This window comes from Pleurodeles waltl, chromosome 5 (assembly GCF_031143425.1).
Source record: "Pleurodeles waltl isolate 20211129_DDA chromosome 5, aPleWal1.hap1.20221129, whole genome shotgun sequence".
NCBI lineage: Eukaryota > Metazoa > Chordata > Amphibia > Caudata > Salamandridae > Pleurodeles > Pleurodeles waltl.
The window spans coordinates 1,144,400,854-1,144,472,942 of record NC_090444.1 but is presented as its reverse complement, the minus strand read 5'-3'; the positions used below and the strand labels follow the sequence as shown (position 1 = coordinate 1,144,472,942).

General features: G+C 47.7%; 1 pseudogene; it reads left to right on the top strand.

Moving 5' to 3' along the window:
• Window positions 1–12,273: 12,273 nt before the first annotated feature.
• LOC138297099 (WD40 repeat-containing protein SMU1-like) lies at window positions 12,274–69,732 on the top strand (annotated as a pseudogene).
• The last annotated feature ends 2,357 nt before the right edge of the window (window positions 69,733–72,089 follow it).

The following is a 72,089-nucleotide window of genomic DNA, read 5'->3' as shown; positions in this document are numbered from 1 at the left end:
TGTCCACTAGTGTCCGCCACCACCCGAGGACCCCCATCGGAGGAGGTTTCAGAGTCACTACCACCGGTGGTAGTAGCCTCCCCTGTGGAAGTCCCCTCACCCTCCCACCCACTGGTCCAATGCCTCTGAGGATCCGTGGGCAGCTGTTTCCCCACTAGCCAGTGCCTCAGCTCCCTCACCTGATGTTGATGCTGTACCAGACACACAAAAGAGAACAGGGATGGGGAGACAAAACAGGAGAGACACTTGTAAGTAGCTGAATGCTGATACACAATGGCCAGACATACACCTACCCAGCAGACAAACCCAACAGGCAGCACTGTGAACTAGGCCCATGACCATGGCCCTGACTACTGAGCAGTATACTGACCTACACCCATATCCTGTCATTGCATTGAAGCTGAGGTAGGCGAAACCTGACAGGGACACCCCTACACCCTTTGGGGAGCAGACAGTAGCTGGACACCAGTCAAAACCCTGCTCTAAGCCCCATGAGTCCTATTGCACACACACCTATCCTTCCAGGCTGAAGTATGGGCTGTGAGTACTCACCCCCTTGTGACTGCTGTGCAGCTTTCAAGCACCCATCCAGGTCTGGGTATGCCACCGCCAGGATCATTCGCATTAAGGGGGTCAGTGCCCGACGGGCACCCCTACCACGTTGGGAGGACTTCCCCAGCTGGGCCTCACTGATCTTTCGCACCCAGCGCCGCAGGTCCTCCCACCTCTTCTGACAGTGGGTGCTCCGCCAGTTGTAGACCCCCAGGGTCCGTACCTCCTTGGCGATGGCATGCCAATGTGCCCTATTCTGGTGGGCGCTGACCTAGTAGGGAGACACAGAGAAGAAACACAGAGGTCAGGCACCTGCACGATGGCAATAGCTGGCTGATTGTTAGACATAGGACAGACAGTACTCCCAGACATGCAGGACAGTGGCACGCAGCATTCCATGCACCAAGCCCCATCCTGGCTCACAGGAACGCACATCTGAGCAATCCACTCCATCCATTACACACACAGGGGCATATTTATACTCTGTTTGCGCCGGAATTGCGCCGTTTTTTTTGACGCAATTCCGACGCAAAACTAACTCCATATTTATACTTTGGCGTTAGACGCGTCTAGCGCCAAAGTCCATGGAGTTTGCGTCATTTTTTAGCGTGGACACCTACTTTGCGTTAATGGTATGCAAGGTAGGTGTTCCCGTCTAAAGAAATTGACTCCGAGGCATGTGCGCCGTATTTACACTGAGCCCAGAGGTGCCCTCCCATGCCCCCAGGGACCCCCCCTGTCACCCTTGCCCACCCCAGGAGGATGCCCAAGGCTGGAGGGACCCATCCCAGGGACATTAAGATAAGTTCAGGTAAGTATTTTTGTTTTTTATTTTTTTGTGGCATAGGGGGGCCTGATTTGTGCCCCCCTACATGCCACTATGCCCATTGACGACTCCTGTCTTTGCTAAGACAGGAGTCATTTCAATGGGGGTTGGGAGTCGAAAAAAATGGCGCAAATCGGGTTGAGGCGAAAAATTTGCCTCAGCCTGACTTGCCCCATTTTTTGGCGCCCAAGCTCCATATTCCCCTACGCCGGCGCAGCCTGGTGTACGTCATTTTTTTTCGCGCACACCAGGCAGCGCCGGCGGCTAACACCGGCTAACGTCATTGAATAAATACGGCGCCCGCATGGCGCTTCAGAATGGCGTTAGCCGGCGCTAATTTTTGTTACGCAAAACTGCGTTAGCGCAGTTTTGCGTCAAAAAGTATAAATATGGCCCACAGTGCCCCCCAAACCTGGACTCACCTGTACCTCTGGCCGGATGTAGAGTCTTCAGTACAGGGGTAGGACCCCTTCCACCAGTTTCTCCAGTTCTTCCTGGGTGAAGGCCGGGCCCTTTCCCCTGCACCACGTGGAACATCCATAGCCAGAGGCAGGCCACAGCAGTACACGGAGTGGAGTACTATTCCGCACAAGACCAGGGAGTCAAGTGACCACACGATGACAAACGCGCGTACGTTCCGCGGTGGAATGCACCGTGACCGCCGGCGGCGATCATGATACGCCAAGATTCCCATTGGCATCCATGTTATCCAATGAGGGTGCGAACAGCGATAAACACAGCTGAACGCTGTGACGTCAACAGCTAGCGGTCTTAGGTCACTTCCACAATGAAGGGGCAGAACTACAGTGGGCAGACATTTTGCCATCACCTACGCATCTAGAAATTCAATTTAGTCACAATGCTGGGCCTACTAGCCATATGAATCACATATGTCTCTATCCATAGAGTATATTATCACACATGAATTACTTCATTCCCTCTTAGTGATGACAATGTACATCTGTCAGGTTGCAGTTATTGTACAGACACTACTATGAAGAATGCAGTAAATGTGTTTAGCAAATATGCCTGTGTATGTGTGCACGTGACTCCTTGTTCTTACCCCTCACAGGTACAGACCCTTGTGGCAAGGAAGGGCACCTTCTGTGTACAGACCACTTGTGGATATGGGGACCATGGTGGAGCATCAGATCATTATCACTTACAGACTCACTCGTGCAACTATTCAGGACCTATGTGTATTACTGGATCCTGCACTGACTCCCGGAAACCGTAATCAGCATGCCATTCCAACTGAGGTGCAGGTGCTCTCTGCACTCCATTTCCTGTCCACAGTCTCATTTCAAGTGACAGTGGGCACGGGTGCTGGTTTCTCACAGCCAATGTTCAGCCAGGTACTTACAAGATTTCTAAATGCATTTGTACAACATCTGCAATCCTATGTGAGATTCCCCCAAAGTGCTGAGCTCCCTGCCATCAAGTCAGACTTCTATGCCTTTGCAAATATTCCCCATGTTATTGGTGCCATCGATGGAAGCCACATACCCATCATCCCCCCAAGAGTGAGTGAACAGGTGTACAGAAACAGGAAGAACTTTCACTCCATGAACATCCAATTGGTATGTACAGCAGACCAGTACATATCCCATGTGAATGCCATGTTTCCTGGTTCAGTCCATGATTCATTTGTTTTGAGGAACAGTAGTGTGCCACAAAAGATGGAACAACTCCAAGAGGACATAGGGTGGATCATAGGTAAGTGTGCCTGTCACGAACTGACACATTGCAGAAAACCAGCTTGTCTGACTAAGGACATTGCAATGACGACTCTGTATTGACCATTTCTCTAGGTGATTCTGGCAATCCAAACTTGCGTTGGCTCCTGACACGAGTGAGGAATCCCAGGACGGATGGAGAGAGGAAATACAATGAGGCCCATGGACGTACTAGGAGGGTGATAGAGCGTACTATAGGTCTCCTGAAGGCTAGATTCCGGTGCCTACATATCTCTGGGAGTTCGCTGGCCTATGGGCCTGATAAGGTGTGTAGGATAGTGGTGGTTGCTGCATGCTGCACAATGTGGCAGTGAGACATTCAATCCCCATTTAGGCGGTGGAGGGTGCTATAGGTCCTGATCAGTTACCTCAGAGAGGTGAGGAGAGAGATGGTGAGGATGAGGATGAGGAAGGGGAAGATGTAAATTCCAGAAACCAACTGATACAACTCTACTTCCAATAACTGTCTGGGACTTCAGCCTGTATAAGTGGTTAGTGACTGATACTTTAAGTGTGCCATGTCAACTAGGGGGATTTGGTCATGATATGCGAGTCATGGACCTCTTCAGCATAGTACAGACAGACAACATAAGCATTCCCTTCTTGACTTTTTAGAAACACACTGTACCAGCAGCATGTACAATTTGACAATAAAGTTTATTCCTTCCTGTTGCATCATTACTCCACTTTGTTCAACATTGAAGACAGGGGACAGTGTTATAGGTGAGATATGTTGTTTATTGGTGGGATACAGTGAAATGTGCTACGTACAGTGATGGAAGTCATTATGGTTGGTTGTCCTCACAACCGACTTGGTGGCAGGCCTGTTTGATTTCATAAGTGGGTCCTATTTGTAGTTCTGTACATCATTTAGCCCTCAGCTAAGTGCAGTTTGTGAATGGGTGGGTTGGGTGGTTGGCAGTAGCAGCAGTGTCAATTGTTGGTAGGGGGCTTGTTCTTTGCTGGGTTTCCAGTGGCTTATCTTGGCCTGAGACTACGTTTGGGTGCCTGCTGTGAAGCTACTTGGGGTGACATGGTCGGCCCTTGTGATTCCTGGGAGGGTTTTTCCTGTGCTGTTTCAGCTGCTTGGGACAACTGTGGCTGTTTGTCCAGGGCTGTTGTGGGGGCCTCTTGTCCGATGTGGGTGTCTGAGGGTTTGTTGACCAACTGCAGCAGTGCTCCAGCAATGGTGGTCATTGTGGGATTGTGTTCTTTCAACTGCTCCATGACCTGTTGGTGGTGTTCCAGCTGCATCCTCTGGCTTTGCTCCAGGGTGGTTACAATATGTGCCAACCTGTCTTGGGTATGTTGGTATGCCCCAATACCTCTGCAATAACGTCCTGGGCTGCTGCATCTATCCGGTGCCCTACCCCCTGACCCACTGGGGCACTTGACCTTGCCCTGGCCCCCTGTTCCTGTGTCCCCTGCGCAGGTCTGGACGTGCCACTACTACTGAGGCCCTCATCTTCCTGCATGTTTGGGGTGGGCGATTGTGACCTCTGTTGCTGTGGTCCACCTGGTTGTGCCCTGGGTCCACTGGGGTGGGCACGCCTCCCCTCGCCTGCTGGTCTTGACTGGGTGTTAGGGGTGACAGTGTTTTCCTGGGTGGGGCTGCTGCATGGTGAGCATCCAGGGCTGTGTGAGGGGCCTGCCTGCTCATCTGTGTCCAGGGATCCTTCACCAGTGTCCTGTGATGTGCCTCTGTCTCCCTGGAATGCTGTGGCACTCCTTGTCCCCTCCATTAGGGTTGCATGGGTGGTGGTGCCTTTTGGGGGACATAGAAGTGTTTGTTACATATGCAGGAGGGTCTGAGGTGGGCAGTACTGTACAATTTAGTGCTGGTGTGCCTTTCAGTGGCCTTCAGGGGTGCCTTTGTGAAGTGGACATGGCATCTAGTGGCAGTGGTGGCATTACATTGTGGTGGGGGTTATTATTCCATTGTGGGAACGTGCAGGGGTGGGTGGCTGTGCACAGCAGGAGTGATGTGGGCCTGGTAGTGAGTTGTGGGTCATGCAGAGTGGTGGATGTGGTGGGTAATGGCTGGGAGGGGTGTGGGTCTAGGTGGGTGTGGGTGGGGTGGGGTGATGCATGCATTACAGGTATGGTGTATATGGGGTAAATGTAGACAACTTACCCGAGTCCATTCCTCCAGTGAGTCCAGTGAGTCCCTCTGGGTGCAGGATGTGTGTACCTTCTCCTCCCAGTCGGTGTAGTCGGGTGGTGTTGGTGGAGGCCCTCCCCTAGTCTTCTGCACTGCGATGTGGTGCCTGGATGCCATGGCCCGGACCTTCCCCCTCAGGTCGTTCCATCTCTTGCGGATGTCGTCCCTGGTGCGTGGATGGTGTCCCACTGCATTCACCATGTTGATGATGGTCTGCCACAGCTCCATTTTCCAGGCGATGGGTGTGTGCTGCACCTCAGAGCCGAATATTTGTGGCTCCACTTTTAGGATCTCGTCCACCATGGTCCTTAGCTCCCTTTCGGTGAAGAGTGGATTTTTGGGGGGGACATGGTGAGGGTGGTGGATGGCGTCGGGACTGGGGACAGTGTTTGGGTGCTCCTGTGTGGGTCGCTCTGCGTGTCCTGTCTGCTGGAATTCTCTGTCTGGCTCTGGTGCTCTCCGTCTTCTGGTCCTGGTTTCCTTGCAAGGGATTGTGGGGTGTGTCTGGGGGTGTTTTATGGTGTTCTGGATGTGTGTCAGGTGTGTGGGTGCTGAGCCTAGCCAATGTGTGCAGTGGTTGCTGTTGGGCCCACTTGCCGCCCGTGGCGGTCGCAGCCGCCACTGGTCGTCCGGCCTCTACTGTCGGCCGAGGTGATTTGTGCATCTTTATTTGGAGGGTGGGGTGTGGGTGTGCTTGGCGGTGGCGGGTGGGGTGGGACGTGATTCCCGCCGACAGGGTCCCGGCGGGGAGTGGTGGTGTGGGAATGTTTGGCGGGGTTGGTTTTTTTGTTCATTATATGGCGGGTTTCCATTCGCTGCCGCCGGTGGGATTCTGTTCACCGCCGCCACGGCGGTCGGTGGTCTTTACCACCCTGTTCATAATATCCGCCAAAGTCTTTTTAGTCCTTGGACTTCAGGGAACAGGAGGCAAGCTCTATCCAAGCCCTTGGAGAGCTCTTCTCACCACAGCCAGAGAGCAGCAAGGCAGCAGGGCAACAGCAAGGCAGCAGTCCTTCACAGAAAGCAGACAGGTGAGTCCTCTGGGCAGCCAGGCAGTTCTTCTTGGCAGGAAGCAAGTTCTGGTTCAGGTTCTCTTCTCCAGGAAATGTCTGGGTTGGTAGGGGCAGAGGCCCCTGTTTAAATACCTCTCACCGGGTATGTCAGTGATGACATGAAAGCAACGGATATGAGTTCACGTGAGTTTTATTATTTATTGTTGTTGTGATTTGGCGGACAGATTACATATGCTATACTGTTCACTCTTCTTCTGACATCGGACTGGTCTTCAGTTCTCCTTTCTTTTCCCTCTTTTTTCCAGGGCTCCCAGGAGGCGCATGTGGGGAAAGACAAGATAAAGTATCGGTAAGTTCCTTTCCTATTTCTCTGCTTCTTCCCTGTTCTCTTTCTTACTCTTTTCCCTTTCTTCTATTTCAGTTGTCTGGTGGGTTTTCTTGGTTTTCTTTTCCCTCTGTCTCCTATGTCTCTCATCCGTTTATCTTTGCCGGTTTCGGGGATAACTGTCTGTCTTTATATCTCTCTCTTCGAATCTTCCTATTATACTGATTTGTTTGTTTTCCTTTAGCCTCTTTTGGATATACTTCTTCTCTATTCGTATTTGTTCCTTTTGTTCTTTCTCTCTGTCGGGCCTCTTTTCATACTTTCTGTCCCTCGTATACTACTCTTCTTTTCTGTTAACTTATTTTCTAAACACTTGTTGACCCTTTTCTATGGTCGTATCTTTCTCATTTATTCTCTCGCCCGCCCCTCCCTTTTGACTTCTCCCTCCTGTCCTTCGGAGTAGAGTTTTAATGGTTTTGTTATACTGTTCTACTAACCCGTCTGTTTGGGGATGATATACTGAGGTTTGTATCTGTTTGACCCCTAGGGAATGGCAAATTTCGGCCAGAAGTCGAGACATAAAAGGGGTGCCCTGGACTTTATGTATTTCTTTTGGGAAACCTACACGGGAGAAAAATTTGATCATGGCCTGGGATATTGTTTTGTTATGTATACTGAATATAGGTATAGCCTCGGGATACCGGTTTACATAGTCTACCAGGACTAGGGTATACTGGCGTCCTTTGACTGACGGAGTTAAGGGTCCCACAATATCGAGGCCGACTCGTGAAAAAGGGGTGTCTATAATAGGTAGGGGTTGTAGAGGGACCGGTCCATGAGGAGATGGGTTAATTAATTGACACTTTGGGCATTCCTGACTGTGTTTCCTAATATCACCATATACACCTGGCCAATAAAACCTCCGCAATACTGCTGCCTCGGTCTTTTCTCTTCCCATATGTCCCTACCTGTTATCCCCATGAGCTTAGTGTAGGACCTGTTGCCTGTGTGTTTGGGGAACTACTAGTTGAGAGGCTCTTCCCGGAGTGTTGGGACTAGACCTATATAACAAATTATTTTCTATTTTAAAGGTGAGACCTACCGATCATCTGTTCGGGTGTAGGGCCTGTTGCCAGGCATTTTTCAGGGTGGGGTCCTCTCTTTGGGCTTTTCTAAAACTCCCTATAGTCGTTAGAACAGTGGCGGCCCATGGGAAGGGTTTATGAGAGTAAGGAGTTAAGGTGACATGGTACTCCTGTCGTTGTTCCCCCTTTTGTTTTGTGCTGAGTTTCTTTCTGAGGGGCCTTTTTTCTACCTCAACCGTCCCATGCGGTGCTTCTTCCCAGCAGGTGTTGGTTGTATTTTCTTGCCAGGCTTTTTCTAATAGAGGGGTGAAGTCTGCATAATCAGTGCCAAGGATTAGATCTTCCCCTAGGTTTGGGATCATTCCTACCATGATTGTTTCCTCAGCCCCTCTCCAGTTGAGAAAGACCGTAGCAAGCGGATACGGTCGTTGGTCTCCATGTACACATGTGATCAGGGCTTGGGTGTGAGGGGTCCATTGTTCAGGTTTCACTAGGTCCTGTCTGACCACACTTTGGCTACACCCTGAGTCTACCAGAGCTTTCCTTTCTATGGCATTAAGATAGACGGTTAGAGTATATTTCGATTTTTTATGGCCAGACCATAACACTTGGCCCTTCATCATTCCTATCTCCATGGGCTCTTCTGCCTCTTTCTTTAATGGACAGTTGCGGGCGATGTGTCCCCATTCTAAACAGTGGAAACATTGGGGTCCAGTTATGGGGTGGCTTGGGACAGGGGAAGGGGTAGGGGTGGCCTGGTCTGAACCATGCAGCATCATGGTTCGTGTATGTACTGGTTTCCCCTGCCCTGAACGGGGCGGTAGAAGTAGTTGTTTTAGAGGGGATACTGGGGAAATCAGGGGCCCTGTGGTATGCACAAGCAAGGTCTATTGCTCTGTGGTTGGTTAAGCCAAGGTGTTGTCAGACCCAGTTCCGAGTGCTGGGAGGTAGGGCTTCCAAGTACTGTTCGAATATGATGGTATCCAACATCTCCTCTTTCGTGGTCTCCGTGGGGTGCAACCATTTTCCCCCAGCATGGTGCACCCGGTAGTATAATGTACGTGGATGCTCCTGGTGTATCCACTTAGTCTGACGAAACTTAGCCCTATATATTTCTTTATCCAATCCGACACGTTCTAGGATGGCCTTCTTTATCTCAGTGTAGGGGGTAACCCCTCCTGGGTTTACTGCCTGATAGGCGGCTTGCAGTTGCCCAGTTAGTAAGGGTGCTATGTACTGTCCCAATTTGTCATCTGGCCAATTGGCAGTACTGGCTACCCACTCAAAGTTCGTGAAGAACGAGTCGGGGTCCTCTTGTTCTTGGTATTTCTGAAGGACGCTGCTCGTTGGGGTGCACTTTGGTGTGCGCAATGGTGTCGGTTAATTTTCCTATGGCGTTCTCATGGACCAATTGGTTATTAGCCATGATGGTGGCCTGGCTTTTCATGGCTGTTTGTAGCGCCTCTCGCTCTTCTTTGGGTTCCTTGAGCTGTTGTTCCCAGACCAGCTGTAAGTGGTGCTGACCCTCGGCCAACTGCACGATCATGTCCGCAAGTGTGGGTTTTTCCTCCATGGCGTCAGGTTTTCGCACGACCAGATCCCACTTCTGACACCACTTGTCACCAGGTACGTCAGTGATGACACAAAAGCAACGGGTATGAGGTCAGGTGCGTTTTATTATTTATTGTCATTGTGATTTGGCGGACAGGTTACATATGCTATACAGTTCACTCTTCTTCTTACATTGGACTGGTTTTCAGTTCTCCTTTCTTTTCCCTCTTTCTTCCAGGGCTCCCAGGAGGCGCATGTGGGGAAAGACAAGATAAAGTATCGGTAAATTTCTTTCCTATTTTTCTGTTTCTTCCCTGTTCTCTGTCTTACTCTTTCCCCTTTCTTCTATTTCAGTTGTCTGGTGGGTTTTCTTGGTTTTCTTTTCCCTCTGTCTCCTACATCTCTCATCCGTCTATCTTTGCCGGTTTCAGGGATAACTGTCTGTCTTTATATCTCTCTCTTCAAATCTTCCTATTATACTGATTTGTTTGTTTTCCTTTAGGCTCTTTTGGATATACTTCTTCTCTATTCTTATTCATTCCTTTTGTTCTTTCTCTCTCTCGGACCTCTTTTCTTACTTTCTCTCCCTCGTATGCTACTCTTTTCTGTTGGCTTATTTTCTGAACTCTTGTTGACCCTTTTCTATGATCGTGTCGTTCTCATTTATTCTCTCGCCTGCCCCCCCTTTTGACTTCTCCCTCCTGTCCTTTCCGCTTCCCTTCCCAGCCACCTGTATTGCTCCCTTGATCCTTAATGTGGACGCACCTGGTTTGGCCACACTTCTCCTGAAGCGTGGCTGGAAACTTTGCGGAACGCCTCCTGCGCCGCTGTCGGAGCTGTGGCTCCCTCGGGGGCACTTTCCATCCACTTCCTGCGTCCGCTGGATTCCTCAATCGTCACCAGTGTCTGTACCCGCCGTTCGTCCTCTGCTCCCGTCCCTCCTGTTTCTTCCGCTCTCTCTTCTCCTCCAGCTGGGGTTTCCTCCTCGTCTTCTTTCCCGCTCGCGCGAACCGTTTGTCGCTGCCTTGTTATCCCCGGAAGTCCAAAGAGATTGGATGTCATGCTATCCCTTTCCGGGTTGAGGCGTCAGCGTCAGCACCTGTCGCTTCCTCGGATGCCCTGACGGCATCGGCCCATCACAATACCCAAATGTGCCTTTGAACTGGGGGAGACTTCAAAGACTGGCTTAGAAGTGCACAAGGTCCCCTTTCAGTTCAATCCTGTCTGCCAGGGTCCCATTAGGGGGTGTTGCAGTCCTTTGTGTGACGGCAGGCTACAGTCCTTTGACATGTAAGTGTCAGGACCCCCACCCTCCCAACCCAGGAAGACCCATTTAAAATGCAGATGTATGCAAGTGAGGCTGAATAGCCTCTGTTTGGGGTGTGTCTGAGTGAATGCACAAGGGAGCTGTCAACTAAACCCAGCCAGACTTGGATTGTAAGGCATAGAAGGATTGAAGTGGAGAAATGCTCACTTTCTAAAAGTGGCATTTCTGAAATGGTAATATTAAATCCAACTCCACCAGTCAGCAGAATTTTATATAACCATTCTGGCCATACTAAATATGACCTTTCTACTCCTTTCAGATCAGCCGCTACCACTTAAACATTACCTGAGGGCAGTCCCAACGTTAGCCTATGTAGGGAGCAGGCCTCACAGCAGTATACAAATGAATTTAGGAGTTTTACACTACCAGAACATGTAAACTACATAGGTACATGTCCGGCCTTTTGCCTACACAGCACCCTGCCCTAGGGGTTTCTTAGCGCAAACCTTAGGGGTGACTTATATGTAGAAAAAGGGAATTTTTAAGGCTTAGCAAGTACTTTTAAATGTCAAGTCGATTTGGCAGTGAAACTGCACACACAGGCCTTGCAATGGCAGGCCTGAGACAAGGTTAAGGAGCTACTTAAGTGGGCGCGCAATCAGTGCTGCAGGCCCACAAGTAGCATTTAATCTACAGGCCCTGGGCACACATAGTGCACTCTACTAGGGACTTAAATAGTCAAATTGGGTATGATCCAATGTTACCATGTTTAACAGAAGACAGCATATGCACTTTAGCACTGGTACGCAGTGGTAAAGTGCGCAGAGTCTTAAAATCAGCAGAAACAGTATCTAAAAAATGGAGGGAGGCAGGCAAAAAGTTAGAGATGACCACCCTAAGGTGGTCAGGTCTAACATGTGCCTGCCCCCAGCTGAAAGTGGGGAGAGCTACCCAACCTCCTGGGAGCTCTCATCACTAAGGCAGAAGTATCTAGAGAGACCATCAGCGTTGGTGTGGTCAATCCCCGGGCGATGCTCCACCGTAAAGTCCATCCCATGTAGGGAAATGGATCACCTCAAGAGTTTAGGAATCGCACCCCTAATCTGCATAAGCCATCTGAGGGGCCTGTGGTCTCTCTGAACCCGGAAGTGAGTCCCAAACAGGTATGGTCTCAGCTTCTTCAGTGCCCAGACCACAGAAAATGCACTCCACCTCTGTTCCCGTGGTTATAGTCTTCTGCTAATAAAGTCTACTGGTTGGTCTAGGCCCTCCTCATTTAGCTGTGCTAGAAAAGCCCCTATGCCATGCTCTGAAGCGTCTGTCTGGACAATAAATTCCTCGAAGTAGTCAGGGGCCTTGAGCACGGGGCCGTGCACATGGCTTCCTTCAGGGAGTCAAAGGCTTTCTGACAAGCCTCTGTCCAATTCACCAACCTTGGTTGCTTTTTGGAAGTAGGTTCTGTCAAGGGGCTCACAATGGATCCATAGTCCTTGATGAACCTACGGGAGTATACAGTGAGGCCTAAGAAGGCTCTCACTTCTGTCTGTGTTCTAGGTGGTTGCCAGGCCTTGATAGTTTCAATCTTGGCCTCGAGTGGCTGCACCTTGCCACCACCTAATAGGTGTCCCAAGTACACCATGGAACCCTGCCAAATCTGGCACTTACCAGCCTTGATGGTCAGGCCTGCTTGTTGCAGGGCCTGAAGCACCTCCTTGAGGTGAGGCAGGTGTTCCTCCCAGCTGGAACTGTAGACGGCTATGTCGTCCAGGTAGGCTGCGCAGAAGGCATCCTTGCCAGCTAGGACCCCGTTAACCAACCATTGGAAGGTAGCGGCGCATTTGTCAACCAAAGGGGCATCACCCGGAACTGGTAATGGCCATCAGGTGTGGAAAATGCAGATCTCTTTCAACCCCCCAGTCAAGACGATCTGCCAGTACCCTGATGTGAGATCAAACGTACTGAGGAATTTGACAGCACCCAGCCTGTCTACGAGCTCATCAGCTTGGGGGATGGGGTGAGCGTCAGTCCGTGTGACTGAGTTGAGACCACAGTAGTCCACACAGAACCGGAGTTCTGGCTTGGCACCGGGTGCAGCAGCTTTGGGTACCAGCACCACAGGGCTGGCCCAGGGACTGCTGGACTTCTCAATAACCCCTAGGGCTAACATCTTGGAAACTTCCTCCTTGATGCTGGTCTTCACCTTATCTGACAACCTGTAAATGTTGTTCTTTACAGGGGGACTGTCGCCCGTGTCAATGTCATTGACACACAGATGGGTAAGTCCAGAAGTAAGGGAAAACAGGAAAGAGAACTGCTCCAACAATTTGTAGCAGTCTCCTCTCTGATCCAGAGTCAGAGAGTCAGAGAGATTGACACCCTCCACTGACCCATCACCTTCTTTGGCAGAGAGGAGGTCGGGGAGAGGTTCACTCTCCTCGTCCATGCCCTCATCTGTTACAAGGAGCATACTGACCTCAGACCTCTCAAAATGAGGCTTGAGTTGGTTGTGGTGGAGAACCCTTAGGGGGTGCCTAGGGGTCTTGAGGTCTACTAGGTAAGTGGCCTCCCCACTTCCGCTCCTTGATCTCAAATGGGCCAGTCCAGCGGTCCCAGAGAGCTCTAGGCTCTACTGGCTCCATTACCCAAACCTTGTCTCCAGGTGAGAACTTGACCAGAGTGGCCTTCCGGTCATACCACTCTTTCTTCACCTCTTGACTGGCCTCAAGGTTACTCTTGGCCTGCTTCCAGAAGCTTTGGGTTTGGTTGCGAAGGGCCAGCATGTAGCTGACATCCTGTGGAGGTGTCTTGAGAGCTTTCCCCCAGCCCTCTTTTACTATGCTTAGCGGTCCCCTGACAGGGTGACCATTGAGAAGCTCAAAGGGGATGAACCCCACCCCTTTCTGGGGCACCTCCCTAAAAGCAAAGAGCAGGCATGGCAAGAGGACGTCCCACTTATGCCTCATGGCCTCAGGTAGGCCAGTGATCATGCCTTTGAGGGTCCTGTTGAATCTCTCAACAAGCCCATTGGATTGAGGATGATAAGGGGTGGTAACCCCACACTCATCAGACATGGACTTTATGTATGCAGACATGAGGTTTGTGCCTCTGTCAGACACAACTTCCTTAGGGAATCCCACATGGGTAAATACTCCCATCAGGGCTCTGGTCACCACCGGTGCAGTGACTGTTCTCAAAGGGATTGCCTCTGGATAGCGGGTGGCATGGTCCACCAAAACCAGGATAAACCTGTTGCCCAAGGCAGTTTTGGGGTCCAAGGGACCAATGATGTTGATGCCATCAATTAAAACAGTCTACCCAAGTTTGTGTGGAAAGTTTGGTGCTGTCCCTAAACCTCTGATGGTATTTTTCAGTGGTCGGCCCAAACTTGGCCAGTAAAGCGTCTTTCATGGGTGCAGAGACATTCTGATCATGTGGATCTAGTGTAAGAAGTGTGCCCCTCCCCACTGCTGGTACATAAAACCACAAGGCCGTCCCACCTAGGTCCTCTTGGGTCCCATGAGCCCTTAGTGCAACTTCATAGACAGCCAACTACCTGTCAATGTCAACTCCCACCACATAACTTGGCACCACATTTTTGGGTATATGAACCCTTCTCTCCCCAACAGGTCCTGCATGTATGCTGCCACCATCGCTGCTAGACTCAGACTGTCTCGCCTTGATCTCCAGCTCCTTAAGACTCAGTTCATGAGCCAACAAACGTTTATTCTCAGCCAATGCTCTCTCAGGTGTTTTTGCTTCTCTCTCTGCTTTCCCTTCCTCCTGTTGAGCTTTAATTTTTAACCTTGCCATTTGCAATTGAAATTCTCTCTCCTTTCCTCTGCGGTCAGGCCCTGATCAGAGACACTGCTCCCTGGTTTGGCAGGGGGCACATCTGCAGTGATAACATCATCCACTGATGGCAAACAATCCTCTGAGGGGTTATCCTCTGGACCCTCCTCCTCAGTATCCTCCTCTGAATGGGCTTCCACCCAGGCCCTCAGCGCCATTTGAAATTACTCCTTTCTGGAGGCACCTTGGGTGGGTACTCCCATATCCCTGCAGAATCCTTTCAGCTGTTTGACAGTATATGTCTCCAGCATGGCTAGGTCAAAATCTTCATTTCCAGCTTGAGACCCAGCCAGAGATATGTTGAGTGAGGATTTTAGTTAAACAATTGTCAGTAAAAACTAAATTGCAGAAAAAGATAAAAAATCTATTTGACCTTCAACTGTGGGTAGGTAGTGAACACTTAACTATTGTATGTCACTGCACAAATACAAGTCCTATCATCACCGCTGATCACCAATATTATAAATGGGGTCTTTGGTTGCCAGTCAGGTTACCCCCTGTCCAAGCAAGGACCCTCATTCTAGTCCGGGTAAGTCACACACAATCCAAATTATCATTTGCCCACCCTCTGGTAGCTTGGCACTGAGCAGCCAGGTTTAATTTAGAAGGCAATGTGTAAAGTATTTGTGCAGTAAATTATGCAATAACATAGTATATCACCACACAAATACTCCACACAGTGTTTAGAAAAATATATAGGCCCTCATTACAACCATGGTGGAAAATCCCGCTTACAGCCGTGCCGGCGGCCGCCAACATACCATGACCTCGGCGGTATTTCGCTACGGGTATTATGACCCACACAGAGAAATCCGCCACTATACAGACACCCACACAAGTCCGCCACACCAAAGGTCAGTGATAAAATGGCGATAGCAAAACACACACCGTCATGCCAACAGGAATACGCCTACAGTTTCACGACCCACGAATCACTGCAGCAGTCTTTCAACCGTGGTAAACCATTGGCGGTACACATTGCTGCGCTCAAAATACACACACATTTCCAAAACCACACATTAAACAATTCAAACTACACACACCTGACACACATACACACACCACACCCACACACCCACGCCACTATAAAACACACACCCGCATCACCCACAACCCCTTACAGTGAAAAAATTTGAAGAAGCAGAGAGAGAGAGAAAAGCAAAGACCACACCATCATCCAGAGGCACAGAACACCATCACACATTTACCATCCACGTACCTCACAGAACAAACCCCAACACATCACCCCACACATCACCCCACACATCACCTCACACATACCACTCACACCACATTCATGGCACCCCAAAGACACCCCAGGTTTTCAGAAGAGGAGCTAAGGGTCACGGTGGAGGAAATCTTCCGGGTACAGTCACAGCTATTCAGATCGCAGGTGCAGCAGACATCCATTGCAAGGAAGATGGAGCTATGGAGGAGGATCGTGGACAGGGTCAATGCCGTGGGACAGAATCAAAGAACTAGGGATGACATCAGGAAGAGGTGGAATGACCTACGGGGGAAGGTACGTTCTGTGGTTGCAAGACACCAGGTAGCCGTACAGAGGACTGGCAGTGGACTTCGACCTCCTCACTCACTAACTAACAACATGGGAGGAGCAAGTCTTGGCGATCATGCATCCTGAGGGCCTCGCAGGAGTAGCAGGAGGACTGGACTCTGGTAATTCAAATCTTTACTACTTCATCCCCCACCCTACCTGCATGCCATCACAAACCCCTACCCTCACATCCATCACTCCAACACTTCACATATACCCCACCATCACAACCCACCTAACCCAATACCAAGCCCTGCTTGCAACAACAATGCATGGACCCCCATCACAGACCTGCATGGACACCCATCACCACAGCAGGCCCAGTAGAGAGACTCACCCAACCCACATAATCACCAATCACACAACGCCAAGGCTACAGTGCAAGCCCATTAATACAGGGGAACACACCCACTGCATAAGATGGCACACACAGATACAATAACAATGCATTTACATTCCAACAGGACACCTACCCAACGTCACTGGACAGGAGGTGCCAGCCATATCCAGTCCCCCCACAGAAGAGGCCCACAGTGATGACAGCAGCTCTGCACACCTGGATCAGAATGACAAGCCTGGCCCATCTGGGACCTCTGGATAGTCAGTTCCCCTGTCTCAGTCCCAAACCACCACAGAACCTCCCCCCTCAGGAAACACCAGCACAGCTCCCACCCAGCGGGCCCATGCCACTGTCCCAAGGACACGTCAATCAGCAGTGTGTCCACCACTACAGGGACCCCTGGCAAACCCACTAACCCAGGACGACCTGGGGTCAGTGGCAGTGGGCACATGGTTCAGGGCACAGAGGCACAGGACAACAGGGAAACTGGGAGGACTGCTGTGCGACAGGGGGAGGACAGGCCCAGGGAACCCACTCTCCATGAGGCACTCTCCAACATCATGGGAGCATGCCACCATTCCCAGGAGATCATGGGCATGGCACTGGCCAAGTTTCAGGAGACCCAGCGGCTGCAGGAGGGACACTACATGGGGATCAGGGATGACCTCACCAAAATCTACACCATTTTGGTCACCATAGCAGGAGTGCTGGCTGACATGGGCAAGACCATGAGAGAGGCAGTGGCACAACAAAGGGCCCCTGACACTAGCCAAACCGATGAACAGCCTTCCACCTTCACCGGCGCTAGAGGACAGGAGGCCACGCCACAGGAACAACAGGCCACCAGCACCCCACCCCCTGCAGAAGGAGAACCACCCCACAAACGGTCCCTGTGGTCCAGGCAGAAGACAGAGAACATTGCCAAGACCCCCGCCAGGAAATAAGACTCTCATGATTGTCACCCTTCTGTCCCACTCTGTCACCCTGTCCACCTAAAACTGCCAATACTCCCCTTCCTATGCCCTATTGGACAATGCACCTGTGATACCAAGAGACTGGACTCTACTATGGACCTTCATCCACCATTACCCCAGCCCCTTGCACATACCCCCATACTCATTAGCCCCTAAATAAACACCCTTTAATCACAAAGCAATCTGATCTTTTACAAATGTATTATTACAACATTAGCAACAAACAGCAATGTAAATGGTAATTTACTCATACCAATGCATGACAGTTGTTGGCCAGCAGTACATATAGCAGAAGGCAGATTGTGGTACCCAGATCTGCGAAAAGTAAATCCAAAGGGAATAGTCAGTGTCCACAGACAGAGGTAAAGAGGCTGACATGTACAATGTCCTACAGTATTCTGAAATGTGAGGAAGAGTTACAGTCTCTTACCTGTGTGCCACTGGAAGTACTGCATGATGATGTTCATTCTGTTGTCAATATCTTCTTCCTCTGCCTCCTCTTCCTCATTGTCCACAGGCTCCACCGCTGCTACAAAACCATCACCAGGAAAAGGCACCTGGCATATCAAGGCCAGGTTGTGCAACATGCAGCATGCCACGACTATCTGGCACACCTTCTTCGGTGAGTAGCATAGGAAGCCACCTGTGAGATGGAGGCACTGGAATCTGGCCTACAGGAGGCCGAACGTCCTCTCAATAATACGCCTAGTTCACCCATGTGCCTCATTGTAGCGGTCCTCTGCCCTTGTCCTGGCATTCCTCACTGGGGTCAGTAGCCATGAGAGGTTGGGGTAACCGGAGTCACCTGCAAATGTCGAGGGACACCTGTTAGACACACACTAACCCTTAGGGACTACCCCATTCCCAGACACCTACTCATACTATGTGGGGACCTTGTGCTCACCTATTAGCCACACCCGGTGCCTCTTGAGTTGGCCCATCACACAAGGGATACTGCTATTCCGCAAAATATAGGCATCATGCACAGAGCCAGGATAGTTGCCATTCACATGGGAGATGTACTGGTCCGCCAAACACACCATTTGCACATTCATCGAATGGTAGTTTTTTCTATTTCTGTACACTTGTTCATTTCTGCGGGGGGGACAAATGCCACATGTGTACCATCAATGACACCAATGCTGTTGGGGATATGTCCCAGGGCATAGAAGTCAGCTTTCACTGTGGGCAAATCGGCCACCTGGGGGGACACGATGTAGCTTTGCATGTGTTTCAGTAGGGCAGACAAAACTCTGGTCAACACGTTAGAAAACATTGGATGAAATATCCCTGATGCCATGGCCACTGTAGTTTGAAAGGATCCACTTGCCAGGAAATGGAGCACTAACAGGCCCTGCACTAGAGGGGGGATTCCTGTGGGCTGGCAGATAGATGACATGAGGTCTGGCTCCAATTGGGCACACAGGTCTTGGATTGTGGCACGATCAAGTCTGTATGTGATTATGATGTGTCTGTCTTCCATTGTCGACAAGTCCACCAGGGGTCTGTACACCGGAGGATGCCGCCATCTCATCATCTGCCCCAGCGGTTGTAGCCTATGGAAGATAACGGTGAGCAGAGGGTCATTTACCACATAGGTTGCACAACTGTGTCTGCAGTAATGTTAGTAAATCTGTGTGTGAAATAGTTAGTCTGTATATGTGCCAAAATGTGCTGTGACGCAGTTAGGTGCCATGCCATGTGCACCCCTGAAATGGCGGCTGCCTGACTTGTGAAGGGGGACAAGGAGAAATGAGATAACTGTGCTGGCGTTGTGCAGCATCACGGTAGGCGGTCAAAGACGGCCGCGCAACTCAGCATTGGTTATCATTGGGCCCGATGGGTTCCAGGAGCCATTGGCCATGTACGCCAGTGGTGACAGTACGCACCGCCGCGGACGTGACCGCTATTTTCTATCTGTGCACTCACTTGATACCTGACCATCATCAGGAGAGGACCTACACTGCAAGTGCTGCTGTGACCAAAGGCTGGAAGCGACAATGGCTACAGTGTCTGGGGAAAGGGCCCCTGCCTTCACTGCGGAGGAGTTGGACAAAGTGGTGGATGGGGTCCTCCCCCAGTAGACGCTACTCTATGGTCCTCCAGACAAACAGGTGAGTACACTGTGAGCATGATGCGTGGGCATGATGTTTGGAGTGGTGTGGATGGAAGCCACATGTTGGGGGGGCTGAGGGCTGCATGTGAGGATGGTCAATGTATGTGCATCAGGGCATGGGTGGGAACTGGTGGCCAATGAGTATGACGGTCCGGACGGGTGAGTAATTCCCTTTCCTCCTGTACTTTTCCTCTAGGTCAGTGCCCACCAGAAGAAGGGTATTTGGTGTGCCATCGCCAAGGAAGTGCAGACCCTGGGGGTCTATCACAGACGGAGCACCCACTGCAAGAGATGGGAGGACCTGCACCGCTGGAACAAGAAGACGGCGGAGGCCCAGCTGGGGCTGGCCTCCCAATGTGTAAGGGGTGCCCATCACACCCTGAACCCCCTAATGTTCCGCATCCTGGCGGTGGCCTATCCGGAGTTGGATGGGCGATTGAGGGCATCACAGCAGCCACAAGGGGGTGAGTACAGTGTCATAAAGCTGACTCTGCATGGTTTAGGAGGGATCTGGATGGGGGGGGTGCTGTCGGTGCCCCTAGGCCAGGGCGGTCATGCCAGGGTAGCTCCCTTGTTTGCAGGCTCAGAAGCACCCCTCCCCAATGGTACAATTGGACAGATACTAGTGTGCAGGTTCCTGTGGGTGTCAGGTGTGCATATGTTGGCGTTAGGCATTGTACCCCATGGGGTGGTGACTACCATGGTTGGGCAAGGCCTAGTGCACAGGCAGCTCTGTGTGTGTTGTGTCCGCCAACGGTAGTGGTGTTGCTGGCATTGACCATGTGTGTCCTTTGTCTTTCCTCCCCTTCTTGTTTTGTCACCCTGTTCTTGTGTGCATTAGCATCATCTGGTAGAGGAGCAGAGGCACCGGCGACAGAGGGAGCTGCATCCCACATGGCCCAGGAGGGTGAATCCATGGAGGGTGAGGGCACCAGTGGGACGGAGGGCAAGGGGAGCTCCACGACGGGGACAGCAGGGAGACTTGGCGGTGGCGTACACCTCTGTGCCCACCCCAACAACAGGTACAGCCGCCACCCCCCTACCAGCACCGCCCTCCCAGCAGCCCCTCAGCATGTTTCCCATGACCGCTCACCCAGGAGGGTGGGCATCTCCTTCGCCCCAGGCACCTCAGGCCCTGCCCCAGTCAGCCCTGCTGCCCTCAGTGAGGAGGCTATTGACCTCCTGAGATCCCTCACTGTTGGACAGTCAACCATTCTATATGCCATCCAGGGTGTCGAGAGGCATTTGCAGCAAACAAATGCATACCTGGAGGGCATTCATTCTGGCGTGGCGGCCCAACAGAGAGCATTTCAGGCTCTGGCCTCAGCACTGATGGCAGCCATTGTCCCTGTGTCCAGCCTCTCCCCTCCAACTTCCACTACCCAGACCCAATCCCCTCTACCTCAGCCTATCCCAAGCACACCATCAGACCAGCATGCACACACATCAACAGACAAAAGTAGCTCAGGAAAACATAAGCACCACACATCCCACAGGCACTCACACAAGCACCATTCCCATGCACACATACCAACATCCACTTCCTCCACTGTGTCCCCCTCCTCCATGTCCTCCACCTCCCTCCCAGTCTCGTCTCCACTCACACCTGCATGCACTACATCATCATCCACTGCCTCCATCACCAGCACGCCCATCACAACACACCACTCACATGCAATCACCACCCCCACTACCATTCACACGTCCCCTGTGTCCTCTCCCAGTGTGTCAGTGAGCCCTTCTCCCAAAGTACACAAACGCAGGCACACACCCACTCAACAGCCATCCACCTCACAACAGCCTCCAGCCCATGCACCTTCACCCAAACTCAACAGACGCACACCTCCTACAACCACTACCTCTTCCTCTGCTCCCACCCCCCCTCCATCTTCCCATCCCCGTGTGTCAAAAAAACTTTTCCTAGCTACCTTGAACGTCTTCCTTACACCTCCACCCTGTCCGACACCCTAGGGCCAGGATGTCTAGATCCCAGCCCAGGACCTCAGCCACCACATCTGCGTCTGATGTGATCCATGCAAGACGGGGTGGATCGAAGGAGGCACCCGTCAGAGCTGTCAGTGTGCCATCTACAGATATGAAGGACCTCCCTGTTGTGCCACCTACAAAGGTCAAAAAGGGCCCGGCTTTCAGCAAGGGAAAGTCACACCACCCACCCAGCAAGGCCTCACCCAAACACAGAGAGGACAGTGCCAAGGCCCTGCAGAAACTGCTAAGGTGGGGAACGGCCACAAGACAAAGGGCAAGTCACCTCAGGGCACGATGCCTCCTGGTGAGGGGCTGGTGACCACCATTTCGTCAGGGATGGCAGCGACCTGTACCACAGTCACCACCGCTGCAACGACCCCCACCTGCACCGCCACCTGCCCCACCACCTGCCCCGCCACCTGCACCGCCGCTGCCACAACGTCATTCTGCAGCATCCTCCCCAAGGATCACCCATCCGAGGCTGCCGGAGACGGTATGGTTTCTCCCTCCGCCACAACAGACACTTGCACCACGGTCAGCACCGGCAGCATATCCGCTGCAGCCGCTGCCACCTGCACCACCATCTGCACTGCCACGTGCCCAGCCGGTACCACTCTGTCGGACATCAGCAGTGAGCAGCCGTCCGAGGCTGCAGGTGATGTCCTGGACCCTGGACACGCCACTTCAGGCACCACCTTGAGCACTGGCATGACCAGCAGTTGGCAGCCTAAGTTGCCGCAGGATGGAGTGTGGCTCTGCCTCCAAGGAGTATCATGCTACCTGTTCCAGGTACATCGCGTGGATCAGACACCCAGGTGAGAGGATGTTAACTGCCACACCCCAGGTGCAGCATTACTGGGCACAAAGCCCCCTCCAGAACCAGTGGAGAGATACACCCACTCACCCAATCCTTGGCAGGATGAAGCACTCTGGGCACAAAGCCCCCTCCTGAACCAGTGGAACATGTCGCCCACTTGAGAGACTGTGGCTTTGCACTCCCCAGGAGCAAGCAGTGGGCAAACCACCCACTTGAGAGACTATGGCTTTGCACTCCCCAGGACCAAGCAGTGGGCAAACCACCCACTTGAGAGACTGTGGCTTTGCACTCCCCAGGACCAAGCAGTGGGCATGGATCCCCCTCGAGGAGCAGTGGCGTCGTACCATCTTCTGGCAGAGGTACCCCCTCCCCTTCCCCCTGAGGTGCCTGTGTTTTTTTTTAACTGATGCCCCTGCAGTGTTTTCTCCGTTTTGAGGCAGGTGTCATGCGTGGGTTTCGCCCATGGTTTTTGGGACCACTTGTCCACGGACATTTACAAGGGACAGTGTACGGCCTTGTGTACTTAATGTAAATATTTGTATATACTGATTATTTGCTTTTCTCTTGATATATGTGAATGTTCCAATATAACACTGGTTAGACTCATTTCCTTTTGTCCTTGCGTTCTTCCAGGGGGTGATGGGGTGTATCAGTATTGTTGTTGGATGTGTTTGTGTGCATGGTGTTGTGGGTGAGGATGTGGGGTGGAGGTGCTGCGTGCCATGTGTGTGTGTCACTCTTTTCCCTCCTCCCCTCCCCCTGTGTGCTAGGTGCAGTACTCACCATCGTCACCACCACCTTCTTTCAACTTTGTGGTGTATTAGTAGATGCACCAACATGGGTAGGATCTGCAATTCGGGCTCCATGGCGACCTGGTTCTTCATGGTGTGTCGAGAGGTGAGTTGTTCCCCTTCGTTGGTACCGCCCCGGAAAAGCTGGTGGATTGGTGCCTTGTAATACGGTGGGTGGTACATTGACTTCCGCCTGTCTGTTGGAGGTGACCACTGCGGTGTTTGTTGCTACCGCTGTGGCGGTCGGAGTTTTAAAGTGGCTGTCTATGTTGGTGTTTTCCGCCGTGGTTGTGATTCCATTTTTTTAACCGTCGGCATGTTGGCAATGTTACCGCCGCTTTAACACCGACCACCAGGGTTCTAATGAGGGCCATAATATTTATCTGATACTATGCAGGTCAAAACGATTAAAATGCAATAAGCATATGTTGAGATATCACTGTAAAAGTGATGTAAAGTGTCTCTAGCCTTTTAAAAGCAATAAATGTTTCTTTCAAGCACAAAGTACCTGGTTTGCGTTCAAAATCTCCGCAAAGAACCGCAGAGGAGGAGATGCGTGGAAACAAAGGGAGTGTGCACCAATTTCTCGGGCGGCAATCAGTGATGCGTCATTTAGTTTTGACGCAGGGACAGCTGTGCGTCGATTTCCGGCGCTCAGTCGTGGATCCTCTTCAGGTTGCAGGGTTTCAGAAGCCGGGAACGTTGCATGGATTTCCGGTGCTGACATGACGAAGTCACAGGGGCTGTGCCGATCCGGTGGGCGTTGTGTGGAAATTTCTACCGCACAGCAGGCGCTGCGTCAATTTCTCTCTGGAAGTCGGGCTGCGTCGTTCCGGCTTGGCTGTGCATAGATCCAGTGGTCTGTGCGTCGAGTTTCCGGTCGCCATGCTGGCGCAGCTTCTATCTTCTCATTGCGAAGCCAGGCTGCGTCCTTCCGGTTCGGCGTGCAGTGAATTTTTTACAGCAGTGCAGGATGTGCGTCGTTTCTGGCAGGCTGTGGATCGATTTCCGCCGCACAAGGAGTCCTTATTGTAGAGATGAATGCCCTCATTACAACCCTGGCAGTCGGTGGAGAAATGGAGGTAATACCGCTAACAGGCCAGCAGAAACAAAATGGCATTACAAGCATGGCGGTGAGCACTCGTCTCCACTCCGACCGCCAGGGTGGTAACGACCGATGGGCTGGAGACTTTGGTCTCCAGGCCAGCGGCTGTCACTACACCACTGGCGGTATCACAACCCCGCATACCGCCATGGATTTCTTGGGGTTCTGTACCACCACGAAATCCGTGGCGGTAGGCACTATCAGTGCCAGGGAATTCCTTCCCTGGCACTGATAGGGGTCTCCCCCACCCGAGTCCTCCCCCCACACCCCTGACCCCCCTACAACCCCCCAAAGGTGGCAGGACCCCTTCACCCCCAACATCGACACACACGCCCCCTACACACACACATACACTACAACTACACATACCCGCACACATACAGACATTCCAAAAGACACACACACAGACATACACGCACAAATACTCACAGACATACACGCACACATACTCACAGACATACAAACAGACAGACATGCACACATTTTCAAAACACACAGTACACCCCCAGCATGCATACACGCACTCACACACACCCTCTACACACTCACACGCACACACCCATGCACGCACACAACACACAATGCCCCCCACCCCCTCCCCTAACAGACGATCACCTTACCTGGTCCGGTGAGCCTCCGTGAGGAACGGGATCCATGGGGGCTGCTCCACCGCCAGCTCCCCGTCACCAGAACACCGTCACACTGAATCATGGGACGTGATTCGGTGGGTGGTGTTCTGATGAGTTGGCGGTGGAGGTGGAGCAGCCTCCACTTCCCCGCTGACTGCCAGTATGGCTGCTGGCGGCTCTCCTTCCGAAAAAGGACGGAGGGCTGCCAGCAGTCATAATACAATGTGCGGAAAACCGCCTGCACTGGTGGTCTTCAGCACCGCGGTACCTCGGCGGTCTTGCAAAAAGACTGCTGAGGTTAAAATGAGGGCCAAAGTCTTTTTGGTCCTGAGACTTCAGGGAACAGGATGTAAGCTCTATCTAAGCCCTTAGAGAACACTTCTCACCACAGCCAGAGAGTAGCAAGGCACCAGGGCAACAGCAAGGCAGCAGTCCTTCACAGAAACCAGACAGGTGAGTCCTTTGGACAGCCAGGCAGTTCTTCTTGGCAGGATGCAAGTTCTGGTTCAGGTTCTCTTCTCCAGGAAGTGTCTGAGTTGGTAGGGGCAGAGGCCATGTTTAAATACCAATTGTGCCTTTGAAGTTGTGGAGACTTCACAGAGTGGCTTAGAAGTGCACCAGGTCCCCTTTCAGTTCAATCCTGTCTACCAGGGTCCCAGTAGGGGGTGTGGCAGTAATTTGTGTGAGGGCAGGCGACAGTCCTTTGACATGTAAGTGTCAGGCCCTTCACCCTCCCACCCCAGGAAGACCCATTCAAAATGCAGATGTATGCAAGTGAGGCTGAGTATCCTGTGTTTGGGGTGTGTCTGAGTGAATGCACAAGGGAGCTGTCAACTAAACCCAGAGAGGTGTGGATTGTAAGGCACAGAAGGATTCAAGTGCAGAGAAATGCTCGCTTTCTAAAAGTGGCATTTCTAAAATAGTAATATTAAATCCAACTTCACCAGTCAGCATGATTTTGTATCACCATTCTGGACATACTAAATATGACCTTTCTACTCCTTTCAGATCAGCAGCTAACACTCAAACAATATATGATGGCAGCCCCAATGTTAGCCTATGAAGGTAGCAGGCCTCACAGCAGTGTAAAAATGAATTTAGGAGTTTTACACTAACAGGACATGTAAACTACATAGTTACATGTCCTGCCTTTTGCCTACACAGCACCCTGCCCTAGGGGTTACCTAGGGCACACCTTAGGAGAGACTTATATGTAGCAAAAGGGGAGTTTTAGGCTTGGCAAGTACTTTTAAATGCCAAGTCGAATTGCCAGTGAAATTGCACACACTGGCCTTGCAATGGCAGTCCTGAGACAAGGTTAAGGAGCTACTTAAGTGGGTGGCACAATCAGTGCTGCAGATCCTCTAATAGCATTTAATCTACAGGCCCTGGGCACACATAGTGCACTCTACTAGGGAAGTATAGTGAATGAAATAGTCCAATTGGGTATGATCCAATGCTACCATGTTTAATGGGAGAGAGCATATGCACTTTAGCACTGGTTAGCAGTGTTAAAGTGCCAGAGTCTTAAAATCAGCAGAAAGAGTATCTAAAAAGTGGAGTGAGGCAGGCAAAACATTATGGGTGACCACCCTAAGGCTGTCAGGTCTAATACTCCCCACACACTACTATGTATACCCAGAATCTGAGAGAGAAGTATGAAAGAAAAAGCCAGTTTCAACACACACCCTATTATGGGCACCTATCCTCTGGGAGGTCTCAGTGGAGAGGCCAGTCTCTCTCCACACACCCTACCATAAACACCCATCACCTGAGAGAGACATTTGACATGAGAGGTCAGTCCCTCCCCACACACTACCATGCACACTTGTCATCTGAGACAAAGGTCTGCATCATCTAAGAGAGAGGTCTCGAATGAAAGTCCAGTCTCTCTCCACACACACTACCATGCAAACCTGTCATCTGAGAGGAGACACTAGTCCATCTAAACACCCTACTCTGCAGAGCCATCATTTGAGAAAGATGTCTCAAAGGAGAGGTCAGTCTATTTGGAGAGTCTACGAAGTACACCCATCATTTGAAAGAGGCGTCTGTAAGGAAACGGTAGTAGTACCTCCCAACACACTACTATGCATATTTGTAAATCAAGAGACAGCTTTTAAAGGATAAGATAGTCCTTTCTTCTTAATTCAGGTAATTAATATTATTGTTTATAAACTTTGTTGTGAAGCATCAGTAAGTGCACTAATGTTGGTAAACTTATTCTACTAAAGGTTTACAGAGCTGGGGAGCAGTAGATGCCCTAATGTGGCTTTTGAGGGGTACAGATTAGAATAAAGAGATATATCAGCGAGTTTTGGAGATTGAGCTAAAAAGACACAGAGTCATTATGTAGTTACCGCAAGGGTCAGAGTCGCGGTCGGACCTCCGACAAAGTGGCGGTCCGGCTGCGACAATATGAACGTGGTGCAGCTGCCACGGTCAAACCACCAGCACCGCCAGGCTGCCACCAGCCTGAAGTCTGTGGTCCCGGCGGTTGTAATCCATGGAAAGGCTGGCAGAATGGGGGACTCAGGGTCACATTGCATGGGCAGTGCAGGGGCTCCCATGCACAGCCCCATCGCGCATTCCACTGCCCGGATTATGGGCAGTGGAATGCGTGATGGGTGCTGCTGCACCCGCTGCACTGCCACATTGACGCCGGCTTCATTAGGAGCCGGCTGCAATGTTAAGGCCCTTTTCCCTGCTGGGCTGGCGGGCGGAAGCTCTGTTAGCGGGGAAGCCATAATAGGGTTGGTGGGGTTCAGGCAGCACAGGCGGCCTGATAGCAGCATGGGATTGGCGGGCAGCGGAAATTGAGTGCCAAGGTGTTCAGACTGTATGTATTTTCAAGTAAAGGAATCAAAAGCTATCAATATGTGATTGTAAGTGAAAAATGTAGTAAAGCTTAAACAATATAGCGATGTATCAATAATTGTTCAGTGTCTAATATATATTTTTGGTTATTTGTTTTTTTTTAAAGGCAAATGTAAAGATGTTCCTGAGTAAATAATTATCTGCATATATAAGCAGGTTGAGACAAGCAGGATTATTGTGCTTTTCAGCAATAGCCACCCTTTCAGGTACAGTGTTTTCAGGCTGGAAGGATGGGGAAGCACCCGAACAGTTGTGCAGTTCCGTGGTACAAGCTAACTTCGTACAAGCTAGGCTTTGTGAAATATTTTTTAAAACTATAATTTATAGAAATGCTACTTTCCTGAGACTTATTTGATGTTTTGGCAATCTAAGGTTGCTAAAATACTGGACAAGAAGAGCGACCCACGTTAAAATCCAGTAGGTCAAATAAAGCAAAAAGGTTGGGAGACAGTAGCATCTGCTGATGAGCGTCCGATAAAAATGTTTTATATTACTATAGGTATTTCTTTTGCTTGTTTACTAGTTCATATAGTTTGTTAACATAGTTCTATTTTTGTATTGTTGGTAAATTAATTGTTTTTGTTGTAAAAAAGTTTAAAGTTACTTTTGATTTATTTGCTTAATACTTATTATAAATTTCAATTTTATTACAGTATTGCAATATTCACTAAAAACAGGCAGTTCCCTCTTTGGGGTCTGTAAATAAGCTGCTGCATGTATCCCCATGGTACTATGCACATTTCTTATGCTACAGAGACTTGATAATGAAGAAGCCTTTGCCTGCATAGCTATGCAGCTGTGGTGACATGTCATGCAACAGTGAGTTGTCATTTGAGGGATCAGTGCTTGTCCTCACTGTAGTAAAGGGACCTCTGATACATGAGAGAGGTCTTGGTACAGAGAGGAGTACATCTCATCTGCACACACCTATATGTTGCTGGAGGTGTGATTTTGGAGAGGGCAGCTGATTTGCAGATGTTACCATTTATGTTTGTGACTCTGAAGACAGGTTTAAGGGAAGAGGTATGTCCATGTGCACACCCTATCACCACTGGGAGATGTCTGAAAGAGAGGTGAGTACATTCCCACAATCAAATATCGAGACTGCTAGAAATGGGGCCTCTAGTTGGCAGTGGTGTGCATCCTGTCCAAGCAGGGACCCTCACTCTAGTCAGGATAAAGGAGTCACACACCAGGGATAACCCCTGCTCACCCCCATGGTAGCTTGGCACAAGCAGTCTGGCTTAACTCAGAGGCAACGTGTTAAGTATTTGCATGCATACACACAGTGACACGGTGAAAACACTACCAATGGACACCATACCAGTTTACTAAAATAGCTGATTTCTATCTAATTAAAACAAGACAAAAACAGTAAAACTCCAACATACACAGGCAAAGTTTTGATTTTTTTTAAAGATTAAATCCCAATAAAGCGTTTAGAAACACAATAGCTCCAACTGGGGCTCTTCCGGTGTCGTGACGGAGTCGTTCCCAACAGTTTGACACCACTCGCAATGGAGTGCAGCTCCGGGCATCGAGTCGCACGGATCCCAGGTACAGTACCTTAGAAACGAGGCTGAGTCAGATATGTGGCACAGAATCAGGAGGTGAGGTGTCACTGGAGCTGGTGCAGCATCAGTTCTGTGCTGCTACACTGGAGGCAACCGAGGTGAGGAGGTTAGGCGGGTAGGTGGGTAGGCGGAAAGGCATTGGTTCCTTATGATCCAGTTGGGTCGATGAATCTGGTGGGTCAAGATGAGATAGGGAGACCTCTCTGGGTCACACTCACACCACAGGGCCATAGGCACTGTGGCGGAGTCGGGTGTCATAGACGTCGGTGACACAGCATTCAGGACTCTCAATGTTGTGGCACTGCAGTGGCTTTGGGCCTGCAATGTAGTTTGTGGTCATCGCACTTCAACGCGGACCACAATTTCGGGTGCAGGCATAGGTGTGGAGTTGGGCAGCAGCTCTGGAGTCATCCAGAGTCGGTGTGCTTGGTTCTTCTTGTTTTTTGGCCAGTTATCATTCCCAAGGGCCCAGTGACTGGGGTGGGTACCACTTGGCAAGACAGGGTCCACTGCAAGAGCACCCAGAGGCTGGCAGGTGAAGTCCTTGATGTCCCTGAGACTTCTTAACAGGAGGCAATCTAACTCCAAGCCCTTGGAGAAACTTCACAAGTAGGATACATAGCAATGTCTAGTCTTTGTCCTCTCTAAAGCAAAAGCAAAGCAAAGTGCACACAGCAAAGGGGCTGTACTCCTCCCCACAACTCTTCAGCTCTTCTCCTTGGTAGAGTATCCTCTTGATCCAGAAGTGTTCTGAAGTTCTGGGGTCATCAGTCCAATACTTATACCCATTTTTGCCTTTGAAGTATGCAAACTTCAAAGGAAGGTCTTTGTAGTGCACAAGACCCTGCCTTTCCTGTCCTGGTCCCAGACACACTCTAGGGGTTTGGAGACTGCATTGTGTAAGAGCAGGCACAGCTGTATTCATGTGCAAGTGTCAGCTCCTCCTACCACTCTAGCCCAGTAGTACCCATCAGGATATGCAGGGCACACCTCAGCTCCCTTTGTATTACTGTCTAGAGTGAATTCACAAACAGCCCAACTGTCATTCTGACCAAGATGTGTATTCCAGCAGACTGGCAGAGGCCCAGAATTGTTAAGCAAGGAAATGCCCACTTTCTAAAATATTTTTAAGTTGTGAGTTCAGAGATCCCAAACTCCAAATCTCTATCTGCTCCCAATCGGAAATTACACTTAAAAGATATTTCAAAGCAATTCCCATTTTAACCTATGGGAGAGCTAGGCCTTGCGATAGTGAAAAACAAATTTAGCAGTATTTCACTATCAGGACATGTAAAACACACTAGTACAAGTCATACCTTTTAAATACACTGCACCTTACCCATGAGGCTAGCTTTGGCCTACTTTAGGGGTGCCTTACATGTACTAAAAGGAAAGATGTTGGGCCCGGCAAGTGGGTGCACTTGCTGGGGTGACATGATAGTTTAAAACTGCGCACACAGACACTACAATGGCAGGTCTGAGACATGTTTAGAGGGCTACTCATGTGGGTAACACAATCAGTGCTGCAGGCCCACTAGTAGCATTTGATTTAAAGGCCCTGGGAACACATGGTGCACTATACTAGGGACTTACTAGTAAATAGAAAATGCCAATCATGGATAATCAATCATAATCACAATTTACATATGGAGCACTTGCACTTCAGGACTGATCAGCAGTGGTAAAGTGCCCTGAGTGCCAAAACCAGCAAAAATTAAAAAAAGACAGGGGAAACCACGGCAAAGATGCCAAGTCTAACAGATACCAGTTTTCTAAGACAGATTTCTCAACAGAGAGGATACTCGTTTTTATACTCTAATATGACATTCATCACCACGAACAGAGGTATGCACAGAGAGAGCAGTTTCTACCCACAGCCAGCTTTGCACATATGATACTCTGGGAGATGTCTCAGCTAACAGGACAGTGTGTTTCCATATTATAGTCTCAATAGTTGTTATGTGAGGCAGACTTCTCAGCATACAGATCATTTCATCAAAGTTAAGTCCCTTTTCACACCCTAATTTGTACATCTATCATCCAAGACACAGGTCACCGGAGAAAGGTCAGTCTCTCTCCACATTGTACTACACAGACTTATCATGCAAGAGAGATGTTTCAGCAAACAGAGCAGTTCCTACCCAAAGCCATGCTTGTTAGCATGGGAAGAGGTATAAGCAGAGAGATACATTTTTCTCAAATCCCTCTACAGACACCTCTTCCCCCGATTAAATGTGTTAGCAGACAAGTCACTCCCTTTGTTGACATCACTGTGTGTCTCTGTTGGTCTAGGGAGAGGTGCCAGCAGAGAGGCCACTCCTTGTTCACACCATACTGCACATTCATGTTGTCCTGGAGAAAGGTTTTAGTAGAGAGGAGAATGTTTCCCTATTGTGCTACTGTATATGCCTGTCATAGTGGGAAGAGCTGTGACTGGACAGGAAAATCTATTCCTACCACTTAATACATATGGTTATTTTCCTAAGGAATGGTCTCAATGGAGCCACCTGTACTTGTTATAATTGCTATGGAATAGTGAAGTCTTACCTGTGAGGGTAGTACCTTCCACACCCTACTATGCATACTACTTAGGCTGCAGAAATGTGCGAGTGGAGAGACAGTCTCTTCTTACACCATACTCCACACAGTGGTCATGTTGATGCAAGGTCACATTGGAGAGGCCAGTCTCTTCCTATAGTGTACTATACACAGTTGTTAGGCTGTGGAGAGGTGTCACAAAGACCATAGTGTTTCCTTATTACCTACGGTGCACTGTTGTTATATTGTGAAAAGGTTTCATTTGAGAGTCTCCTTTCTCCCCACACCCTACTAATGGGGACCATAAAACATAAGTACTTCTTCAATGGAAAGTGTAAATTCTTCCTGCGAAAACAGTTTACGATCTCGCAAGACTCTTGCAGGATCATAAAAAGTGCAGTACAGAAAAACTTGATGTGAGGTGTTACTAGAGAGACTGTCTCGCCACATATGTGTAAATGTACATGGGTGCGTCAAAAATAACATTGCACGGGCGAGTGTGCGTCAAAAAGGGCTTGCGAAGCGTCAATATCACTCATGACCGAGACCACGCGTCGTTCCTCCTTCAGTCGACTCGGCGTGCGTTAATTCTTCTCTCTGCAGGAGAGCGATGCGTCGATTCGAACCGCACTCTCAGGTCCGGGCAGGCCTTGCGTCGCCCAGTAATGTTTGCATTGGAAATCCTGCTGCACCATGATCTGAAAACCACGCAGCGTGGTTTGCGATCTCACCAGCCACCATCAGCAATGCTGAGCATTGTTTCTCCAGCCGTGGGCGCCGATCTTCTGGTCGCGTTGCAGGCGAGCGTCAATTTTCAGCCGCGAAGCCGGCGGTGTGTCAATTTTTCAGCCGCAGATCAGAGTTGCCTCGATCTTTTCCCAACACAGCGGTCGGTGCGTGGATTTCGCACTCTTGGCCTGCCAGCTTCTCCTTTCACGGTCCCAAGAACTAGATGGCCACCACTTGGCAGAGTAGGAGTCTCAGCAGAGGCTCCAGGTGCTGGAAGAGAGAAGTCTTTGCCGTCCCTGAGACTTCAAACAACAGGAGGCAAGCTCTATATCAAGCCCTTGGACAGTTCTTCACGAGAAGGAAGGGAACACAAAGTCCATTCTTTGTCCTCTAGCACAGGCAGCAGCAGCAACTGCAGGATAGCTCCACAAAGCACAGACATAGGCAGGGCAGCTCTTCTGCCTCAGCTCTTCAGCTCTCCTCCAAGCAGAGGTTCCTCTTGGTTGCCAGAAGTGTTCTAAAGTCTATGGTATTGGGTGCCCTTCTTATGCCCATTTTGCCCTTTGAAGTAGGCCTACTTAAAAAAAAGTCTCTGATGTTTGTGAAATCCTGCCTTGCCCAGGCCAGGCCGCAGACACACACCAGGGGGTTGGAGACTGCATTGTGTGAGGGCAGGCACAGCCCTTTCAGGTGTAAGTGACCACTCCTCCCATCCCTCCTAGCACAGATGGCCCATCAGGAAATGTAGACTACACCCCAGCTCCCTTTGTGTCACTGTCTAGTGAGAGGTGCAACCAGCTCAACTGTCAAACTGACCCAGACAGGGAATCCACAAACAGGCAGAGTCACAGAAATGGTTTAAGCAAGAAAAAGCTCACTTTCTAAAAGTGGCATTTTCAAACACACAATCTTAAAATTAACTTCACTAAAAGATGTATTTTTAAATTGTGTGAGCTCAGAGATCCCAAACTCCATATGTCTATCCGCTCCCCAAGGGAATCTACACTTTAATCAAATTTAAAGGTAGCCCCCATGTTACCCTATGAGAGGGAAAGGCCTTGCAACAGTGAAAAACGAATTTAGCAGTATTTCACAGTCAGGACACATAAAACACATTACTATGGCCCTAATTATGACCTTGGTGGTAAATCTCGCTTATCGCCATTCTGACTGCCGCCAACATACCGCTGCCGCAGAAGGCTTTCCGCCACCCATATTATGACCAACACATAGCAATCCGTCACTATACAGTCACACACACCAGTCTGCCAGCTCAAAGGTCAGTGATAAACTGGCGGTATCAAAACCCACACCGTTACGCCAACAGAACTATGCCCACAGCATTATGACCTACAAATCACTGCGGCGGACATTCAATGGTGCTAAACCATTGGTGGTACATACCTCCGCACTCAAAATACACACACACTAACAAAACAACACCACATTGAACAATTTGAATAACACACACCTGACACACATACACACACCACACCCACACACCCACACCACTATAAAACACACACCCACATTACCCACAACCCTTTACCATTACAAACAAGTGCCACAAGAGAGATAGCAAGACCACAGACAAGACCACAGACACACATCACTTATATACCATCCACGCACCCCACATCACACACCCCTACACAGCACCACAGACACCCTCACCCACATCACTCACACTACACTCATGGCACCGCAACAACACCCCAGGGTCTCTAAGGAGGAGCTAAGGGTCATGGTGGAGGAAATCATCCAGGTAGAGCCACAGCTATGCGGATCACAGGTGCAGCAGACATCCATTGCAAGGAGGATGGAGCTATGGTGGAGAATCATGGACAGGGTCAACGCCGTGGGACAGCACCCCCAGAACAAGGGATAACATCAGGAAGAGGTGGAACGACCTATGCAGGAAGGTGTGTTCCACAGCAGCAAGACTCCAAATAGCTGTACAAAGGACTGCCGGTGGATCCCCACCTCCTCCCCCACAACTAACAACATGGGAGGAGCAAGTCTTGGCGATCATGCATCCTGTGGGCCTGGCAGGAGTAGGAGGAGGACTGGACCCTGGTAAGTCAACTCCATACTACTATCACTCCCCCTACATGCATGCCATCACAAAGCCCCGCCCCTACCCTCACTCCCATCACTTCACCACCTCCCACATACTCCACCATCACAACACACTCATCCCAATACCAAGCCCTGCATGCAACACCAAAGCATGGACACCCCTCACAGACCTGCATGGACACCGGTCACTAAAGCATGCACAATAGAGACAATCACATAGCGCACAAAATCACTACTCATACAAGGCAAAGCTGCCAGGGCAATAACAGTCATACAGGGCAAGACACCCATGCACAAGATGACACACACAGAAACAATAACACTGCATTTACAGCCCCACAGGTCCCCCACCCAACGTCACCAGAGAGGAAATGCCAGCAACATCCAGTCCCCCACCCCCAGAAGAGGCCCACAGTGATGACAGCAGCTCTGGACACCTGGATCTTGATGACCAACCTAGGTCATGGCTACCACAGTACACTATCAGGAGGCCTCTCAACCATTGGTAACAATTGGTGCCACTTTATATTTCTATGGCCAATCCAAGTTATCTCCAAGTTTGGGAATCCAAGATTCTTGTTAATGCCACAGTTAATGGCATGTTTTCTAGCCCAGTGGATGAAGCTGTGCCCCAAAGTCCAGAGGCAAACCATGGTGTGGATCTCAGTAACACAAGGAGTGCTCAACAGAATCAGTTAGCTCAAGGAGCAATATAGAGTTATATCAGGAGAAAGAAATGGGGGAGTGGCAAAATTACAAATGTAGTTGGTAAATTTTGGCAGTTACAAAAGTAGGTTAGTCTGTAACAGTGCACAGTTACTTGATAAACAATATGAGTTTTCCTGTGGGCCGATTTTAAAATTTTAGTACAATCCCACGAGAATCTCATGAGAGTCATTGGCAATCTTCTGGAGGTGAGGCTTGATGAGGGGGTGCTCGTACCATCACTCAGGATTTGCTTGGAACTCAACAGAGTGACCCTGACACAAGGTATTTCTATTGACACCCCAAGAGTCTTGCAAGTCAGATTGACAGGGAGAGAAAAGAGCAGGTAATATAGCAACATAATTAAAGTGCAGGTAGTGAATGTTAATAAATTAAGATAAAATAAAAGGTCACAAAAACCATTAACGGGGATTATGGTACATGTAATACATGCACTGTGAAACAGATACATTTGATCTGTGTAGAATGCAAGACTGCGGTTGTTTAGGGTCAACCAGTAGCTGACTTTCCCTCTTTAAAATTCAAATGTGACTGGCTGCAAGGCTAGAGGGATCAAATACTTGCATGTATTGCATATCTTGAAACATACTAGACTGCTCTTGGTGATTTGGAGGTGAAACAAGTGACTTGTGTTCAGCAGAGTGCATTTGACTTTTGATTTAAAGGGATTGGTGTATTCAGCTACCTTCAAGACATAACTTCATTTTTAGGTAATTAAGAATATAGGCCCTCATTCATGGGGATTTGATGTAGGACAGTGCAGCAAGTCACCTTGCTGTGCTTCCCTACATAAAAGTGAAAGGGCAGGAATGCACCATTTTAATCCAATATGGTGTTTTCCTGTTCTTACTCCATGTGCTGGTGCTGTTTCGGCAGCCTAGCGCCAATGCAGTCACCTTTGCACCATAGAGAAAGGGTGCCTGTGTTGTCAGCAGAATTGTTTACCTTCCTGCACAGAAACAATCCATAGAAGCGTTTTCCTCTTTCTATTTGTGCTGCAGGATGCAGAGGAAAGAGGAAAAAATGAGGAGAAATACAAATATTTTTCCTTTTTCCACCTGCCCTGGGGGGAGTAGTATGATTCTGACCCATTACCAGGTTTACAGGTCCTTGTACATTTGGAAATGCGTCAAAACCCATGGGAGTTGTGTGGGAAGACCCACTGTAATGCCCATGCAACGCCTTCCTTTCACAGAGTAAGGCAACTTAGATTTAAGAGGCCACGCAATGCGGCTCTGCATAGTTTCATAAATCTGTTTATAAGTTCTGTTTCATAAAGCAATTATACTAGGTTTCACTGATAAAACAAGTATTTGTAGAGAGATGGGTTTCTATTAAAAGTCTTTTTATCCCATCATTTAACATGGGGCAAGATCTCAGTAGAGAGGTCATTTTGTCAGTAATGTCTTTCGCTGGTACTGTTTAACTTGTAGAGGCATGTCAGGATAGATGCTGTTTAAATCTGGTAGGACAGGGCCTAGTATTTGTCTAAAACCTTTAACAATAAATATTTACTCTCTTCAAAGACATCAGTAGAGACCTTGCTGCTTATAAGCACATTCACACACCATACTATGTCTGTAGAGATGCTTCAGTGTAGGAATGATTTACTTACTAAGCCCTCTTATACCAAACCTATAACTAAACAAAACCTATAACCTCTGACAGTGATTAGTGAAAATGGAATGTTCTGATAGAAGCGAGCAATTTACTCTGTATTCAAGTCTATTACAAACCTCTAATTTGCATTCAAGCTTCACTATCCCTCACCTCCCCTCTGTTAAAATGTAGAGCACAGGGGGTAGTGTTTGTCTTAGGCCTTGTACACACATCCTTTATTCTGTTCACATATATCAGTGGAGAGCTTTCTATTAATAAAGCCATAAACACAGGAGGTACTAGTTCTCAAAGGTCTTCTACACAAATCAGTTGGTCTCCCTTGAGTTGTCACTTAAAGAGACTATTGTTACAGAGTAGTATGAGATAGGATCACTGTTTGATTAAACATTACCATACAGAATGTGTAGCATCATGAAATATAGCTGTTGCAATCCTTCTACAGAGACTGTGTACTCTGCTCATAGGAATCCTTAAAGAGGCTGGTCATAATGTACTAAACTAAACACGCTATTCTCTCAAGCAAAACATGAAGAAAAAAAAAGGATGACTTTTTCAAAGCCAGTTCTTACCATGTGAGGGGTTGTATTGTGACAAAAAAGAAGAAACATTTAGACTATATACACATTTTAGAAAATGAGCCCCCCCCTCCTGAAATTGAACTATACAGTATTTGCGGCTTGCTAAAAAGTGATAATAGAAGGCCTAGAGTTTGCATTGATCCCTCTACATACATCCCTTATCTCTTGAGAGGTGTCAGTACACAGATAGCTCTTTCTGAAATTAACCAAACAATCTCTTCACTGTGAGAAAGAATCTGTTGAGAGGTATATTATTAAATCCCTTCACATCCACTGTTTAAGCTATTCAGGCCTGTTATAAATCAGAAGCATTCACTCATTATTGGCTTGTACATGAGGGAGTTACTCTTTCATCAAAAAGTATCACAACCAAAGTATGCCCTCTTTAAATCTAGTAGTGGAGGGCCTAGTGGTTGTCTTACACTTTCTACACTAACCCTTTACTCTCTTCAGAGGTATTAGTAGAGACCTTGATGTCTGCAAGCTCATTCATACTCCATATTCTCTCAGAGGAGATGCCTTTGTACACAGGTGAATTATTCACTAAACCCCTCTACACCCAACATTTAACCTGTTGAGCCCTATTAGTAGAGATGGGATGGTCTGATAGAAGTGAGGTAATTACTCTCTATAGAATTGGTCTGTATTGAGCTGTGACCTAGAAAGAAAGTTGTTACATGGTAGTTTAAAATAGGATCAGTGTTTGATGAAACTCTACCATGCAGAATCTGTAGCATGCTGAAATGTAATAACACAGGGCCTACTTCTTCTGTCAGTGTTTCTACAGAGATTGTTGTATTCTGTTCAGAGGAATCATTAGAGGGGGTGGGGTTACTGTATGGAACTGAATTCCCTATTCATTCAGACAAACATCTTTAATGGATGACATTCTTAGTAAAGCGTTTCGCAGCCAGCCCTTACCATGAAGAGATGTCTCAACGCAGAGGCTATGTTCTCATAAAAAAGAAGTGTTTAGCCTGTTTACACTTACACAAAAAAGAGCCCACATCCCCTGATACTGAACCATGTAGAATCTGTGGATTGTTAACCTATTATGATAGAAGGCCTAATATTTCCATTGATCCTTCTACATACATCCCTTACCCTCTTGAGAAATGTCAGTACTCAGATAGCTCTTTCTGATCTCAACCAAACACCCTGTTCATTCCGACAAAACATCTGTTTACACACATGGTTGCATTAGTAAATGATTTTACATCCAGTGTCTAACCTGTACAGGGTTGTAAGGAGAGATGGTGCACTGTAATAAATGTGAAGCATTCACTCTGTATTGACTTGTATAAGAGGGAGTTACTCTTTCATTAAACAGTACCACAAGCAAGCTGTGGCCTGTTTAAATCTAGTAGAAGAGGGCCTAGTGCTTATCTAAAACCTTCTACACTGACCCTGCACTCCCTTCAGAGGTGTCAGTACAGTGGAGTCTGTTAATCCATTCATACACCATATTTCCTTACAGGAGATATTTTTTTTAGTGGTTAATTTCTCACTAAACCCTTTTAAACCTAACCTGTAACCTCTACAGACCTATTAGTAGAAAGGGAATGTTCCGATATAAGTGAGGTAATCACTTTGTATAGAATTATATTACAAACGCCTGGATTTACATCACAGTTTAATATGCTTCATCTACCCTTTGGAAAAATATACTAACAGGTGGGCTAGTGTCTGTCTGGGCCTCTTACACACATTCTTTACTCTGTTTACAGGTATTAGTAGACACCTTGCTATTTTTTTATAAAGCTGTGTGTAGCACGGGAGGTACAAGCTCTCAAAGGCATTCTACACCAAACGGTTGGTCTTTGTTGAGCTGTGACTTCGAGAAACTGCTGTTACAGGGTAATATGAGATAGTTTCACTGTTTCATGAAACTACTACACAGAATATGTAGCATGCTGAACTTTAGCAATACAATTTATTTATTTATTTTATTTTATTTATTGGATTTATATAGCGCACAGCTACCCGGAGGTTTCCCGGCGCCAAGACAATGCAAGACAAAGGCAGGATCAGGAGATCAGCTTGGGCGATTACTGGTTAAAAAGCCATGTCTTAAGCTCCTTACGAAATCCAATGAACATCCTTTCATGCCGTAAGTAAGAAGGAAGAGAGTTCCAAAGAGAGGGAGCTAGGAAGGCAAAAGAACGTCCCCCCATTTTGACACGTCTGATTCTGGGCACCTGGAATTTGTGTTGATTGGAGGATCGAAGTGAACGAGAGGGCCGATAGTGTTGAACCAAGATTTTAAGGTAGTTGGGAGCTAGGCCCATATTAATTCTATGCATATAGCATAGGGCTTTGAATTTGGTGCGATTCTCAATTCTCAGCCAATGTAGTTCACGAAGTGCACCAGAAGTAGGAGCAATTCTGGGAAGTTGGCAAAGAAGCCTAGCCGCAGAGTTCTGAACAACTTGAAGTTTGTGTAGTACTTCTTTATTCGCACCCAAATAAAGCACGTTTCCGTAGTCCAGTCTAGAAATAACCAGCGCTTGGACCACGGTTCTTTGAGCAGCCACAGGAAGCATCCAGAAAATTTTACGAAGCCACCTCAGGATAGCAAAGCAGGTAGAAGCTACTTTGGTCACCTGTTGTTTCATAGTCAACTGGTCATCAATAATGATGCCCAGGTTACGTGCAGAAAGAGAAGGGATTGGGGGGACACCCAACTCAGAGGGCCAATGTTGGGGGCCCCAGAGTGATTTTTTGTTTCAAAAAATGAGAAGTTCTGTCTTTCCTCCATTAAGTTTGAGTTTATTAAAATGCATCCAGTTGGCTATCTTAGATAATCCTATTTGCAAAGAGGGAGAGTTGGAGGTTTCTTTGGGGGAGAGTGAAAAAATAAGTTGAGTGTCATCAGCATAAGAATAGATAGTTAGGCCAGCTTGTTCTGCTATGCTCGCCAAAGGACTGACATATATATTGAAAAGTAGTGGACTAAGAATGGAGTCCTGAGGGACTCCATAGGGGGATGCGTGAATCAGGGAAGAAGCTGTGTGAGAGAAGACCTGAAAAGTCCTATTGGATAAAAAGCTGGACAACCACGAGAGGGCTTTGCGGCCAATGCCCTTGATGTTAAGAGTTTTTAGGAGAGAGGAGTGAGATACAGTATCAAAAGCTGCGCTTAAGCCCAGTAGGATAAGAGCTACTGTTTCTCCTTTATCAATTTGTTCACGGATATTTTCAGTCACACCCAGTAAAGTCGCCTCAGTTGAATAGCCGGCACGAAAACCAGATTGAGAAGGATGGAGGATGTTGCTGGTTTCTACAAACTGGGTCAATTGAAGACTGACGTGTTTTTCCAAAATTTTGGAAAAAAAAGGAAGGAGAGAAATTGGCTATACTTATCTTTTATTTATTAGTAAGTACTCTTTATGAACCAGAAATAAATAATATGTTCTACATTGTTTCTGTAGGGTTTCCAGTAAGTTCAAGATGCTTACAGAGCAGCAGAAGACAAACAAGAAAAAAACACATTACTACAAAGAAGCCTCCAAACATGAAACAGATGCACAGAAAGAAAATGATGGTAAAAGAAAATTCAAATATAGTAAGACTACCAAATGTTTCCTAAACAAATAAAAACCATCATGTAAACTTTGTTCTACAGGTTTTTGTCAAATGCAAAATATTTCAACATCGAACAAAAAAAGTATTATTCTTCAAAAAAAGATCATGCCATAAAAAGAGGCGAGCGAACCAGACATATTTAAGAAAAAGAATTTTAAAGAACTTTGTCAAAACATATTTTGTAGAAGAATAGTATGTACTATTATGAGAAGCATGAAAACAGTAAAGAGCTTTCTTTGCAAAATCAGAAAAAATGTTTTGAGTGTCTAGTAGACAAGCATTTTGAAGGGAATGAAATGTTTAGATGAACTGATTAATTCACTGAAGAAACAAATGTCAGCAAAAGGTACAAGCGAATAAAGCAAACCTTTGGCATATTTTCAAGGTTGAGTGGAAACACATTTCCAGTACTGAAGCATTTGTTTAATGAGGAGAGATGTTTAAAGAAAATCAGTTTGTTTTTCCCAGTTGACAGAGATGGTTGTGGATATGAAATCAATGAAAGTACACTGATTGAAAAATAAAAAATAGTGCCTAGAAATGTAGAAGTAACTACTGACTTATCAGGCCTATATCCACAAAATCCAATTTTTTAAGTGGAAATGTAGAAATATATGTAACATAAGACAACAGTCTATTGACAACCTTAGACTATTCTTAAACAAATACAGCAAAGGAACTGTGAAACAAAAATAATAAACTACTCCAAGGCCTTGGTCCTTTCGAGTAAGCAAACTCACAAACCTTCAAGGACATTCATTGGCTTGCTGATCAGAGCAAATCTGTGGCAGCACTTTCCACCTTATCCGAATGTTGTCGATGCCCACAATAAAATGCTTAATCTTGTAGGAAGATTGTATTTTGGAAAATGTTCAGCTTTTCATCTTCAAAAACTAAATGTTCTGCTAATAAGTGGTAGCTATTCTGAAATCACATATGTAATGGATGACTTTCAGATGCAGAGCTTTGAGCCTGAAAGTCCAAATGAAGAGACTAAGGGGGTCATTCCTACCCTGGCGGTCCGAGACCGCCAGGGTAAGGGACGGAGGAAGCACAGCCAACAGGCTGGCGGTGCTTCTGGGGCTATTCTGACCGCGGCGGTAAAGCCGCGGTCAGAAAAGGGAAGCCGGCGGTTTCCCGCCGGCTTCCCGCCGGCTTCCCGCTGCCCCTGTGAATCCTCCACGGCGGCGCTGCAAGCAGCGCGGCCATGGGGATTCCGACCCCCTTCCCGCCAGCCTGGTTCTGGCGGTTTTCACCGCCAGAACCTGGCTGGTGGAAACGGGTGTCGTGGGGCCCCTGGGGGCCCCTGCAGTGCCCATGCCACTGGCATGGGCACTGCAGGGGCCCCCTAACAGGGCCCCACATTGATTTTCAGTGTCTGCTTGGCAGACACTGAAAATCGCGACGGGTGCAACTGCCCCCTTCGCACACCAGCAACTCCACCGGCTCCATTCGGAGCCGGCTTCCTTGTTGCTGGTGCTTTCCCGCTGGGCAGGCGGGCAGCCTTTTGGCAGTCGCCCGCCAGCCCAGCGGGAAAGACAGAATGACCGCCGCGGTCTTTTGACCGCGGTACGGTCTTCTGACGGTTCCCGCCAGGCGGGCGGCGACTGCCACCCGCCAAAGTAGGAATGGCCGCCTAAGATGGTTGCGGAAAACAACCCTGAAAAGTCTAATACTAGCACATTCTTAGATAATTTCAAAAAGGAAATTGATGCATTTGCAGGAACAACTGCAGCAATATCACACAAGGTTTGTGTTTGTTGCAGGCGAACTCACTACAAATCACAAGTCACAAAATTTATATTTGTGAAAAAACTGAAGAAAGCAATTTAGTACAGAGGTTTAAACTTGCTCTTCATTTGATTGCTGAAGATAGAATTGACTTGTGCATAAGCCAGATTGTCTGTAAATATTATATTGACAAACTGGATGAAAACACTATCCCTGCTAGAGAAATTAACACATATTAAGTTTTTCCAGTTCCTCCTTGTAGGAGGCTGGACTGGCTTGTAGTGAGTACCAAGGGGTACTTGCACCTTGCACCAGGCCCAGTTATCCTTTATTAGTGTATAGGGTGTCTAGCAGCTTAGGCTGATAGATAATGGTAGCTTAGCAGAGCAGCTTAGGCTGAACTAGGAGACGTGTGAAGCTACTACAGTACCACTTAGTGTCATATGCACAATATCATAAGAAAACACAATACACAGTTATACTAAAAATAAAGGTACTTTATTTTTATGACAATATGCCAAAGTATCTTAGAGTGTACCCTCAGTGAGAGGATAGGAAATATACACAAGATATATATACACAATAGCAAAAATATGCAGTATAGTCTTAGAAAACAGTGCAAACAATGTATAGTTACAATAGGATGCAATGGGGAAACATAGGGATAGGGGCAACACAAACCATATACTCCAAAAGTGGAATGCGAACCACGAATGGACCCCAAACCTATGTGACCTTGTAGAGGGTCGCTAGGACTATTAGAAAATAGTGAGAGTTAGAAAAATAACCCTCCCCAAGACCCTGAAAAGTGAGTGCAAAGTGCACTAAAGTTCCCCTAAGGACAAAGAAGTCGTGTTAGAGGAATAATGCAGGAAAGACACAAACCAACAATGCAACAACTGTGGATTTCCAATCTAGGGTACCTGTGGAACAAGGGGACCAAGTCCAAAAGTCACAAGCAAGTCAGAGATGGGCAAATGCCCAGGAAATGCCAGCTGCGGGTGCAAAGAAGCTTCTATTGGCCAGAAGAAGCTGAGGTTTCTGCAGGAACGAAAAGGGCTAGAGACTTCCCCTTTGGTGGACGGATCCCTCTCGCCGTGGAGAGTCTTGCAGAAGTATTTTCCCGCCGAAAGAACGCCAACAAGCCTTGCTAGCTGCAAATCCTGTGGTTAATGTTTTTGGACGCTGCTGAGGCCCAGGAGGGATCAGGAGGTCGCAAATTGGACCAGCAGAGAGAGGGGACGTCGAGCAAGACCTCTCTGAAGCCGGTAGCACCCGGAGAAGTGCCAGGAACAGGCACTACAAGGATGCGTGAAACGGTGCTCGCCGAAGTTGCACAAAGGAGTCCCACGTCGCCGGAGACCAACTTAGAAAGTCGTGCAATGCAGGTTAGAGTGCCGTGGACCCAGGATTGTCTGTGCACAAAGGATTTCCGCCGGAAGTGCACAGGGGCCGGAGTAGCTGCAAAAGTCGCGATTCCCAGCAATGCAGCCCAGCGAGGTGAGGCAAGGACTTACCTCCACCAAACTTGGACTGAAGAGTCACTGGACTGTGGGGGTCACTTGGACAGAGTCGCTGGATTCGAGGGACCTCGCTCGTCGTGCTGAGAGGAGACCCAAGGGACCGGTAATGCAGCTTTTTGGTGCCTGCGGTTGCAGGGGGAAGATTCTGTCGACCCACGGGAGATTTCTTCGGAGCTTCTGGTGCAGAGAGGAGGCAGACTACCCCCACAGCATGCACAAGCAGGAAAACAGTCGAGAAGGCGGCAGGATCAGCGTTACAGAGTTGCAGTAGTCGTCTTTGCTACTATGTTGCAGGTTTGCAGGCTTCCAGCGCGGTCAGCAGTCGATTCCTTATCAGAAGGTGAAGAGAGAGATGCAGAGGAACTCGGATGAGCTCTTGCATTCGTTATCTAAAGTTTCCCCAGAGACAGAGACCCTAAATAGCCAGAAAAGAGGGTTTGGCTACCTAGGAGAGAGGATAGGCTAGCAACACCTGAAGGAGCCTGTCACAAGGTGTCTCTGACGTCACCTGGTGGCACTGGCCACTCAGAGCAGTCCAGTGTGCCAGCAGCACCTCTGTTTCCAAGATGGCAGAGGTCTGGAGCACACTGGAGGAGCTCTGGACACCTCCCAGGGGAGGTGCAGGTCAGGGGAGTGGTCACTCCCCTTTCCTTTGTCCAGTTTCGCGCCAGAGCAGGGCTAAGGGGTCCCCTGAACCGGTGTAGACTGGCTTATGCAGAATTGGGCACATCTGTGCCCAACAAAGCATTTCCAGAGGCTGGGGGAGGCTACTCCTCCCCTGCCTTCACACCATTTTCCAAAGGGAGAGGGTGTCACACCCTCTCTCAGAGGAAGTTCTTTGTTCTGCCATCCTGGGCCAGGCCTGGCTGGACCCCAGGAGGGCAGCTGCCTGTCTGAGGGGTTGGCAGCAGCAGCAGCTGCAGTGAAACCCCAGGAAGGGCAGTTTGGCAGTACCAGGGTCTGTGCTACAGACCACTGGGATCATGGGATTGTGCCAACCATGCCAGGATGGCATAGAGGGGGCAATTCCATGATCATAGACATGTTACATGGCCATATTCGGAGTTACCATTGTGAAGCTACATATAGGTAGTGACCTATATGTAGTGCACGCGTGTAATGGTGTCCCCGCACTCATAAAGTTCAGGGAATTGGCTCTGAACAATGTGGGGGCACCTTGGCTAGTGCCAGGGTGCCCTCACACTAAGTAACTTTGCACCTAACCTTTACCAGGTAAAGGTTAGACATATAGGTGACTTTTAAGTTACTTAAGTGCAGTGTAAAATGGCTGTGAAATAACGTGGACGTTATTTCACTCAGGCTGCAGTGGCAGGCCTGTGTAAGAATTGTCAGAGCTCCCTATGGGTGGCAAAAGAAATGCTGCAGCCCATAGGGATCTCCTGGAACCCCAATACCCTGGGAACTTCAGTACCATATACTAGGGAATTATAAGGGTGTTCCAGTAAGCCAATGTAAATTGGTAAAATTGGTCACTAGCCTGTTAGTGACAATTTGAAATAAATGAGAGAGCATAACCACTGAGGTTCTGGTTAGCAGAGCCTCAGTGAGACAGTTAGGCACCACACAGGGAACACATACATATAGGCCACAAACTTATGAGCACTGGGGTCCTGATTAGCAGGGTCCCAGTGACACATAACAAACATACTGAAAACATAGGGTTTTCACTATGAGCACTGGGCCCTGGCTAGCAGGATCCCAGTGAGACAGTGAAAACACCCTGACATACACTCACAAACAGGCCAAAAGTGGGGGTAACAAGGCTAAAAAGAGGCTACTTTCTCACACTCCTCATCTTCAAAACCTGGCCGTGTATGAGGCTATTGTTATAGAACCAGGACACCCCTTCCAATCCATTTTTAGAATGGAAACTAAAAATAAGAAATTACCTCCTTCTGAGGTACTAAAATGTGTGTAAAGGTAAAGTTGTGTATATGAAGGATAATTTTGAAGCTAAAGAGATAGCTTGAGAAGAACTAGAACCATGAGTGGTTATAGTAAGTAGAGTACCTACCAGAGAGAGAAAATAATTTGACAGGAACTTGTCAGCACTGATAGGGTTAAGAGATCTTTACAATACCTTAAAATAGAAAACATATTTTACAAAGATATTGGTATAGAGAAATATGTTACATGTCTTAGAACAGACAGTTCCACATAAGCCCCTTCTGTTCTGTGTGAAAAGGCTGATTTAGGTGAAGCAGAAGAAATATATGAACATTACAACATTCACCCTCTGCATTCCAGAATCATGATGGGTGATGCTTTAGAATTATACCAAGTGAAGCAAGCAAAAGTTGAAAACAGTAACTGTGTGAGAAAAGAACTTAGAAGCACAGTGTTTTACCATGCTGATTCCTACAAAAGAAGGAGATCGTCATGGTGAATGTCCACTACAGATTCATGCATTAGAATATAGATGCAGTAGATTGTATTCTGAAGATCCCCTTCATACCATACATGTTCCACCTTTTGTTTGAGAGTGAGCTATCAGTACTATCAAATACTGTGGGCAATGGTATGAGAACAGGCACACAGTTTAATGACATCACTGCAAGAGGTATTGTGGAAAAGGTACATGGTAAAGATGAGGCACTAGAAAGTAATTTGATAAATGTTATGGCTTGCCAACGTGGTACCAATTAATATTGGTTCCATTGCCATGGTGAGCTGAAGTGCATGTTATGCAATCTATGTGCATCTACCTGGTTTGTTACTTTGAGCTGTGCAGAGTCTGCTTGAGATAATCTTCAGGACTTTCTTGTGCAGAAAATACAAATATTTAGATTTGAAGCCGTGATTAACTTTATCAGCAAAAACAAACACCACTAGGTTAGGTTGTGGACTTCTCTGGACAAAGTAATATCAAGCTAGATGTGCACCACATATACATATGTTATTGTGGGTGAAAGATGCACCAAAGTTTGGCCAGTATACTGATGACTCAGTGTTGTCATTCATTGAGCACTGTGTAACTTGTGACATTCCAGAAGAGTCTCATAACAGAACTTTTAGGCAACAAGTCATGGAATTCCAGTCCCATAGATGTGACAAATATTGTTGACTGAAATACAGAGCAAAAGGTAAACACTACACTTAGGGGGTCATTCTGACCCCGGCGGTCAAGGACCGCCGGGGCCGGGGTCGGCGGTAGCACCGCCAACAGGCTGGCGGTGCTCCGCCGGGCATTCTGACCGCGGCGGTACAGCCGCGGCCAGAAACGGAAAGTCGGCGGTGTACCGCCGACTTTCCGCTGCCTGCTGCGCCGCCATGGGGATTCTGACCCCCTCACCGCCATCCTGTTCCTGGCGGTTCCGCCCGCCAGGAACAGGATGGCGGTGAGGGGTGTCGTGGGCCCCAGGGGGCCCCTGCAGTGCCCATGGCATGGGCACTGCAGGGGCCCCCGTAAGAGGGCCCCACTTTGAATTTCAGTGTCTGCTCAGCAGACACTGAAATTTGCGACGGGTGCTACTGCACCCGTCGCACATCCTCCACTCCGCCGGCTCCATACGGAGCCGGCATCCTCATGGAGGGGTGTTTCCCACTGGGCTGGCGGGCGACCGCCAGCCCAGTGGGAAACACAGAATAACCGCGGCGGTCTTTTGACCGCGCAGCGGTATTCTGGCGGTTCCCTCCAGGCGGGCGGCTCCCGACGCCCGCCGGGGTCAGAATGACCCCCTTAGTGTCATCTTGGATTTCCTAGGCCTGTAATCTTTAAAGGAAGAGTAAACAGTTTTATTTTTGTAGTCAGGCACACTGTTACTGGAAATTACCGAAAAATACATATAACTTGAAAGGAAGTATGGCTTCAAAACATATTAATGATTACAATGCAGTAACTCGGTCTATGTGGAATGCCAACATGGATATTTACTCTGTAGCAGACATTTCTATTGCTGTAGCTCAATATGTCACTTTATATATAACAAAGTCCGAAAATACAGAGATGAAGGATGTATGTGAAGAGACAGCAGCAGAGGACTATTTTACTAAAAAGCGTTACAGTTTCAGTTTAAAAATGCTCTCACAGAGAGAAATTGGATCATATGAAGTTTGTGACAAACTCAGTTCTTGGAGCTTATACAGGAAGTCCAAAGCAATAATTTGTAGTACTTTAGGTCTGGCATCAACACAAAAATGTGTGTTGAGACCATTTCCTGAAATTTAGGCCCATATTTATACTTTTTTAGCGCCGCATTTGCGTCGCTTTTTGACGCACAATCGGCGCAAACTTGCAAAATACGATTGTTTTTTGTAAGTTTGCGCCGTTTTTGCGTCAAAAAGCGGCGCAAATGCGGCGCTAAAAAAGTATAAAAACGGGCCTTAGTATCCTGCTCAGTTTGATCCAGAAAGACCAGAGCAGTACTATTCATACAGAAATAACATAGATGAAAACATTGAGCAAAGAAAGTTTGGAGCAACTGGCTGTAACAGATGTTTAGTAAATCATGGAAATCCAACTCTCGTTAATCATTTAAGTTGATCTGTCAGACAGGTGAAAAAAGAGAATTATTTTACTTAGCTCTCTTGCACTTACAACTTTTTAAACCTTGGCATTCAGAAAGTGAACTCCTGGTGACTAAGACTGTTATGAGGATTCTTTCAATGCAGTCAAAGCTAACATTCAATTTGAAGTGTTTCCCATTATCAGAAAATGTTACATGGTGAATACAACAGCACAAATCAATTGCTATAGAAGTTACAAAGAATAGCTCACAAGGCAGACAGAGCTCAGGGCCTAATAGTCAAGATCCCCTTAGCCAGCCAAACTTTGAAAATGAGGTGTACATAGCTATGAATAAAGAAGAAAATGCTATGGGTCAAGTGGTTCTGGAGGGGGCTCCATGTCCATTTCTCTGTGCTGGGGAATGCAAGGCCACAGTCTCTCAGGTGGGTGACTTTCCCACTGGTTCTGGAGGGAGCTCCATGCCCATTTCTCTGTGCTGGGGAGTGCAAGGCCACAGTCTCTGGAGTGGATGACTTTCCCACTGGTTCTGGAGGGGGCTCCATGCCCATTTCTCTGTGCTGGGGAGTGGAAGACCACAGTTTTGCAGGTGGCTGACTTTCCCACTGGTTCTGGAGGGAGCTCCATGCCCATTTCTCTGTGCTGGGGAGTACAAGGCCACAGTCTCTGGAGTGGATGACTTTCCCACTGGTTCTGGAGGGGGCTCCATGCCCATTTCTCTGTGCTGGGGAGTGGAAGACCACAGTTTCGCAGGTGGGTGACTTTCCCACTGGTTCTGGAGGGGGCTCCATGCCCATTACTCTGTGCTGGGGAGTGCAAGGCCACAGTCTCTGCAGTGGGTGACTTTCCCACTGGTTCTGGATGGGGCTCCATGTACATTTCTCTGTGCTGAGGAGTGCAAGGCCACAGTCTGTCAGGTGGGTGACTTTCCCACTGGTTCTGGAGGGGGCTCCATGCCCATTACTCTGTGCTGAGGAGTGCAAGGCCACAGTCTGTCAGGTGGGTGACTTTCCCACTGGTTCTGGAGGGGGCTCCATGCCCATTTCTCTGTGCTGGGGAATTCAAGGCCACAGTCTCTCAGGTGGCTGACTTTCCCACCGGTTCTGGAGGGAGCTCCATGCCCATTTCTCTGTGCTGGGGAGTGCAAGGCAACAGCCTCTGCAGTGGGTGACTTTCTCACTGGTTCTGGCGGGGCTCCATGTCCATTTCTCTGTGCTGGGGAGTGCAAGGCCACAGTCTCTCAGGTGGGTGACTTTCCCACTGGTTCTGGAGGGGGCTCCTTGCCCATTACTCTGTGCTGGGGAGTGCAAGGCCATAGTCTCAGGTGGGTGACTTTCTCACTGGTTCTGGAGGGGGCTCCATGCCCATTTCTCTGTGCTAGAGAATGCAAGGCTACAGTCTCTCAGGTGGCTGACTTTCCCTCTGGTTCTGGAGAGAGCTCCATGCCCATTTCTCTGTGCTGGGGAGTGCAAGGCCACAGTCTCTGCAGTGGTTGACTTTCCCACTGGTTCTGGAGGGGGCTCCATGTCCATTTCTCTGTGCTGGGGAGTGCAAGGCCATAGTCTCAGGTGGGTGACTTTCTCACTGGTTCTGGAGGGGGCTCCATGTCCATTTCTCTGTGCTGGGGAATGCAAGGCCACAGTCTCTCAGGTAGATGACTTTCCCACTGGTTCTGGAGGGAGCTCCATGCCCATTACTCTGAGCCGGGGAGTGCAAGGCCATAGTCTCAGGTGGGTAACTTTCTCACTGGTTCTGGAGGGGGCTCCATGCCCATTTCTCTGTGCTGGGAAATGCAAGGCCACAGTGTCTCAGGTTGCAGACTTTCCCACTGGTTCTGGAGGGAGCCCCCTCCATTTCTCTGTGCTGGGGAGTTCAAGGCCACAGTCTCTGCAGTGGGTGACTTTCTCACTGGTTCTGGAGGGGGTTCAATGTCCATTTCCTGTGCTGAGGAGTGCAAGGTTACAGTCTCTGGAGTGGATGACTTTCCCACTGATTCTGGAGGGGGCTCCATGTCCATTTCTCTGTGCTGGGGAGTGCACTGCCACAGTTTCTCAGGTGGGTGACTTTTCCACTGGTTCTGGTGGGGGCTCCATGCCCAGTTCTCTGTGCTGGGGAGTGCAAGGCCACAGTCTCTGCAGTGAGTGACTTTCCCACTGGTTCTGGAGGGGGCTCCATGTCCATTTCTCTGTGCCGGGGGTGCAAGGCCACAGTCTCTCAGGTGGGTGACTTTCCCACTGGTTCTGGAGGGAGCTCCATGCCCATTACTCTGTGCTGGGGAGTGCAAGGCCATAGTCTCAGGTGGGTGACTTTCTCACTGGTTCTGGAGGGGGCTCCATGCCCATTTCTCTGTGCTGGGGAATGCAAGGCCACAGTCTCTCAGGTGGCTGACTTTTCCACTGGTTCTGGAGGGAGCTCAAATGCCCCGGTCACACAGGCCATGGTAGGTTCCAGGCACAGGTCACAGCAGCACACGTAGTGTAGGTGTTCTCCTCTTGAAGGTCAGGAAACAAGTGAGGAATCAGATAGAAAATGGCAGTCATGTCCGCAGCGGTGTACAGCGTCACTGCTGGCGCTGATCCCCATTGACCACTGTACTCCATAGAGCCCCATATTTTCCAATGAGGAATTGCACGGCGGTGCAAGACTGTCTTCCGCTACGACGCCCAACATCAGGAGTTACCTCACTTCCACCTATCCCTTCATACAGGACAGGCGGTCGCCGTTTCATGGTGGCGGACAACCATCATATCAACCTTACCTGCGTCACAGCCTAGGTTAGCACATACCTCGCCATTCCCACTCCCCCAACACATAAATGCACTATGTACACTGAGGTTGTGATTCCATTGTTTAAACTGTGACAGCCTACCCACTCTTGTGTCCCTTAGATACCTACCACTGTGGATGAATAGGAAGAGGAGACAAACCCCCGTGTACAGACCCCTTGTTGACTTGGCTACACTGGAGGACATGCACATTATACTCACCTATAGACTGGACAGGGCCACAATCACAGAGCTGTGTGCCCAATTGGAGCCTGACCTGATATCTGCTACGTGTCATCCCGCTGGGATCCCCCCTCTTATGCAAGTTCTATCAGTTCTCCATTTCCTGGCAACTGGTTCTTTCCAAGTGACAGTGGGCTTGGCAGCAGGAATACCACAGCCAATGTTCTCAATCGTGCTGGCAAGAGTTTTGTCTGCCCTGGGGAAACACATGTGCAGCTACATAGCTTTCCCCCAGGTGGACGATCTGGACACTGTGAAGGCCAGATTCTATGCAATGGGACATATCCCCAAAATTATTGGGGTGACTGACTGGACACATATTGCGTTAGTCCCCCCACCAGAGTGAACAGGTGTTCAGGAATCGTAAGAGTTTCCACTCACTGAATGGGCAAATGGTTTGCCTGGTGGACCAGTACATTTCCCACGTCACTGCTAAGTAGCCTGGGTCGGTGCATGACTCCTTTGTCCTGAGGAATAGCAGCATCCCAAATGTGATGGCCCAACTACAGAGTCACAGGGTGTGGCTATTAGGTGAGCATTGGTCCCCACCCACTGTATGTTAGAGTATGCTTTCAGGTGTCATTCCCATAGCACTGTGTGAGGCTAAGTGTTGTCCCTCAATACTTGCAGGTGACTCTGGCTACCCAAATCTATCATGGCTGCTGACCCCTGTGAGGAATGGCAGGATAGGGGCTGAGGAATGTTATAATGAGGCACATGGGCAAACCAGAAGGATCATCAAGAGGGCCTTCGGTCTCTTGAAGGCCATGTTCAGGTGCCTCCATCTGACAGGTGGATCCCTGTGCTACTTGCCCAGGAAGGTCTACCAAATAGTAGTGGCATGCTGCATGTTGCACACCTTGGCCCTCAGATGACATGTACCTTTTCTGCAGGAGGAAGAGACTGGAGATGCCCCTGTGGGAGCAGTGAACTCTGAGAACAGTGAGGATGAGGAGGCAGAGGATGAGGATGATGAAAACAGAACATCAGTTATACGTCAATACTTCCAATGACACACAGTTGAGACAATGCAATTGACCATTCCCCTGACTATTTATGTTTTCTGTGTGGCTGTAGAAAATGGCATTAACTTCCATTGCATCTCAACTTACTGTCACCTATGACTTGTCATTTTACAGATGTTGGTGAGATAACAACTGTGCACTGATGTGATGACTACAGACAGCTACAGGTCATTATTTCTATGCTCTCACAGTGTTCAGATCATTTGAACTAGATGTGACTGTTTCCATAAATGCAAATTTTCAACACATAAAATACTAGTAGTCAAGTTGTGTTCAAGAGTGTTTATTGTAGTGCTATGAAATTGAGGGAAAGGTGCGATGGAATGGGGTGATGGTGGAGGAAAGTCCAGGGTATTGTTCCAGTCTGTTTGTAGCTGAGGTCCAGTGTCCAAGGGGCCATAGGAAGGGGAGCAAAGGCAGTTCAAAGTGGACATGGTGACAGGGTGGGTCACAAGTGGGACAATCAGAAGAGCCTCATTTTCTGGTGGTGGTGTTGGCATGTGTCTCTTGCCTCTGTCTGGATCACAGAGAACGTTTGCAGGGTGGTTCACCTTCTGCAGGGGGAGGGGTGCTGGTGGCCTTTGGGTCCTGTGGCGGGGCCTCCTGCCCACTAGCTACAGCGGACGTGGAGGGCTGGTCAATGGACTGGCTAGTGGTAGGGGCCCGCTGGTGTGCTGTTGCTTTCCTCATGATGTTGGCCATGTGTGCAAGCACCCCTGCTATGGAGATCAAGGTGGTGTTGATGGCCTGCAAGTCCTCCCTGATCCCCTGATACTGTTCCTCCTGCAGCCGCCTGTTCTCCTGCACGTTGTCAAGGATCTGGCCCGTTGTGTCCTGGGAATGTTGGTAGGCTCCCCCTGTCGCACAGCAGTCCTTCCAGCTTCCCTGTTGTCCTGTGCCTCTGTCCCCTGATCTGTGTGCCCACTGCCACTGACCCTCGGTCCCTGATCGCCCTGTGTTTGTGGGGTGGCCTGGGGTCCCTGTAGTGGTGGACACACTGCTGATTGACGTGTCCCAGGGACAGAGGTATGGGCCCGCTGGGTGGGTACTGTGCTGGTGTTTCCTGAGGGGGAGGCTCTGTGGCGTATGGGACTGTGCCTGGGTTACCAACTGTCCAGAGATCCCTGATGGGCCAGGTTGGTCATCCAGATCAAGGAGTCCAGAGCTGCTGTCATCACTGTGGGCCTCTTCTGGGGGTACACTGGATGTTGCTGGCATCTCCTCTCCGGTGACATTGGGTGGGGGACCTGTGGGGATGTAAATGCAGTGTTATTGTTTCTCTGTGTGTCATCTTGTACATGGGTGTGTTGCCCTGTATGGTTGTTATTGCCCTGGCTGCTTTGCCTTGTGTGAGTAGTGATTTTGTGGACTAGGTGATTCTCTATATTGTGCATGCTTTCGTGATGGGTGTCCATGCAGGTCTGTGAGGGGTGTCCATGCATTGGTGTTACATGCAGGGCTTGGTATTGGGATGAGTGGGTTGTGATGGTGGGTATGTGGGAGGTGGTGAAGTGATGGGAGTGAGGGTAAGGGTGGGGGTTTGTGATGGCATGCAGGTAGGTGGGGTGATAGTAATAGAGATTTGACTTGCCAGAGTCCATTCCTCCTCCTACTCTTGCCAGGCCCTCAGGATGCATGATTGCCAAGACTTGCTCCTCTCACATTGTTAGTTGTGGGGATGGAGGTGGTGGTCCACCACCAGTCTTCTGTACAGCTATTTGTTGTTTTGCTGATGTGGAATGCACCTTCCCCAGTAGGTCGTTCCACCTCTTCCTGATGTCAACCCTTGTTTGGGGTGCTGTCCCACGGTGTTGACCCTGTCCAAGATTCTCCGCCATAGCTCCATCTTCCTAGCAATGGACGTCTGCTGCACCTGTGATCCGAATAGCTGTGGCTCTACCCGGATGATTTCCTCCACCATGACCCTTAACTCCTCCTCAGAGAACCTGGGGTGTTGTTGCGGTGCATTGGGTGTATTGTGAGTGGTGAGTGTGAGGGTGTGTGGGGTGCTGTGTTGGGGTGTGTGATGTAGGGTGCGTAGATGGTGTATAGGTGATGGTGCCGTGTGTCTCTGATCTTGTCTGTGGTCTTGCTATCTCTCTTGTGGCACTTGTTTATATTGGTAAAGGGTTGTGGGTAATGTGGGAGGTGTTTTATAGTGGTGTGGGTGTGGTGTGTGTGTGCATGTGCATCAGGTGTGTGTAGTTTGAATTGTCCAATATGTTGTTGTTTTGTTTGGGTGTGTGTATTTTGAGTGTGGTGGTATGTACCGCCAATGGTTTAGTGCCATTGAATGTCCACCGTGATGATTCGGGGCCATAATGCTGTGGGCGTAGTTCTGTTGGCGTAACGGTGTGGGTTTTGCTACCGCCAGATTATCACTGACCTTTGGTCTGGCGGACTTGTGTGTGTGGCTGTATCATGACAGATTGCTATGTGTGGGACATAATATGGGTGGCAGTAATCTGCTGCGGCGGCGGTGTTATGATGAGGGCCTTAATGTAATATACAATGTTTTTCTTTTTGGAATTAGAAAACCTGGCCTGTTTCACTGCGATCCCATTTAGTGTCACATTTTTACTGTTGCAGGCATACTGGCAGACTGTACAATTTTGACATCTAAAGGTCCCCACTACTAGGGATAATCCTAATAATGATAATATTTGGTGGAACTTTCCTTGAGGTCTTGATGCTTTGACTACATATGGAGCATGAATCAGATAAACCAATCAAGTTCCTCCCGGTCAAAGATTTTACCTACTGACTTAGGTCCTGATTTAGACTTTAGCAGACGGAGTATGCACCGTCGCCATGGCAGAGTACTTTATGCCTACCATGGTGATAGTACTTTGTCCACCAAATTTGGAGATTTCCACTATCCAGTCATGGCGGTTCCTGTAAATGCCCTGAAATTAGACAGATAGCTTCACTAACATGACAGAGGCGTAGGTCAAACTCCCAACATTTTTATATTTTCAAAACAAAATCCCACAGCGGGATTTGTTTAAGATAAAAAAAAAGCAATGACTCCCTCTTTATGGGGCCTTCGGGGGTGTATGGCAGCAGTGGAGATGGATAAGTCTTCTTCATAAACATACTGAAGGTAGACCTGAATCTAAATTAGGCTGGCGGACTTTCACTTTGACAAAGAGCGTCCCCTAAATTTGACTTTCAGTCATTTAAGTCCCAACTCATCAGGGTCCCTTTAAAGGTTTTCAGGACATCAGAGGCAGTACTTAGAGGTCACTGCTCACTCCAGAACAGGCCACAAGCAAGGTTCAGTCCAGGTCTAGTATCTCCTGCTAAGCTGGGCACTCCAGGGAAAACGCCTCTTGCAACTTGGTATGTCTCTGTAGCCACACAGAAGGTCAACCAACTAACCTTGGAGTCCACTTCTCTGTTTAAGATTTAATGGGGAGGCAGGTCCAGTCCTTTAGAGCTCCTCTCGGGTCACTAGCAGCAGATCCAATCTTATTTTGTTCTTCCTTATTTCCCGAAAGTGTTCTGTCCAGGTACCTTGGAGTGTCACATTTATGCTGGGGTGGGTGTAGTGTCTTGGCACTCACTAACTGATGGTGTAATGGTTCCAGGGACAACTAAAACAACTTTTTCAGTAGTTCCTGTTTGCCTTACTGCAAACAGTCCTAAAATGCCAAGTGTCAGGGCATTTTCAAGATGACGAAAGTCTTCGGCCACACTAACTTTAGGTTCTGAGGGTTTTGGGTGTGTAGGGGAGTGCACCATGTCAATTACTAATGTCCTCCCACATCTAAAACTAAAATCTAGCTTAAAACAGCCACAATACACACAGCAAGCCCAGAGATAGATAACTAGTAGGACTAAAACAGAGCCCTTCAGCAACAAGACAGAGTTATTCTACCATCCTGCCCCCTTCAAGTGTGCCAATGTGTAACATGTGGCTCAACAGACCTGTCAGACTGATTTGAAAATGCCCACAGCCCACACCCTGTATATTCCATTGAGCTCAGAGGAGTCATCGCCGCTCATTTAGGTTCTCCTATTTTGTGCTAATGGGAGAAATTTCACTCCACTTTCACACCTCTTTCTGGGCTGAGCACAAACTGGGTGTTGATGGACAGTTAATGCAAATGAGCCTTCTGGAACTTCAGGCAGGAAAAGGGTAACTTTTTAAGTGTTACCTTTCCTGAATAAGAATTCCAATTTTACCACTGAATTGTATTTTTAATAACCATTGTTTAATTATTTTTCTAGCTGGTCCAATTTCTGAGATACAGTATTAGTATTTATCTGGACTCTACTTTTTGGCATGGTAGAGCTAGCATTGCCGCAGTGAAGATAGCTTTCAGGGCCTTGTCACTGTGGGGATATGGTGTTATTATTCTCTGTTTTTCACACTTTTCATTCACCCTGCCTTGTAAGCTACAAGGCCTACATTGAGAGGGCTTAATAGTGTTTAAAAGCTGTACACTTATCCAAAAGGGTTATTTTTACATCTCACACTGTAGGTTTTAAACTGCAGCAGTCAGGCTACAAACGGTAGGTCTGCAGCCATGTTTGCGTTGCCATTGTAGTAGATGGCACAATATGTGCTGCAGTTCATCTTCCAGGCCGTGGGTGCACTTTCTACACCACAGACTAGGGGCTAACGGGCATGTTAAATGTTCCAATCAGTTAAAAGCCAATATACCATGTAGAACAGGGGAGTACAAGCAATCTTCTTCTGCTTAGCACGGTTAAAGTGCACAGAGTTCTAAAGCTAGCAAGAATAGGGTCCAAAAAAAGGCAAAAAGGCACATTTGCTGCAATAACCCTCCCTGCCACCCCGTGGAAGCTTCCATTACAATGTATACTACATTATAAAGGTGAAGAGAAAGCAAAACGATAACAATCAGACAACCAGCACTGAATCTCTGATGGCCAGTCTTTGAGCGTTTACAAGAAGCCCAAACGAGGGTCTGAAACTCTGAGAAGACTCTTAATGTCACACACCTGCAAATTCTGATGAATGCAGGATGTTACCTTTAGGGAAGGCCGAACGTGCAGTGCACATTAACTGCTGAGAACTAGCCAGTGTGCCACATCCATGTATTTTAGGCAGGTGCATACCAATGCCACTACAAATGGCTCCAAGATGTTGTAGTACTTCAACAAATGTCATTGCTGTAGGTGAAATGGGGGGAATAAATGGCAAAAAAAGATTTCGCCTTATAAAACCATGTCACTCTGGGTACATCTGGCAGAGGCAATGCCAATAGATCAGGCATTAAAATGCCAATTTATGCAAATAGCGGTTATGCATGCCTGCGTCCATATGTGACAGCTATTAATGTCAGACTCATTTGCCTTGCACGTGCTTATTTCTTTTCAAGTCAACATTTGTTTCTTTTGATGAATCAGTATGTCATTTGCTGAAACTCAATCTTGCTCTAGCATCTCATAAAGCAACATAGTGACGAACGCTCTGGATTTAAACTGGAGCTGGTTAGAATACCCCTTGAGCACAGAACGTTTACTGGATTCCCTCATGTCTGATTATCACTGTATAACATTGTCAGTTGTCATTAACACTGTGCCAAAATGTAATACTTTGTTAGGTACAAGTTATGTTGCGCTTTTATTACACTGGGCAGTGGTTGGTGGTATACTTAGCACAGCAACGATACAAATAACTCTTTTGTGGTGATGTCATGATTGTCGAAGTAACGTGAGGGAGCGTTGTTCTGTGCTCAGACACACAGAGACAACTTCGCTTCGAGCTGGTGAAGGGCTTGTGTCCTGGCGACATGAAACCAAGGTCCCCTTATTTTAGGATGAGCCACACTTGCTCTGTTAGCCAGGCCAGACTTAGTAACCCAAACAGCCCTATCAAACCAGCCCTGGTCCCTTTATTATCTTGTGCAGATTCCCTTTTTAAATCTATCCAGTGCCCCCCTCTCTCCCCTTTCTCCCTTCGCCCTCTCTGATTTCTTTCTCTCTATCTTCCCCTTCCCTCTCTTTTTCTCTCTAAATACCTGCCTGTGCCTGCTTCAAATGCCATTGGGATGATGTGGAAAGTTACAGAGGTACCAGGAACACCCACCTGATCTAAACAAGCATTAGCAAAGGTACAGGACTGGTGTTGGCCACCAGTCTTTTGGCAATTCTTGTTTTATTTTGTCATGTTTTTTGCAAAATGTTATTATTTGTGACTATGCCGTTCCGTCGTCAATCTAGAAAAAAAAAAATTTGCAACATGAAAATTTTTTTGGGGCACAAAAAAAAGCACACATTACCATAGTAATCTCTGACTGAAGGGGACTACTTTGTATGTGGATGTATTCCTTTGTGAAACAGTGACATGACGTAGCTCGTAGTAAAGTCAGCCAATGGCTGAAATTGGCTGATACATTGCTCATTAATGCATTCCAGAGAAGGTGGAAGAAAAATGTGAATGACACCAACCTATGGAGTAACTATGTTATGCACATCATTTTAGTAAAACCAAAAGGCCTTGCTTAACACAGACCTAAAATAATCAGCCTGGCATTGACTGCAAGTCTCTTGCCTAAGAAAGAAAGAAAAAGAAAGAGAGAAAAAGAAAGTAAGAAAGAAAGAAGTAAAAATGAAAGAAAGAAGGAAGGGAAAAAAGAAAGAAAGAGTGAATTAGAGGACTACTTAATAGAGAACAGTTTCAAATAGACAAAATCTTATCTGGTTATAATAGCAGCAGTCAGAAGAGCAAAACACTCCAAACAGAATTTACAACAGCATTGGCAGGAGACGGGATCGGCATCAGGAGTGCTGCTATCACATCAGCCTTTAAACAGAAAGGCAAAACTAAAGTAATTATAAGGTAAAAGCAAAAATACTGGCACTAAAGGGAACTAGTTTGAGTGTGAATGTGTTCCTTGTGAAAGAGCAAAATGCAGTCACTCTAAATGATGTTAACCAATGGCTTGAGTAGGCTGACTCACTGCCCCCTGCTATATGCTGTAGAGGGTGGTAGCAAAATGTCAATGAAACAACAACAGATCAGTCCTGCTCAGACACCAATCTTAGGCACTCAAAGTTTCAGAGAAACAAGACCACTGGATATGAACATGTAAGTGAAAGATTTGACAAAATAGCATGACAGCACATTGCTTCACAGCCCAGTGCTCAGTTTGCCCCAATGCATTATGGGAAAAGCATTGCATCATAACAGTGACAGTCTTTAGTTTCTCACCCTTGTTGATGCAGCCAGTGCTTTCTAGCTCTAGATGTGTTTCAAGATAGTTGTCTATCTTCAGTAGAGACCAACACATCATTTTGGGGGAGCTTCCCAGTCACTGGGCGCAGTTGCATCAACCAGAGCTCATCAGCTAATTGACTCAAGGTAGTCTTTTCAAACTAAAACAGGGAGGGAGCACACAGACTCACAATCCAGTACTCAGTTCACCCCAATTCATTATGGTGACTGCAGTGCATGATAACACTTACTTCAGTGACAGTCGTTAGTCTTCTCTTAGTTTTTCATCTTTGAGGGACAAGCTCTTGTTCATGACCGGAGGGTGTGACCTACCCTCTTTTTGTTTGAATATCTCCCTTGAGCTAATTAGCTGACAGGCTCTTGTTGATGCTCCTGCACGCAGTGAGTAGTACAGAGAACTGAGAAGACTTTAGGCACCATTACAGCACCCCTAGAATTATGTGTTGCTCTCTACTGAAGAAGGACAACTATCCTGAGCTACATCTGCAGAAACAATCAGCACTGACTGCACCAACAAGGGTGAAAACTAAAGGCTGTCACTGAAGTAAGTGTTATCATGCACTGCATATCCCACAAGAAAGTTAGTCTTTGTTCAAACATAATTTAGCTAGACATTTCTTCAGGAAAAGCACCTAAACAGAACAACATGATTTGAAACTCCTTAGATTCTCCATGTTCACCTTTAAACAATAGAAGATTGAATATGTGATGGAAATCTCATTGGACATCTGGGGACTGAGTCACAAAGAATTTGCTGTGACTTACTCTCGTAGTATCCCAGGGATACTGCTGAATCCCAGGTTTATGTCAGTAAGTCACACCTGATCTTAGCAAAATACTTGTGAAACATCTGAAAATGGTAAATATACGTTCAAACTGATATTTGTCAGGACTCTGGACTAAGACCAAGTGTTCATTACAAAAGTCACTTGGTGCAAATGTTTGTCTTCTAATAAACAATTTATACATCATTATTTATATATTAATTAGGATAAGCATAAAAATGTATGGTTGTCTGTGATCATGTTGGTATGATCCATGTATCTTTTTTGTTTTTCATCTCTTTAAAATGTAGACAATGGACAAATTTGAGGGTTAAGTGTCATGAAAGTCAAGTCCAACATTTGTTATTATTTAAAATAGGATGGGGTAATTCACAACACGTTTGTGTGGTTGTAAATTACCTACATTTAAAATAAGCCTGCGTGTTCAAGGAAAAAGTGCACACTTCACAAAACCGTGTTACAGCAACCCGTGGTTACTTTGCCAATCGTAAACTGCACATCCGAAATGTATGCAGGCACAAAGTATGAGCGGTCGGTGAGTGTGGATAGAGGAAGAGGTGGACGTGCAAAAGCATCTCACTTTCATAAAGAAAATGTGCTCAATTGGAGACCATGGGCACGTTATGAAATTGAAGTTTGTATCAACAAAGAAGCAATGCAAACAAAGGAATGTTCCAAATCACGAAGCACCAGCAAATGTGTTTCGCTTGTTTGGGGTGGGGAACAAATCCAGTGCAAATCAAAAGAGATTAAGTTTGTCAAATATTTCTAAATTAAAAGTAATGAACAGAGGCGGCTCCTTCAAAATGGCGAAGGAGCGTCGCCTCCCTAGCTATGCCTGGCGATGAAAGATAAAACAATTTTTCTTCATATTTATCTTTCAGCTGCTGGCTCAGCCAGCAACATGTGAACGGGGAGCGGGATTGTACACAGGAAGTCAGAGGAGGAGAGAGTGCACCTAAGTGACCATATGTGTTTTGCCGGCTGTCTAACGCTGGCCAAACACACATGCACACTTAGGTTTCTCCAGCCCGGCTGTGTTAAAAAGCCAGGTTGGAGAAACTGCACAGATCCCAGGGTTGCGTCTGAGTGTCAGTCCAAGCAGCTCAGACCAATCCTGATGCTGCTTTCATGCTAATTTTAGCATGAAAGCAGCAGCAGGATTGTGTCACAGTAAATGCTGGGACACCAGAAGAGGATTGAGGCGAAAGGTGGCGGCGGCGACGACGGGAAGAGGTACGTTTTTTAAAAATTATATTTTATTTCCTCCTACCCCTTCCCTCCCCCGCCCGCCCCTCTCCTTGAGATTTGTGGCGGACACCATTGGGAATGAACTTGTAAAGAGTAAAATGGCAATTAAAACCATTGGTTTATGCCATTGCCTTCTAATAATGAATATCTATACGTGCAGTAAGAAGAGGAAAGGCAATACAAATTAATGGCAGTTAATTCTTTCATAAACATCTAATTGCCTTGATTCGAATGACCCTGATTGTTAGAATTAATAAAACCTGTGGCCTTCAGAAAAGGAGGAAAACCCATTTTCATATAACACGTTAATCACAATCATAGGCACGTATCCATCAACAGCTTGGTAAATGCAAAGTAGAAAAGCTCTTTCTACTCCTTGAGTACGGCATTTGCTTGTTATATAACCATTGCCCTTTGTGACATCTCCTCAAACAGCATCAATTGAAAAGGTAGACAACATTACAGTTAAACAGAAACCTATGTCATTATTCAAATCTAGCACTGCTTCTCTTTATATGCTCAGAGACCCCTATGGTACAGAAAGTCCTCTGCATGGTAAAAGATGTGTACCCCTGCCCTGTCTGGCCAAATGTACTGTTGTCTAGATACTTAATGCTGATTTTTGATGTCATAGGCAAACACAAATCATGAGTGTTCTCCATGACATAGGCCTCTCTCAAGGATTGTGGTCTTGTTGGATCTGGAAGGGCACCCAGAGTGTTACCCTCATAGTGGTGGAAGCCTACCACCTTCATCAAGAGTTAAGCAACACGAGCGAAGTGGTGGCAGTGTGACATGTAGCTGTCAGTAGGAGTGAACAGGTCCTTTTTGCCCTGTGTCACTGGAGTGAGGCCTACAAGTTCACTTACCTTTTTTAAAGTTCCACTGCTGTGTGCTTAACTTACCCTAGGTCTACATCAGTTAGATGTAAATTGCTGCGCAGCACAGGAGTGGGGACTCTGTTTTGGATGTATGTGTCTCTGGGAAGGGTTCAGTACAGGGATAGAGCTGTGCAGTACAGGCATGATTAGTGTGTATTCTGATTTATGAATGCCTGCGAAGAATATGTTACATGAGAGATGTTGTGCTGCACAGTGCATGAGCAATGGAAGCATGTGCTGAGTGTACATGTGCTTGCGAGAAGCACAATACAGGAAGGGTGAAGTGTTGTGTAGTGCATGCATAGTGAGTGCGGGTGCTGGCAGTGTGTGTCTTTGCAAGTAGCACACTACAGAAAGGATACAGTACAGAGCAGTGTGCACAAAGTTATTCTGTGTGCTGGATGTATGTGCTCCTGGGGTGGCACAATAAATGAGGCCACAATACTGGACAGTATGCTGTGCTGCATATGCACACTGAATGCAAGTATGCCTAAAATGGTATGTTACATGGAGGACCCTGTGTTCCATTTGTGAAACCCAGGCCTATCTGATAAAGACATGATGAGTTGAAGAATTCCCCCCAGACAGAATTGTGTATTGCTATATTTCTGTGAGCTGGGTGGGACGCACTGGAGAAAGGGAGAGAGAGACTCTCCCTGCACACTTTAAAAGAGTGCCTTTGATTCAGTGATAGATCACAAGAAAGGGCCCTGAGCACACCTCAAGAAGAAGATGGTGCTGATCAGAGAATCGTAAACAGTAGGGGTGTAACCCCAGCATTAACCTTTTAATTCACATTTTACTGTGACTGACTCCAGGTGTGAACACTAGTCCCTCCCATGTCCTGTGTTGTGGGACTATCAGCTTTAGAGTTGTGCCAGTTGTGACAGACAGCCCCTGAAGAGGAAGAAGAGGGAGAAAAGTGAACACTTCAGAAGAAGCAGAACCCCCAACATAAAACTTTCAAAACCCAGACCCTAAATCACATTTGGTGTCTGGAAATGGACTGTAAGAATCGGCGGCTGCAAACCCAAAATTTGTAATCTGCAAAGCAGCCAAATGGGCTGTTTGAGAAGGGGAAACTCTTCAAGACATTTGTCCACCCAAGGAACCCAAGACGACCTGTCCTGCAGCCTGGAGCACCAGCACCTGCCTTCCTACCAAGACCACAGTGCCCTGTGAGGAAGACGATAGTGTTGGAGGGAGCGTGATCCAATGTGGAGCCCTACCATCAGGAATCCCAGTGCAAGGCGTGAGGATGGGGCTGTGCACTGATCACGTTGCTGCTTGTGTGCAGGAGTGATTCGGCGACCCCCATATGCCAGGAGAGGGTTTCCATGGACTGAGCGATGCAATGAATGCTGTGCTGGGAGCACCAAGACCATACTGTCTCATAGTGGGAATCCCGCATGTCAGAGGGGGCCACAATGGAAGTGACTGCGTCAACAAAGTGTCAAGAGCACCAACCCCAGGTCAATGCCCTACCCCATGTGGGGAAAACTGAACTTACTGAGCCGATGGAAACTGGAAGCATCTCTGATTGCTGTTGAGGCTAGCCGTGCCACTTGGCAGGGAGCCTGCACCTGCCGGGTGTTGCTGCATGTAGCACAAGCATCCCAACTCCTCTGAAAAGGACCCAGCATGCAAGTGCTTTAGGTCGGGGCACCTGCTTAAATGATGAACGCTTCCACGCAGCTGGGGCAGGTAAGACTTGAAACTGTCCTGTCAGGCCCCCAGGGACGCACTGCTCAAGGAACTGCAGCACCATAGACAGTTTTGATTATATCCTAATTAGTCGAATGGGACTCGATTAAGGCCTACTAGCGCACATTCACTGGATGCACCAGAGGAGCCACCAGTGAATGGGTGTTAGACCTGTCAGACTTTGGGTGGTCATATCCCAAATTATTTTGCTTTCCTCCTCCATTTTTGATGATCTTGTTTTTGCTGGCCTTAGTACTCCGTGAACTTTACTACTGCTAACCTGTTCTAAAGTGCATGCTCTTACTCATTAAAACATGGTAACGCTGTCTTATACCCAATTGGCATATTTAATTTCCTTATATGTCACTAGTGGTACTACGTTTATTAAGGGCCTGTAGATTCAATGATACTAGTGGGCCTGCAGCACCAATTGTGCCACCCACTTAAGTATCCCTTTAAAAATATTTCAGGCTTGCCATTGCAGCCAGTGTCTGCTGTTTTAAACTCCCATTTTAACCTGACATCATAAACCTTTTCACAAACCTTACTTTTCAATACACATATGTCACCCAGAGGCCAGGGCGCAGTGCATTTAAAAAGTCAGACATGTACTTTTAAGTTTTGCATGTCTTGATAGTGAAAAGCAAGGCTAGCTTCGCCCACTGGATAACATTGGAGTTGCAGTATTACATGTAATAAGCTGTAATTTCCAAATTGGAACAGGTAACCAGTTCATGTTTGGTGTCTTTGGAATTGTAATGAAAAACCCTCTCTTGGGATAAAGTCAGATCTTTAGTTACAATTTTGAAAATGCCACTTTTAGAAAGTTGGCATTGTCCTGCCTTAGCCATTTAAAACCTGCATACTGTCTCTGGGTCACATGACTGGGTGTACCTGACAATTTGGCTTTGTGCATCCCTCCTAGACAGCCACACACAATAGGGAACTTAGGTGTACCTGGATAGGCAATCACTGTCAGGATGGGAGGGCAGAGTTGAGCAGAGCATTGCTTATACTTGAATAGGCTGTGTTCTGAGTAAGGCACCAAAGATCGAAAGTTGTAAATCGATGCGTTGGAAGTTAATTTCTGTGGTTGTTTCTGATCTGCTGTCACTACTCCCACTGAAGTCGAGTAATCAGATGTTATACCTCTCATGATTCAGTACCACGAGGAGAATGGTTTGCATCAAACTCTCACCACACTACAAGAGGAAATAACTGTATCTTTAAATAATGGTGACAGTATAGAGACCTTTGTAGTAGATATCAACAGTGGTCATTTGGATGCAGTACTACAGGCTATACAGTCACTGAAACAGCCAGATAAAACATTGATAGACAGGTTACTTTGGAACTGATAGAATCCTGTGAGTTGGGGACAGCTCGATCCCTCCTGAGGCAGACAGACCCAATGATCATGCAGAAACAAACCCAGCCAGAGAGATACATTCACCTTGAGAACCTTTAGGAGAGGTCTTACTTCAATCCCCGTGATGCATACCCTGATGGAAGTAGCAAGGAAAAGCAAAGATCTGCCATTGCACAAACTTTAATTGGAGGAGTTAATGTGGTGCCTTCATCTTGTCTTATGGCGTTATTGGGACAGGCATCAAAGTGGCAGCAGCATCAAGGTCTGCTTCCTGTAGGTAGAGGAGGAGAGGTTTCCAACTCAGTTCAGCAGACTTATTAAGTTTGGTCAGAAGTCACATATCGAATGCGCACATTTTTCTCCAGATGGCCAATGCCTAGTAACTGGCCCTGCAGATGGATTCGTTGAAGTATGGAATTTCACAATTGGAAAAATCAGGAAGGATCTGAAGTAACAAGCCCAAGACAACTTCAAGATGATAGATGATGCTGTGTTTTCTCTGTGTTTCAGCAGTGACACAGAAATGTTAGCAACCGGAGCTCAAGATGCAAAGAGAAAGGTATGGAAGATTCAAAGTGGCCAGTACTTATGCAGATTTTAATGTGCACTCTAAAAAGGTGTTACCTGCCTCAGTTTCTCCAAAGACAGTAGTCAGATTCTCAGTGCTTCCTTTTACCAAACTGTAGGAGTCTGGCTCTCTATATAGTGTACAAACATTATGTGCAACGTGCACAGAGTCTGAGCAACCCCACCTTGGTTTACAGAGGTAAACACTAGACCACCGAATGCTCTAATTTTTGTGGTAGCTTGGTCGATCGGTTAGGCCAATCTTGGAGAAGTGCTAAGCATTTGTTGCACTCACAGTATCAATAAATGTAGATACACACTCCAAAGAATAATTCTAGACCAATTTACAAATATAATTCAGATTTTTATAAAAGTTTTAAGACCAAGATCATCAAAATTGGGTAAGTACTTTTTGAGTTGTAATATTTCAACGTTTCGCAAAATAGTCTTTTTGTGTGTAATTACGCATCACAGGAATCAATGGGAGAAAACTTTAAAAATGCATGTAAAATCAGGCAATGTGTTTACCAATGTCTCCTTCTGATTTTAGGTTGATGTCATTGAGGGGTCCTGTGGACCAGCCGGAGAAGTTTGGGAAGTTCCCAGTTCCAGTGGAAGCAGCTGCTGAAAGTCTTGGAGATGGTGCAGGACAGGCGAAGGGGACCACTTGGAAATCCACTGCACAGGCAGACTTCAAGTTGAGTCCAGTGGCTCCCCTTGGACTGTAGAGGTCACAAGAAGTGGGGGACCCTTAGAGCACAGCTGGTTCTCTGGTGCAGGGGACAGGGAGACCTGGTACAGAGCGGAAAAGTCATCCAGGAGCTGTGCGCAAAGGTGCCTTTGGAACCAGGAGGCAGGTAACTTTGAGGGTAGTTTTGCAGTGCAGCAGGGCCACTCTGGAGGGGGTTTTGTGGGTGTCCTGACGAACCTCGACTGGTGCTTGCTTCTGGTCCTCAGAGAGTCCGGTGTGGACTTTTCTTCTGGGTGTCTGACACTGAGGGTCCAGTACCGCTGGCTAGTGTACGGTTCAGCCACTGGAGGTTGCAGTGCCACCAAACGTGGCACACTTGCAGGGTTTGTCTTCTGAGTCCATCAGGTCAAATTTGGTCCAGCTGCTCTGGCCAGTTCCTTGGTCAGCAGCCAGTCAGTAAACTGGACTTCACTGGTTTCTGCTTCTTGCTTGCAGGGTGTGATGCCTTCACTCTAGAGGAAGGTCATTGGCAATTTTTAGAAAATTGGAGGTCTTCCAGGGTTTCTTAGAGTCCGTCCGATGTTCAGTGAATCCCTCGGTGGTGATTGTTGAGTTCTGGGTACAGCAGGCAGGGTTTGCCACATTTTTCTTAGTGCAGCAGGACTTCAGTTCTCAAGCCTTGGGTCTTCTTTGTTGTTGGCCTTCTTGTGTCCTTCGAATCTGATCTGCAGGTCTAGGGGTTCCCACTACTGCATTTAGAAGGGTGATTAGGGGAGTACCTAGTAATAGCCAATGGGCCAACTACCTTAGGGTGCTATACCCACTATGTGACCACTTCCTGTGGGCAGAGGTCATATCCCTATCCCTGATTGGCTATTTTCCTACCAATCAAGATGGAGGAAAATGAAACGGAGGGGTCACCTCGCCTGCAACACCTTGAGGGTGGTGCAGATAGGGGGTGGCCACTCCTCCTGACCTTTGGGCATTTTCCTACTGTTGCTCCCACCAAAAATGGGGGTTTGCAATGAGGGCAGCCATCTAGCAGCAGGGCTTGGGGTTGAGTTTCAAGGGCTGCAAGTCCCTTGAAGTTTGCAGGCAGGGCAGTGCACATTCCTGGGGAAGGAGGTGTAACACCTCTGCCCAGGAAGTGCTTTGTTTTCTGGTCGAGGGAGCAAAGACCCTCACCCCAGGGATCTAGAATCTTGTCTGGTGGTGGCAGACTGGATAGGATCAGCCAGCAACCATGAGAGTATTAGTTAGCTTCTGGGGCATCACCTCTAAGGTGGCCCCTGGGTACATTTTGTAATAAATCCAAACCTGGCACCAGTTTGGATTTATTGTTCTGAGTTGTTTGATACCAAACAACCCAGGGTTCAGAGTGGCCATCATGGAGATGTGAAACTCGTACTGACCAGTGTATAGCACATGCATTTATAATGGCTGCTCTGTACACTTACTATGTCCCAGGTTTGGCAAGGACACAGTAGGGGCATATTGCTCATGCACCTATACCCACACATTCATTTTAGTGCAAGCTGCCTTAGGGCTGAAAGGCTTGCCAGAGGAGTGGCCTACCTATATTGCATTCAGGGTGTAGTGGACAGGTCACACAAGCTGTGGGCCATGTCATGTTTTCATTTTAGGATTGCACCAGGTCACTCAGCCTGCCATGGCAGTGCTGGGTGCACTTGAATGTATGGTCCCTGTGGGTGGCACAATCCGTGCAGCTGCCCTCAGGGGCCTATGCTTAGTACCCCATGCCCTAGGCACCTACGTACCATTTACTAGGGCCGTATATAGGCAGCTAAAGGTGTTGCTAATTGTGCAACAGTTTTGAGAGAGAGATCTGGTCCAGGAATCCTGTTTAGCAAGGGCTCAGGGCACTACAATTTTAAAACCTCATCAAATTCCAGGCAAAAAGTGGGATGCTAACCATGTCAAAAGAATCACTTTCTCACACAATCTATAAGGATCCATGGCTTGAAATCTGGCAATCCTTTATAGGAATTCTGAGGTCACTCATCATTTGTCAATAAAGCAAGATTCATGCAGGATGGGCATTATATCATCAGTGCATCCTCTGATGATACAGTAAAGATTTGGAACATGAAGACAACTGAATACGCCAACACCTTCAAATCCCTGGAAAGTACTACAGGGACAGACATCACAGTTAACAATGTAGTGCTGTTGCAAAAAAATCCAGAGCACTTTGTTGTGTGTAACAGGTCAAACACTGTGGTTATCATGAACATGCAGGGACAGATTGTGAGGAGCTTCAGCTTTGGTAAGAGGGAAGGTGGTGATTTTGTGTGCTGCACCCTGTTGCCATGTGGAGAATGGATCTACTGTGTAGGTGAAGACTTTGTGTTGTACTGCTTCAGTACAGTCACTGGCAAGCTGGAACTAACTTTGATGGTTCATGAAAATGATTTCATTTGCATTGTATATCACCCACATCAAAATCTGATAGATACATATAGCGAAGACAGACTTTTGAAGCTTTGGAAACCATAAATAGCCTGCATTCTCTTTGGAAGGGGAGGAAAACCCAATTTGTGTTGGTGCTTGGTCATGATTTTTCAACAATATGTGGCAGCTCCACGGTCCAGTATTGACAAACTATGTGTAATATATATTTTTTTATTCTCTCTTGGATGAACCTTGATTACTTAGTGTTTCTTAGAGAAAGAAAAGCAGGTGGTTCAAAACAAATGAAGATTGAGTGGTGTGTGCTTTTGGATGATTACTTTTGATTACGATAACATCATTCTAAAAGCATAATTCTAACCCACGGCCCTAAACCCCACACTGATTTTCAGTTTGGCTTAGATTCTGACACAGATCTCTTGTTTTCCGCTACATCGGCTTCATTCCAAGTTGATGTACATGCATAGAACTCCAATGCTACTTTTCTTGAAAAAGGGTGGTTAGTTCCAGGTCAGATGGTGAGCAAAACAATTGCACAAAAGCAGTGAGGTACACTTAAACACTTGCCATCTCAATATATTTTGCACTGACCATTGTAACATTTCAGTAGTTCTCATTTAACCAGTAAAAGGTTGAAGGTACATCTCCCAGGGTTAAGAGATGGGTTTGAGAACTTTTAACCATAATCTCCTTCATGTTACAGTATTGACTATTACATAATTACTAGTTGGAGGCTTCAGAGCTTTCTTACCTTTGTTTTCATTGGCTCCATAAATGTGAAATTACTCAACTCTTAAGCTCTTGCCTAATATATTTCCAATATGTTGAGAACATGTTTCTATAAATCTTTTAAAAAATGAATTGGCTGTGTCTTGCTCCCACCCAAAGGGCTGTATAGCTCCATAGTTAGTCTGAAGCCAAGGCAGGGAAGGTTGGAAACCTGTGGACTTCAAATGGAAACCTCGTGAAGCTTCTCCCACTTCAGAAGAAGAACAAGATATACATATTCACCAACTCTTCAGTACACTTCTGGACGTGTGGAGACTCTTCCAGGAAGAAACATTGCTGGGCTGCTGAAGGGACTGCCATTCTCCTGGACTGCTGACATGCTGATTACTGCCTTACTGAACTGCTGCCTTGCTGGATTGCTCCCCTGCTGTCCTCCTGCCTGTGTCAGAGGGATTTATACCTGCACCTGAACACAGGACTCCAGAGTGACTCTAAGGGCTAGTCTGCTGGCCTCCTATATGGAACCACAGGGACATAATAGGCTCCCAACCACCTGAACCACCACCCAGATCCAGCTGAAGCAAGCCCCTAGCCCCCATGTGGTGCCTCTCAGGTCCTGGAGTGAATGTGAATGGGCCAGTTAGTGCCAGTTAGTGCCAACACCTTGTCACTAGCACAGCCTGCCAATGCAGTTCCATCAGCCCGACCCTTCGTGGCATTGACCTATCGGAGGGAGCATCATCCCGAAGCACCGGCCCGACCATTCGTGACAACAACAGGATTTTCACGTTATAGTGAGGCCCATCCGCAACACCAGGCCAGCACTTCCTGCTACATCCATGACCAACTCAATGCTTCCCTGCTCCTTGTGTCAGCCTCTACTATGAACAGGGCTCTCTGCACTGAACTGAGAAGTAACATTTTCAGCTGGACTAACCTGGTCCCTCTATTCGATCCATGCTGCATCACGGTTGGCCTGAACTTGTGACTTTCTCCTGGTCTCACACAACCAGAAAGCCGTGAGTGATACTTTTTTTTAAAACTATTTTCACTTAAAATTTTAACATTGCACATCTCCAGTTCTACTCATTGGCTTTTTATAGTTTTGGTGTTGTTTTATTTATTGAAATCTATTCTATTTTCCTAATTTGGTTTTGGACCCTTTTTGTGGTGTGTTTTCACTGTGTTACAGTTTGAAGTGCTGCACATATACTTTACACTTTGCCTCTAAGCCTGCCTGCTCTGTGCCAAGAGGGTTGAGCAGAGGTTAATTTGGGGTTTGCTTGTGACTTCACCCTGACAAGGACGGTGGAGACTACTCAAATTTGGTTTCACCCCCCTAAACAAGTCACCCAATTTCTTACAAGGAGGAACAACCCTGACCACATGGCAAGGAAGAGGATGGGACAAGGAGTTTCCAGATAAACACTAGTGCCCGGACCTCAAGGGGATTGTGTTGTTGTTTAACAATTTTATTTATTTGACTATGTAGATGTAAAAAAAAATACTACTTTTTTACATAAAAGTAAGAATTTGACTGGACAGTGATTTATTGACATTACGGCATGCACTTTGATTTTTGAGCTGTGTTCACTAACCTGTGTCTACGCTTCCCCCCAAGGGAGCCTTTCACTGCTCAGCCACATCTACCACTGAGATTAAAGTGCAGAATGATGACTTGTCCCAGATGCTCAGGATCTAAAGTGGGTCAGCCC